Source organism: Vigna unguiculata, chromosome 9 (genome assembly GCF_004118075.2).
Source record: "Vigna unguiculata cultivar IT97K-499-35 chromosome 9, ASM411807v1, whole genome shotgun sequence".
In the NCBI taxonomy this organism is placed as follows: domain Eukaryota; kingdom Viridiplantae; phylum Streptophyta; class Magnoliopsida; order Fabales; family Fabaceae; genus Vigna; species Vigna unguiculata.
This window is the reverse complement of record NC_040287.1, coordinates 39,097,831-39,169,514: the sequence shown is the minus strand read 5'-3', so window position 1 is coordinate 39,169,514 and position 71,684 is coordinate 39,097,831. Positions and strand designations below refer to the sequence as shown.

Sequence of the window (71,684 nt, the reverse complement as noted above, 5' to 3'; positions counted from 1 at the left end):
GAGAGAATAGGGAGCCACTCATCTATGTATTGATAGAAAAAGTCTTATTTATAGATACAATATGTAATCTATAGAGGAAACAAATCAACTTAGTTAATACAAATATTTACCATAAAGAGTAATGAATCATATGAGTAAATGTATCAAATCAAAATCAAATCAATGGACAATCATTAATTCATAACACTCCCCCTTAAGTGTTCATTGATAAAGAATGTGCCTTGTTAAAACTTTATTAGGAAAAACCCTTTGGGATAAAAAACCTAGTGAAGGAAAAAGAGTACAACATTCTGTATTCTTTAATACAATATTGTTCATCACATATTCTATTTCTCTCCCTCATGTAAATTTACATCATTAAGGTGACAGAGTCCGAATTTGTGAGTCATTTACTCAAAAAATTTTCTTGGCAAAAACTTTACAAATAGACTTGTCATATTTTTAGATGAACGAATTTTTGGATATCTATATCATCCTTTCAATTGAACAATACACTATTGTCTTCATATATGGTTGTTGATTCCATCTTTCTCGGGGATAGTCACAAGTTTCTTGCACATGTTGAATTATAAACCTTAACCAAACATATTCACAACTTTCCTCGTAATTTTGTATGATTAGACGATGTTGCTACTATGGTTTGTTTCATATACCTTCATGAAACCATTGTGCTACCACATGTGTACAAACATCTTGTTTGTGATAAACCATTGTGACATTGTAAGAATATGTAAAATAACATGCATATCCATAACCCATTGGTCTGAATCTAAATCATTTGGATGGAATAAGCTCATATTTGTAGTACCCTTAAAGTAACGAAGTATATGTTTTACTCCAAACCATTTTCTTCTTGTAGTTGAAGAACTATATCTGGCTTAACAAATTTATAGCAAATGCAATATTAGATCGAGTATAATTCGCAAGATACATTAGTGTTTCTATGACACTAAAATATGGTGCTTCTAGACCAAGAAGATCTTTATCATTTTCTTGAGGTCTAAGAAGAGTCTTTATCAACATCTAACGACCTCACAACTATTGGAGTGCATAATGGACATGACTTGTCCATTTAGAACATTTTAAGCACCTTAATTATATAAGTTTCTTGACGTATAAAAACACCTTTATTTAAATACTCAATTTCTAATTTCAAATAAGACTTTGCCCTTCAAAGATCATTCATCTCAAATTATTTCTTTGAGTAATCAATTGTCTTTGTGAGCTCATTAGGAATTCCAACGATGTTTATGTCATCTACATAAACAATAATTATGGCAAATTCATTATTTGGATCTTTTCATATAAATACAAGAACAAATAGGATCATTTTTATATCCTTCTTTTAATAAGTACTCAATAAGACGGTTATGCCACACACGTCTTGATTTCTTTAATCATTAAAAGAGCATGTTCAATTTTATTGAATAACCCTCTTTAGAGTTTGTCTTGTTGGACAAATAAAATCCTTCAGGGATTTTCAAATAAATATGATTCTCAAAAGAACTGCACGAATAGATTGTAACATCATCCATTAGATGTAAATGCAAACCTTGTTGTGCAACTAGGATAATTGAATATTGCAATGTTGTTGCATCCAATACTAGTGAACATGTTTTTTCATTAATCAATACAAGGTTTTGTGAACAACCTTGAGCAACCAATTATGCTTTGTATCTAATAATTTCATCATTTTTAATTTGATTTTTGCGCAAAAATCCATATGTACCCAACGGGTTTCATAACTTTAGGTGTGCGAACTATATGTTCAAAAACCTTTCGTTTAGCAAACAAATATAATTATGCTTCTTTGCATATTTTCATTTTTGGCCAATCTTTTCTTTGCCGACAATCTTCAATGATCATTGCTTATTGATCCTCATTGTCATTCATAGCATTCATCGCTATGTTATAAGTAAAAGTTTTGACAATGTTAACTTCATTTTGGTTTCATATTATATGATTGATGATATAATTTATTGAGATCTCATCATTTTCAACCATTTCAGGTACCTGAGGTTCTTATGGAACCGAACCATTAATTATGTCAAATGAATCTTTTGGGATTTTAACCTTTTCGATTAGGTCATTTTGCATTTTAGCTCCCTTTCTCATTCAAGAGTTTTTATATTTGGAACCAATAGGTCTATCACGCTTCAAACATGTCCACATGAGTTTTTCAACCCTTTTTTTTTCGCATCATAATAACTGATCATGTCAATCATTTTGATTTGTAAACTTCTGGTTTACTATGACATACATTTTAATTGTACTAATAAACTTGTAGTACAAACTATAAGAGAATGTTGATAATTTCTCCAACACACTTTCTTTTTCAACTCAATCATAGAGATATAAAGATATTTCATAGCTTTTTCATTGTTTGTCTCAATATAATATCCATTTAGACAAATGTCATTGAAACTTAATAAGTTTCTATTCAACTTCTTGGTAGAAGTATAATAGCTCTTCTAGAGTCTTCAAATATATTTGTAGTACTATAAATAATACTAACATTGATGTCTCGCATTATCAAACAAGAGAAAAATTTATTACTCTTGAGAATTGTATAAGTTGTTGCACTATCAATAAGACACATATCTTTTTGGTACTAGTGCAAACATTCGTTTTTCATATAAACGTAAATATCAATATGAGATTTATTTTTTTTAACACTCTCATAATCGATGAGGTGATCAATGCTTCCATTTTCTTTAGCAAAGAAAATAACAATATCAAGATGAGTAGCATCCATATGGCCATAATCAGAATCACCATCTTCATAAGCAAAGTGTGTTTCTATGTTCTTCTCATTATTTGTAAGATGTTTTGGTGTACAATAAGTACAACTCAAATGGCCTTTACCATCGTAATGGTAATAAATACTTTCATCTTTTTGTCAATATTTTCACATTTTCCTTTTCCTTTTTTTTCACATTATTATGCCACTTTTGATGACAAAATGTGTCTTTGAAATTTTCTTTATAACCATGTCCAAAATCAAGATCATGATCACGATCATGAAAATATAAATAAAATGTTGTTGCATTCACTTCTGGGAATGAAGCAGAACCAATTTGGACAGGTTTCATGATTTGCTTGAGGTCAAAAGCTCATTGCTTTGTTCGTTCAGCCATACAAAGGCATGAAATAAATTCATTCATAATATTGATTGCTGCATTCACTTCTGGGAATGGAGCATATTAGGCGGATCTCATGATTTTTCATCAAAAGCTTTATTGCTTTGTCCAGCCAGCCATACATAGGCATGAAATAAATTCACAATATTTGTGAAATCTCTTTTCACAATATATATTTTTGTCATGTTGCTTAGATGCTTTATTTCTATATTTAATTGTATCACAATATTCATTGCATCTAAATATATTTCAACATTTAAAATCCAATATAAGGAATTCTTCCTTGTAATATCAAGGGTCACATCCAAATTTTGCAGCATTTTGTGTGTTTAGAACTAGCACATAAAATAATTATATTAATAATAATAATCACCGTCAAAATAAAAATAATAAGACGAAGATAAAAATTGATAAAGTTAAATAATTCTTATCACAAGAGGAATAATATAAGGTAAAATTATAATTATAATTTGAGAAAGGATTAGAAAGAGTCTGGATTGAGACACGCATAACATTGTCGTTATAGAGAAAAAGCTTCCACTAGTCCTCAATTGGTTGGAGCATTGTGCTGATAACGTGTTATAAAATAAATCGAATAACATAGAGGATGACGACAGATAATAGAGAAGAGAAGAACAAGAGAGAATAGAGAATGAGAGAATAGAGAGCAACTCATCTATGTATTATTATTGATAGGAAGAGTCCTATTTATAGATACAATATGTAATCCAGAAAGGAAACAAATCAACTTAATTAATACAAATATTTACCATACAAGGTAATGAATCATATGAGTAAATGTATCAAATCAATGGACAATCATTAAATCATAACAGTTAAAAGTTTTTTTTTTTTCTGGTAAAACATGGATATGGAATGCACCTAAATGTTTTTTCTTTCATATATGGAAAGGAATGGAGAAAAGAAATATATAATACACGTTACATATAATACAAAAATTAGCCATATTGTAATTATTTTTCTATTTAGTGAAAACAAACAAAAACGTGAATGATTTAATAAAAGTCATATAATAATTTTTTTCGGAGTAAATTTTTTTTTTCTTCGAGAAATTTCAATTTTCACTTCTTCAATCCGATTTTGTGGGACACCTTTATATAATTATTATCTAATATTAGAAACGGTCTCCAATTTTTACAAAAAATAAATACATGAGTTTAAATTGTGTGTAATTTTTCAAACATTTTAAATAAAAATAAAATATTTTAATTATTTTAATTACTATGTCTTCAATATCTATCTTAATTAAAATTATCAGAACGATGTAAGTTGATTTGGTATTATCTTTTATAGATCCATAAAATACAGGTCAGATATGGACCGGTCCATCACATTTTAAATTATTTATTTTATTGTTTTTTAATTATTTTTCAAATTTTTAATTTTATTTATATGTATTGATTGATTAATTAAATAATGTTTTTATAAAATTATCAAAATAATTATTATATTTAAATATTAAATTATTTTATTATAATTAATAATTATATTTAATTTATAAAGTTAATTATTTAAGCTCGCAATATTATTATATTTATATTTTTTAAAAATTATATTTTAAAGTTATTTTCATTTTAATTGATAAAAGTAATCAATTAATTCGATCGAACTGATTCGTATTTTTACCCATGAAATAGATAAGCTAAACGAACCGGAAAAAAAAATTGAAATTTTCGATTTTACTGTGCCATCTTGAAAATTATTGCCAACCTAATTTTATCGTACATTTCCTTAATTAATTGTTATTACTTTTAAATTTAATGACATATATTTTAAATTTTAACTATTTAATCCAATTATTTATTATTGTTACTTAATTGATAACTATTGCAGTTGACTATTGACATGAAAAAGTTAAGGATCGGTGTATAACCTGTCATGGTGATGTGATATTTCAATGATAACATATATGATTTTAGCATTAACTATTAATGTGACATTAATGTGTTCACATTCGACTAGAGGTAGAATATATGTAAAATTTTAAAAATACAAAATGAGAAAAGGTACGAATTTTTTAAAAGAAAAAAAAAAAATCACACTACTGTTCAAATAACTCTTGTCTAACACTTATTTTTTCTCGATAAAATATTATATTATAATAAAAGATTAATTTATTTGAGTGTTATATCGGTGTCAAAGATACAAAATAAATAAATACTGATAAAAAAAGTTCAAACTAAGAAAACAACTTCCATATATATTTTTCACTATACAACTTCCAAATCACAAAATAAATCATCCGACTTAGTAGGCTACTCAGTAAAAAATGTTATACATATTATTACTGTATTTATTATTATGTATTTCAACTCTTAAAAATACTGACCAAATTAATTATAGTTTTAATAGTTTTTTATCTTTTTTTTTAGAATTTTTTTATATATTTTGATTATCTATTATAATGTAATTTTTTATCACATATTTTATATAATCTCTTAATTTAAATTAATGTTTATATTATTTAAAAAGTAAGGACTTAACAATTTAAATAACCCGTAACATTGGTATCACATTGTTTATTAAAAATGTCAACTTAGTGAATGAAAATATATTAACTATTCTTAACAAAAAGAGCTAAATTAAAATAAAATTAAATTAAAACACATTCAATAATTCTAATGAAAATTAAAAATGCTATTAAACCTTAATTATGATATAATTATTTAAAGAATAACGTAACAATCATACCTGTTTGGAAGTTCATTCCATAGCCACGAGTTTAACCGTGACAAGTCACACACCTGACAATACAATAGTTTATAAATTATACAAACTTCTTAGGTTAAAATAAAATTAGTCAGCGAATAAAATTATCGTATTAACTTTTAACATGTTTTTCATATAATAATCATATTTTGGAAACCAAATGAATATGTTCTTGGAGAGTCAACTATATTCTGCAAAAATTCTTATATAAACACTTTTAGTTTTAGATATTACTTACTAATCTTGAGTTATCATAAATAATTGTGGATCTTCTAGTTTAACTCTTACATGTGACGTGACTAATAATTCAATTGGTATGAATTTGAGTAAGTGTAAGTTAGATACATGTTGACCTCATAGACCGAGATCAGGTTCTATGTTGTCATAGCCAAAATATATTTGGACGTACACACTGATATTTATATTAATTTAATTTAATTTAATATACATACTTTTAATTTATTTCACATTGTAATTATTTAACACGACGATAGTACATTGAAATAATAATATAAATCATTTCTTATCCATTAATTAAATAAATCAAATGTTTAAATAGTTTATAATCGTTAAACAAGAGAGGTGTTTCAATATTGTCCTTGTGATATTTTTATCATTTACTTTTTTATTAAATACTAGTGAAAACGTTACAATTTTTATGAGAGTAAAAAATAATAAAATTATTATTATTATCATTATTTGGTTGTAATTATAAAATTAAAATAATGTTGTAACTTTATTACAAATAATTTATATTTATTTTGTTGGATGATTTTATAATAAAAATAATAATTAAGTTTAGAAACGGTCAAATAAAAAAAACTAATTAAATTTAAAGAAACAATTATTAATAAAATAATATATTAATTTTAAAAAATAGTTATTAAAAGAATAAAATTAAAAATGACTGTGGAAAAAAAATGGTTCTGTTTGTATACAGGTATAAACTCTAACATTTACCACTTTATCATCTTAATTTCATTTTTTCAACATTTTATGTCTGGTAACATGTCAATTCTACCTGTTTGCCAACCACTGTTAGAATATTTTGTCATCAATTATTATGTCAAGTGACAAGTCTATTAACAATAATTAACTGTCAACTGTTAATAATAAAGTATATTATAGTAATAAAATACGTGAGAAAATAACTTAAGTAATCAATTTCACAAAATAATGTACTTAAATCGCAAAATATGTACCAAGAAAAAAATGCACACTTATATGCATAAAGTTTTGAATGCAAAATGTATGAAAAAAAAAAACTTTAAAAACGACCAGAAAACCCTAAAAAAAGTTAGTTGAAATTTTCTATCCGAAATAAAAAGGTGGTGAGATAAAGTTAATTTTGAAGCAAAGAATAAGATTGAAATGAATGTTGGTGTGGTTTTGAAAATTGGAATAATGTGTTATGTTTTGTATGGACAGAAATGAAAATAATTAATAGTGTACTATAACACATCTTACTCTCCAACTACTTAGATATAATTACCACCTAAATCTCACATAGGATTAGTTGTCATAATATCTAATGTCTAATGTCTACCATTGTTTATTAGCCAAGCTATGTTTTTTATTTATTATGGCCACATTCGGTATTTAAATTTTGATTGAATTAGCTTCACACACAATCCAATGCATTACAATTCCGAATAAAAGTGGGTTTAATTGTTCTTTGAAAACAACATTTTGAGTTCGTATTTATGAATGCAAAAATATGATTTTAAATTGAGTAATCAATTAATAGAAAATGTTTTTTATTGTATAATTCTGAATGAAAATTTGAATTAAACGGTAAGAAAGTTAAAATGTGATTTTTAGATTATAAGAGACACTCTAGATTACATAACGCGAAACTTTTATTATAAACTAGTGTACACACATATACGTTGTTATGTCTTTGTGTATGCATTTTTTAAATATACATGATATTATATTAATAGGTGATGATAATATAATATCATTAATTTAATATATAAAATAAAATTATATTTATTAAAAATAAAGTGAAATATATAAGGAAAGATAAGAGAATAATTGTTGATAAGTAGAGAAAAAGAAAAGAGTAGAGATAGATGATTTTATAAAAAAATTTGTAAAAAAATATCTTTATATATTATTATAGATAATACTTGTTGATGTGAAAAATAACTTTCAAATTATACCGTCCAAATTCAAACAAATTTTCTAGATTGCATAATTCAAAAGTAATTTTTAAGGACAAAGTGGTAATTTTAATGTTTAAGGAGGTGCAGATGGAAAACATGGGAGCGACAAAAATCCAGAAAAAGAATAACGAAGTTACCAAAAAAAATATATTGTACTTATGGGCCCAAATGCGGTCGCTTTTCAACCTATGGATCAATAAATGCGCATTCTACTGTTCGAAAAAAAAAATAACACTGTATTCTGTTGCAGTAAATAAAATAATTTATTACTGAAAAATACTGTATTTAAGCCCAATTATAATAAAGTAAGTGGTGGATTAATTATATATAAATAAAAGGAAAAAAAAAACTTTTAAAACGCAAGTTGCAGAATTTGTTTACTGGAAAGAAAAAGAAACATAAGGTTAAGTTTTGGGGCGAATTAAATTGTGTGATGCATATAGTGCGCATGAGTGGTGAGAAAAGAAAGTTAATTGGATTTTGATTAGTATTATTAAATTGAGATTATGGTGAAGTTAATGCATGTGAGCATTGTTTAGTTGGAAGAAGAAGTTGACAACGATAGATACAAGTTTGTTCAATTATATGCGGACACACCCAAATTTTACTATGCACCAAAAACCGGAGTGCTGTTTTCCACTATATTTTGTATTCATTACCTAAATTAACCTCCCCTTGCAACTAAACAAACTTCTTTGTTTTTTAATCGAATTCGATTTTAAATATATTTTTGTTATAATGCAAAAAAAAAAAATTATTATCAATGTAAGCAATCATTCCTTTATAATCTTATAAAGAAAATCTCTGTCCTTATTATTTTCAATTTTCTTTTTTATTGTAAGATTTAGTTTTCTATTTAATTAAAATTATTTAGTTAAATTGAATATGTAAATTAATATAGATTCAATTTTATTTTAATTTTATAATTTAAGTGATCATTTCAGCCCGATCAGAATTTCAATCAAAATATATTTTACTATTTCCTTACATATCAAATTCCATTCCTCTTGTTTCGTAAGAATTTTGTGATTATATGTGAGATTAGATGTAAATAGATAAAATAAAAAATTATTGATTAAAACTTTTTCTAAATTTTGCAAGTTTTTTAACAATTATTTTTAAAACATAGAAATCAAGATAAAACTGACTATTCTGAATTTGAATTGATGGCATATAATTGTTGTTGCAGACTCAAATTGTGGTATAATGTACATTTATTGAAATAAATAAAATAGGAAAATATGGATTTGAAAAAGTGTTTTTAATATTTATAATAATTTATTATTTTTGCATATTTTACTTATATTATCGTTTCATCAACATTTTAACAAACACTACTTAACTTTAGTGTAGAGACTCTAGAGAGTTATTATTTAAAAGTTTGAACTGAAACATTTTTTTATTAAAGATTTAAAACTAGGTAAGAAAATCACCACAACAATTATTTTTCTCCTTGAGCTCACGTCACTAAAACGACAACATTGAATAAAAGTTGGTATTTTTTAAGTGAGTCTTTAACATTCATGCTAAGTCACATATCGTGTTTTTATGATATGTTTTAATGAAAATGCATAAAAATATTGCTGGGAAATGATATATGAATTTATTTTGAGTGTAAAATTTAAGAGGAAATTGTAGTAATTTAGAAAGAAGGGCCCGAGCTATGTGTATATTTTTTATTTTGTGACTAAGGTGTTACCTGCAAATGCTTCCAAACTTTATTTCCGGAATTTGTGGATTCTGCTTCCTCAATTTGGCAATACTTTGGTCCCATTTCATCATTTCCCTGTTTCTATAACATTCTGCTTGTGTCAACTCAGTTAAAATTATGTTATTCAATCACTTTAATAATAAAAAATAGTAACATATTTTTTAGGTTTATAGAAGAAGTTTTATTGGAGAAAACAAACACCAATGAAACATGAGTCCAACCACATAAGATATTGACATCATTCTCAATCTAAAAGTTTAAGACAATGTGTTTATGGATCTTTATCCTTATATAATATTTTGTTTTTTCATTTCTAACCAATGTAGGACTTAGATTCACGATTGTATTCCAAACACATATTTTAATTTTTTTTACTATTATTTTTTTATACCATTAAAACAAATTACTATAAAAAAAAAAAAAATAACAAGTGAAAGAGACTAATGGCGTCTCATGAACCATAAATATTTTAAGACAATCCGCTTATTAAGGATGTTGTCCAAAGCTATCACTTCAGGTGGAGCTGTTGTTAATAACAAACTATTTGAAAAATGCTAACCATTCCTTAATCATGTTTAACTTATTAAATCAACCCATGATTAACCTTTTTAGACTCAATCCTTAATTAAATCTTATCTAATGCATGTTCCTGACGTTGACATAATTCTCACATATAGAATAAATCTATCATGTATGGACAGTTTAAGCTAAAAAAAATCATATACAAATAATTATTAGAGTGTGAATTTATATTTAATTAAGATGAAATTAACACTACCTAAGACCTGTGATAATATGAGAATATCTGTTTTAAGTTATTAAACTACGTAGGAAAAGGATTGTGTCACGTGGAAGGTTGATTATCATGGGATTAAAAATTGGGTTAAATATGGTTTTGGTCCCTCAAGTTTCAGCGAAATTTGGAATTAGTCCCTCATCAAAACTTTTGACCAATTTAGTCTTTTATCTTTCAAAATACGTGAATTTAGTCCTTTTAACCAAATTTTGTTAAGTTTATCTGACGTTTCGAGCGCATTTCATGATAGTATTTAAGTTAACATTGAAGCAAAAATGTGTCAAACAGTATAAATAATTTAAATACTATCATGAAATGCGCTTGAAATGTCAGATAAACTTAACAAAATTTGGTTAAAAAGACTAAATTCACGCATTTTGGAAGATGAAGGACTAAATTGGTCAAAAGTTTTGATGAGGGACTAAACCCAACTTTCGCTCAAACTTGAGGGACCAAAAACATATTTAACCCTTAAAAATTGGTGTGTTTAAGCTTAGCCAATATATGCATGAATGATTTTGAGTGAATAAGACCAAACTGAAAAGGAAACAACGCTTAACGATACGACACGATCGCATGACGTGAGCAGCGAGTTTTCTACGCGCCACCGTGGCTCAATTTCATATTAATTACTTTATTTGTGAATAAATTCCTCATTTAATTAAATTTTAAAAGTAAAATTGTATATTTTAAATTGTTCGCATGTGATCGTTATTTTGTTTGTTTATTTTCATGTTTTAATTGATTTATTTATTTTTGTTTAATTAATTGTATTATGTATGCGTAACAGGGGCGTTAGGAGACGGACACATGGGAGATATAATTTAAACATGTGTTTGGAAATTAGTTTTTCAATCCATTTTTTTTTTGGAGTTTTTTCTAAGTTTGTACGAAGGCTTATAAAAAGTTTTAGTTGAATTTGGTCGGAATGGTTTTCAAACAAAGGTGCAATCATATGGTTAAAGTTGATTAATTTTCTTTGCCTTCTAAATAACATAGGCTAATATTATACAATCCAAATGTTAAACTAGTATTATCTTCCTTTTATGGACAATGACATATAATGTTTGGTTTATTTAATCAATCTACCCTTGCTTTCCCTAACCTATTACAAATAATCAAAGAAGCTTGGTTTACAAACTAAAGCAACCACCCGATCGTGGAATAGATAACACCACTTCACATTGCTTGACGGATATTTATATAAAATCTGGAAAATTTTATTTGTGGTTATTTATGAAATTTTCGTTTATAAAACGTTTGAGTGTTCTTTTTATGGTTATTTTAAATTAAAATTGAGGTTTTATCTAAATATTTACTCTAAAATAATTATGCTAAGACTTAAACTATGGTTAACAAAACCCAGAAAAGTTACATATAAAATTATGATTAGGCTAAAATTTATTGAATTAAATTTATATTTTATATATTATATTTTTTTTTAATAAAAGAAAAAGTGTGTTAAAAGCGGAGTAGAAACTGTTGCTGACAATTGTCATTAACTTCAAAGTACGTGAGTTGATTCGGTAAACCCACTGACGCGTGGTTCCACGCGCCGCACCAGCACCACCGTGGCACTTGGGAAAAGGCGGGGAACAGCAATGGTTTCTTGTGGATTTAAAAACCAAAGTGTCCCCATACACACCCATTTTCTCTCTCTACGGTTTAATCCATTTTTTTGGGGAGAGAGAAAGAAAAAGAACAAGAACAACGACATCATAAGATAAGGCATACCATATGCTTGTTTAATTAACACCTGAGGCTTTGCTTTTTGCTGAGGAAAGAAAACTGTGGACTTTCGAAGGTTACAACATAACATTGTTTGTCACAAAAAAACAGGAAAGAAACACAACAGCAGTTAAGAAAGCCAAACATTTCTCCATCATTAGGACCCCCCTAATGCACGTACCTACCTGGGTTGGTATTCTTTTTCATCAGTTTTTTTATTAAAGGTTGTTGCTTTGTACTTCACATATTTATAAACACACGCTTTCCTCTCTATTTGCTGATTGCTTCTTTCTGCTCTCCTGGAACCTGCTGCGTTTCTTGTGATACATTTGAATACATAGTGGAAACGATTCTTCTCAGAGACTGGTTTGCAGGGAAAAAGCCTTTTGAACGTTGCAATTCTCCATTTGGCTGTTGAGGTGGGATGCAAAGGATGCTAATGATCTTTTAAGCTCGAAGTTTGTTGTTTTTTTATCCTTTCATTTCATTTTACTTCATCTTTCCTGGCACCTAGTTTATGTGTATCCCAATTCAATAATTGATAAGTACTTGCAGGAGATGGGATAAAAAGATAAAACGAATCAAACTTCTTTTACACTCTATAATCATCTTTGCATTTCAGTTTTTTCGAAGAAGTAAAATGACATAACTTTTATAAAGCTAAATGCAGAAGTTGATTTCAGCTTGTGGAGGAAATTCAATTTATTTTCTTCTTATTTTTGCCTATTATAAGAACTTACTGGGGAATTTATTCAAACAAGATTTTAGTTCCAAACTTTGACGGGACTGATCTTCTCCTAACTATTGGAGCAGGGTCCACTGCTTTGGCTTCTATCTGAGAGTGCTGTTCGCTGCCTCTTATAATGCAAAAGGCCAAAGAGTTAAACTTGGATTAGCACAATTTTCATGGTCTGCGAGATGGAGAATGATTGCATAGAGGACATGGACATTGAGGCCCTTCCTTCAATGTGGCCTGAAGATATTGGAACTGATGTTGGAAAGCAGTTTATAGAAAAGCCTGGAAGGGACCAAGACATGTTAGAGGAGGTTACTATCATGGAGGAGCCAACTATAGTTGATTTCAAGCGACTCATGGAGCTTACAAATTTTACAGAAAAAGGGTCTTCTCAGTTGGCGTACCTAATGAAACACTGGGAGTACAAACAGGCCAATGTTGTGCGTCTTCTCAGAGAAGAACTCGACAACCTTAGCAAGCAAAGGCAGGATGTTGAGCTCAGGAAATTAGAGATATTGGAAGAGCATCGATTTGAGGAAGAAAGATATGGGGGTGATAAACGCCCAGTTTCTATTTTGGATGACGTTTATGATGGTATATGGCATGATATACCTTGCAGGAAAAGTGATGCTGTGGTTCAAAACAAGAAGAACGAGATTGATGCTGAGTATGACACCGTCATGTACTGGAAACAGCGAGCCTTGCAATTAGAGAAGCAGCTGGAGGCAAGTATCCAAAGGGAACAGATTCTTGAAGAAAAGCTGCAAGAAAGTATAGCAAACATTGAAAGGCAATCCTCACCTGTGGAAGAACTGTCCCAGATCCTGAAAAGAGCAGACAATTTCTTGCATTTTATACTGCAAAATGCACCTGTTGTTATTGGCCACCAGGTAAATCAGTGTGTTGAGTTTTTTTTTTTCTTCATTTGGAATAACTTGTAGAATAATCATAGGATATTATGACTTGAAATTGATTATGAGATTTTGAGTACTCTTTAAGTACTAACAAGCCAGTAGGCACTGCTTGATGATGGCTCTTTTAATCTGCTTGATATTTTTGTTCCAGGACAAAGATTTGCGCTATTGCTTTATATACAATCATTTTCCAAGTTTACAAGAAGAGGTAATGATTCCTGTTGAAACTCTAGTCATGATCAATGTTGCTTGAGTTTGCTTTGTTCTAGTTGTTTTCTATGAAAAGCTGCTGAAAACTGAGAAGAAGCTTATTTTCCTCTCTTTTAGTTCTTTGCAAAGGACTTTTAGGTATGCTTAAATATCTTAGCTCTTTACATTACTCATCCTTTTCAGGACATCATAGGAAAAACGGATGTTGAAATATTCACGGGAGCTGGTGTTAAGGAATCTCAAGAGTTTAAGAGAGAAGTTTTGGAAAAAGGATTGCCTGCAAAAAGGGAAATCACTTTTGAGACAGAACTGTTTGGGTCAAAGACATTTTTGATATACGTAGAGCCCGTGTTTAGCAAAGCAGGGGAGACAATTGGAATAAATTACATGGGAATGGATATAACAGATCAGGTAGGTGTTGTCTTCTTCAGTTTTACTTACATTTTTTCTTTTTAACCAAGTCAAATGGTGTGTGATCCATATAGCGAAATCTCAATCAGTGGGATAAAACTTTGTTGTTATTGTCGTACTTGTATTCTTGTTCTTGTAAAGAGAGTATTATGTTTCTTAAAAAAATTCAGGTGAGAAAAAGGGAAAGGATGGCAAAGATTCGGGAAGAGATTGCTGTTCAGAAAGCCAAGGAAACAGAACTAAATAAAACCATTCACATTACAGGTTCAATCACTCAGTCAAATCTCATTTATCAAATTTTCTTCAATTTGTTCTTGCAGCAAGAAAGTTTATTATGTTCCCCTCCTCCTTTTAATAGAGGAAACAATGCGAGCAAAACAAATGCTGGCGACAATGTCTCACGAGATAAGATCTCCTTTGTCTGGGGTTGTTAGCATGGCTGAAGTTCTTTCTAACACAAAACTCGATTGGGAGCAAAGACAACTCTTGGATGTCATGCTATCTTCTGGAGATTTGGTTCTTCAACTTATAAATGACATCCTTGATCTTTCCAAGGTTGAGTCAGGTTATAAATCTATCCTTGTTCCATTTCTTACTAAAAGAAATCTGATTTATGTAAAATAGATTTTAATCATTCAGATAGCAACTTGGAATTTGCTTATGGTTAAGACAAGTAGTGCTTTGGAGTTTTTACTTTAGGCACTGATATTTTAAAATTTGATCATGCTTCAAAATCCCTGCTCTATGTAGGAGTCATGAAATTGGAAGCTACTAAATTCCGGCCAAGAGAGGTAGTCAAACATGTACTCCAGACTGCTGCAGTTTCGTTGCAAAAAGTACTAACCTTGGAAGGACATGTAACTGATGATGTACCTATTGAGGTGAGGAGTTAGTAATAGTTACAATACAACGTTAGCTCTCACATATTTTGCATTTCTATTGTCCTTAAATGCTTGATTTCTTCAATATAAATATTGTCGCATATTTAGCATATTTTTCCTATAAGGTCTGTTAGTGCTAACTGTTTGCAGTTCATATGGTTCACTAATAATTTCAGGTCGTTGGTGATGTTTTAAGGATGCGGCAAATTCTCACAAATTTAATCAGGTACTAAGCTTCATGCCATTAGTAGTCTTGTTTCAATTAGTTTGTCACGTAAATGATCCAATTTTTCATTTTCATTTGTTGTTTTGAGGGAGTGGTCGGTTGCTTTATATTCACTGTTGCTACTATTTTGCAGCAATGCCGTCAAGTTCACCCATGAAGGCAAAATTGGAATAAACCTTTACGTCGTGCCAGAACCTTCTTTTGCAAAGGCAGAATGCATGCAAAAGATGACTTCAGAGCATTCAACTATTTCAGTGAATGGTTTGAAAGAAGATAAATATCTATCAACGCCTCAAAGTGGCAGCAACAGAAAACCTCTTGGTGATGATTGTCCCAGCCAAAACCATGCATTCAATGATGAATGTAGATCACCGGTCAAAAGCGAATGCTCAATGAATGGAGACACTGAGGAGCAACCTTATTCAGCTGGAACAACAGTGTGGATACGTTGTGATGTATATGACACAGGCATTGGAATACCAGGTACGCAGTGAGCATTACCTTTTTATTCATCACAAGTCACAACCCTGATTTCTTTTCTTCTGTTTGTTTTAGAGTTTTACTTTGTATTCACTAGTTTGAATTTTCTTACAGAAAAAAAGTACTCATCAGATGAATATTTTTTCCATGTTGTAATGCGACAGAAGATGCTATTCCAACCTTGTTTAAAAGGTACATGCAAGTCAGTGCAGATCATTCTCGAAAGTACGGTGGCACCGGGCTAGGATTAGCAATATGCAAACAGCTGGTAAACTGAAAATGATGTTTCGTTTTCGTAACAAAAAAGGTGATATTTCATTTGTTTTCTCTCTTTACTCAATTGCTAAATGTTTCTTTGCACTTGTAATAGGTTGAGTTGATGGGGGGTCGTTTAACCGTGTCTAGCAAAGAACATTACGGTTCTACCTTCACTTTCATACTCCCATACAAGGTTTCAAATGCTTGTGATAATTCTGATGACCAGGATGAGCTGTCTGATGTAGAGAACAATGATGCTGCATCTGATGATACAATAGAAAGTTTCTTCCAATTCCAGCCACGCACTTTGGGCTCTCTGTTCTCTTCTAATGGATGTAGCAGGACACAGATGTTATTACCAAACAAAATTGGCTACACAAGCTCCCATAAACTTGGTGGATTTTCTGACAGTTTATATGCAATCCTCTCTAATGATATCATGTCAAAAGAGACATGCTCAGTTGACGATTCATCTTCAGTTGTTGATGGTCCAGAAATGTCTGAATCGGCCAGTTCATCTGGTCACAGCTCAGAAGCAAAGAACAGAAGTTTAGTTAGCAGAGATAAACTGCAGCAAGATAAGGCTCATACCTGGTCCTTGAATGGTTATGCAGATTCCTCTGAAGCAACTGTAGCAAGTGGAGAAACGGCTGCAGCAACAAAGTCATGTGAATCCCAACAAACATGTCAGGGTCAGGGAAAGACAAGCACAACTATCCAATCAAGTAACTGTACACCAGGAGTAACCAAATCCTCATCAAGGCCTAAGATCCTTCTTGTTGAAGATAACAAGATTAATATCATGGTGACACAGTCCATGATGAAGCAATTAGGCCATAGCATACATGTTGTGAATAATGGCGTGGAAGCTGTACGTGCAGTTCAGCGCTGCTCTTTTGACTTGATTCTGATGGTAATTTCTGGGATCTGTAATGGAATCTTGTGACAATTTCACCATAAAAAATTTTCTGTTCATTTTTTAATATTAACTTTACTTGATATGAGTTCTACTAATCTTTTGGCACTTGCATTTCATAGGATGTCTGCATGCCAGTTATGAATGGTCTTCAAGCAACAAAACTGATTCGATCTTTTGAGGAAACAGGCAATTGGGATGCTGCAAGAAATGCTGGAATCGAGCTAAGTCTTTCAGATTCATATTATGAATGTTCTGAACCTTCTAGAAAGCGAATTCCTATTGTTGCTGTGAGTAATCAATCACTCTCTGTGTTCCTTTAGTGTGACTGTGATGCTAAACAATCTTAAGGATGATTTTAATTTGATATTGGAACAGTTTCCAGTGTAGTAATTTTTGAGAAGTAAATGATCATTGTGTTAATATTCATCATAATGATGCAGATGACAGCAAATGCTTTGTCAGAGAGTGCTGAAGAGTGTTATGCAAATGGAATGGACTCGTTTGTGTCAAAACCTGTAACTTTCCAGAAACTGAAAGAGTGTATTGAACAGTACCTGAGGTGATACACTGAAATCCTTGTAAATTTCAGGTAGTGTATAAAAGAATGTATGTATAAAAGCATAGGAAAGTTTTGTAATCAATGCATCGTGTTCTGAAGGAAATGCATGAATAATAAGTTAGTATTAACTACGTGCCTAGGATTAGTTGTAGCAATGAAACCATAAGTATTTCCAGAAATGGTATATTGGCACTACAAACGAACTTCAAAAATGAAATTTACAACATATATTAATACTTTTATTTTCATAACCAATATAATATTATGAAATCATTATTCATTTTTTTTAACTTGTATAATATATAAAAAGACTACTAAGTTTAACTAAATTATATATTAGATGTAGTTAATATTAATATGTTCAAAAATATTAAATTATTTGATAATAAAAATTACAAGTTTAAATGTTGATTTAAATTAATTATTTGAGTGCATTTATAATTAAATATGTTTATTAATTTAATTATATAGTATGGAATTAATATATTCATATTTATAAAATTAAATTTATTGCAATAACTTGTTTGTAATAACTAATTGATGTAGGTATATAAATTTCATAACATTGTAAGTTCTTTATTGATTACAAAAATATTTGATAACAAAAATTTAAAATTTAAGTTTTAATTCGAATTTAAAATTTTGTAACATGAATAATGATTTCATTGTAAAAATATTAAAATTCGAAAGCACGATAATATTTAAATAAATACTGGGAATAATATTTTATTTGAGGTGCACGAGTGAAGAACCGTTAGTAATAGTAAAAGGAGGTAGGATTTCATAAATTTGGTTGGAGTCCAACCAAAAACAATGCAGGTTAACTTTTCTAGAGTTAGGTTTTCCTTGACTGAACAGAAGTTGATTAATTGGAGTTGAAATTTACATGAGAAATTTTAAAATTATAAAAAAGATAAATATATATTTTTAATCTATTAAAAATGGAATTTGATATATATTTCAAACTTCATATATACTGGTCTTAAAATTCATAAATAAATAAATATTTACATTAATTCATAAATAAATAAATATTACTTTTTGGAAAGAGAAATGACACTTATATCTACCTGTATACACATACCCTCATAGTGACGTGCTTCCAATCAAAATTATTTGAACTTCACAAATTATTCCTAATTCTCCATTCTATATGAAAAATTTATAATTTAAGTTAGCATTTTTTAAATAGTTTATCATTTTTTTTATTTTCTCATTTCTTATATTCTAAACTTAGTCAAAATTGTAAGAAAAAAATATTAAAATTTAATTATTACAGTGTTATTATCCGTTCTATATCCTATCTCACATCAGTTATACCTAGATTCTACACAACTAAACTTCACCTTTCTCAAACAGTTTAATAAAATTCGATTAGCCTTAAATACTACTATCTTATTAATACCATCCCTAACCTCCCATATATAATTTCTCCTATTACCACACTAACAACAATCATTTCTATTCAAGCACAGAGAAGCCTTGGTCAACAACTAAAACTAAACTTGAAATCACTATTTAATCATCATAAATGTCACTAGTAATTAACGATGAAAATTATATAATTAATAACATCTTATAATGAAAGTTATATAATTAATATCTTATTTTATGTATATGACATAGAACAATCATTTTTCATAATAAATTTGGACAATGATATTTTAATTATTAAATTTTAATAATTTTTTTTATAATATGAAATGTTATTTTTTAAGTAATTTTGGAATATTAAAAATGAAAAAATAAAAAAATAAAAAACTATATCTCAAAAGAGAAACTTGTCAAAAAATTTAGTAATCAACATAATTTTCCAACAGATTCTAACCATTTAAAAAATGAAAGGTAGAAAAGTTTCTGTATTCCAAAACATGTTCCCATAATCTGCAATTACTTTCTTTTAATCAATAGTTTGTGTTGTTTATGAGAACATAAATCATTACCATCTATTTCCTCCCACAAACTTGAACGTGTCTTTCTGTTTATGTGCGTACATTTTAAGTTTTTTGGCTAATCTAATGTATACGTAACTCCCCCAACCGTAGAACAGCGTGAACACGCATGGCAGAACCACAGTGGCAGTGTTTAACCTGAAACTGGGTGATATCACTAACATGGAGAAGACGTAGCATCCAGAAAATATAGAAAGCGGAAAGGTCACGAAAACACTGATTCGCCCTCGTGGCATCAGAAAACATATCATCAAAATGGAAAGATAACAGGAGAATGTGTTGAAGGACCAGAACCAGTTGAAGATCTGCATTTTCATCACCACTTTCCCAGCAATTTCTTGCATTGCTGCATACTCACTGTGCTGGAACGATGTGCTGATCTTGTTATTAGAACTACCCTCTGCTTGGTAAACTCCACCGGGAGGGCTACGCACTGCTTCGTAAGTGTTTGTCGCGAAAAGAATAGCCACCACCAACAATGCGTTGCGTGTGTCGTTTGATATTCTCTTTCTCAGACGAGTCACCGAGATCGCTATTCTCTCGTTGAATGTGATTTTTGCTCGTAGCTCTTCCACCAGTGTTGTGGTAGCAATCGAAAAGCCACGTAAAGCTCCACGCCTCACTAACATGTCTCTGATCTCTGCACTGTGAGCCTCGGTTTGGTTAATCTCAACTATGTCCAACGCTGTTAAGTCCTCGAAGTTCTTTGCATTTATGTCTATGTTGCTTTCTAACAACAACTTAACTGCCTGCACAAAGAATTCAAAATGCACTCATTAAAAACTTATCCGATCATCTCTTATTGTCCGTTCTGAATGTGATTTTTAAATGTTTAAATAACTTTTTCGTTCTCAATCTTCGTAGGGTTTGTTGTGGATGATCCTCATTTTGACAAAATGTTTAAAATGGTCATATTTTTATAGAATGTTTAACATGGTCATCATTTTTCGTGTTTTATTTGATCATTTGTTGTGACGCCGTTTAAATTAGTAACGATGCGGATGATCCTCATTTTGATAGAAAATGACCACATAAAATACGAACTGTGAGAATGAAGAACATTTTAAACATTCTGTAAAAATAAAGACCATTTTAAAACATTCTGTCAAAATGAAGATCATCCACAACAAACACTACGAAAATGAGGACGAAAAAAGTATTTAAAGGAAAGAATTGAACGCATGCCTGAGGGAAGACTTTGAGAACGGAAAGGTGGAGAACGGTGTTGCCTGCTTCATCCCGCCAGTTGAGAATCCTGCGCTCGCGGTTCTGAGCGTGTCTCTGGCAGTTTCTCTGAAGCCATCCAACCAAGACCTCCAAAGCCTGAAACTGGTTATATTTGACAGCAATATGCAGCGAGGTTTCACTTCGAACAGTTACATCTTCGATGGAATCAGGACAAGCCGATAAGAACTTGGGCAGAAGATCAATGGTCCCAGTTTGAGTTGCAAGATGCAAAGGAGTGAGACCCTCTCTCCCTTTGATCCTCACGAGGTCCTTGTTGATCTCCACAAAGCGACACACCAATCTGTGATGCTTCTTCTGCAACGCAAGATGCATGGGGCTGAGCCCACACTGGTTGAGCTTCCATGAAAAGGAGGGTTTGAGTCTGATGAGCTCAGTGCAAAAACTGGCATGGCCTGCAGCAGCTGCAACATGCAGAGGAGTGTCAACAAATGGCATGAAGTCGGTGTGTTCCAGCACATAGGGTTGCATCTGAATCAGCTTGTAGAGCAAGTCTACGTCCCCATCTTGTGCAGCTGCAACCAGAAAGTTGTTCATGATGATATATATATATGAGGGAAAACAGGGTTCATACAATGAAAAATCAGGGTTTAAAGGGTTTAAATGGTGCTGTTATATAGCATTTTGTGGCCACCGTGATCCCGTGGACCATACGGTCAACACATATCAAGTTGCTTCTTGCTTTTTCATAAATAAATAAATCACTTCTTCTCACCGTGTTTCTCAAGTTCATTGTTCTTTCGAGATTATTATTGTAAGTGCACTTTTTCTCATTCTAAATCATGTAATAGCGACCGATTTTATTTTAGTTGAAAAGTTAGTTGGTACTGTTTCTAACTATTTTATAACGACTATTTATTACAATTTAATATTATAAATAAGAAACGAGTGCTTTGAAATTATCTGTGTTAAATGAAAACTGATTTTAGAATGGTGTTAGTAGATAAGGTGAAGTTATTTGGATTTGTTTATATTTAAGTTTATTGTAGATGATAATTTTTTCCAATGTTTAAGTTGAAAAGAAATATATAGTTTCAAATATTTAAGCTCTATATAATCGTATAAACACTCTTTTTTAATCTAAATGTTTTGTAGAGGCAAAATCAAAATCTTCAATATTATAATATTAATAGAATTTGAAATATTTTCAAGATTAACATAATATTCTTTCTTCTTGGTCTATCTTTCAATGTTTTTATTTGTCCGATTAATACTATGTCAAAAATACTAAACTTAGTAATATATAAAAATTGAAATTAAGAGTATTACTTTTAATTGAAATATACATGAATATTTTTAGACTTCAACAGCTGTCAAACCATTGCACACAAGGCATAATTTGCACTCTTATATTTTTATAATTGAATATCGTTATTTAATTTTAAAATTTTATTATATGTGTTGTTATCATCTTAATATAATATTTTATTATTAAAACAAACTATTTGATGATTGTTTGAAAAAATATTGGTGTTGAATTTTTCTTTTACCACTCTGTCCCTATTTCATTTTCATCTAAATTTTCTTTGTGTCTGGTGAAGACTGTTCTATTCTTTAATTTTCTTATAAATCATCAATGATTTCATTTTATTTTCTCCAAAGTCTTAATTTTGCTCCAGCCATATATGTATTGAGGGCTCATAATTCCGGTCTTCCAAAAGGCTTACTTTCCTTTAAATTGGTTGGAAAAGTGGATCCGCGTTTCCTTGTTCATAAAATTTGACTGGAAGGAAGTGCTTGATCCCAAAACAAATAAAAAATAGATTGGACTAGTTCCAAATATATTTCTTCTAGTCAAGTGACAGAATAAAAAAAATCTGACCAAATGATTACGACTACAATTTCATTCTTTCCATCTAAGACTACCGTAAAGTAGAATCTACTATTTTATTTCCTATGAAAATTACGTGATTTGACGGAGCCTTTTTTCACAGTTCATCTCGGTCGTCTTCAAAACTAATCAACTACTTATCAAACATTCGGACCACCTACCTGCCTAAGTGGCTTAATTATAATAAACCAAAGATTTATGGCGTGTTGAAAATTTTAAAAATATAGATATACGGCTACATCCACGCACTTTCAGACTTTATTCTGCCATGGAAATGGTATGGAGAAATATTCTCAGTTCAGAAAACAGATATTCAGAAGCAAATCGCTCCATATTAGATTGACCCAGGGAACAAGATAAAGAGAATTTTTAGTTTGATTTATGCTGACTGTAACGTTGTATTCCGTAGACATCTATGATCCCCGGTGGGAAAACAGGATCAGTAGCAGCTTTAACAGCAACTTTTGCCACCGCAGTAACATTGACAGGAGGTGTCAATAGAGGCCCAATAAGTGGGATCTGGTTCAATGGTTTAGCAACTTGGAGAACCTATAAAATTAAAGTAAAAATACATATGAACAAATTTATTAAGCTAATATTCAGGAGAAACTAATCGTTTTTAGGAATTAGACTAGACATTCAATCAAAACCGAAAAAAGGAAAAAGTGTTACGCCATGAATGTACACTGCAGACATACATATACACAAAAAGCCCCCACATTTTTAACACTTACGACAACCTCCCTTAAAAGTAGTGTACGTGATCTAATGTTATTCCAAACACTTAAAAGAATCAGTGTAATGTAAAAAGGGGGTTAACCAACTAAATAAGGTAAATGTAGGGATAGAAAAAGTAGAGAATTGTTTGTACAATTTCACAAACCTTAAAAAGTGATTATTATAATTTACTCTAAAATTAATGTCAAATCATCATCGAAGGAGCGAAGTAATATCTGCCGTATTAGAGAAGCACGTGCACTTACCGTCTCCAATGGAGATCCAATTACACCAAGGGGTAACTTCATACTCCCAACACTTCGAGTACCGTAAATAAATCCTGGCCTTAGAATTACTCCTGAAAAAAGCATGTAATAGGGCAATCATGTACGAGCATAATACTCCCTAATAACAAGAGTCATGACTCATCATGAGTAACGATTTATACTTTCTTTGAAATATCTGCAATAATTTGTTAAAAAAGAATACAAAACTGCGAGAATGAACAATAGCAGGTGTATGAGGTCCAACAAACTAGAATAAACTATAAATGTCTTTAATACTATCTTAAGAAAATATATACCTCCATATGGAAATTTGCTCAGGAGCTCTGTTTCAGCAGCTTTCTGCATAAGTTAAGAGACACTATATTAAAATTCGAAAACGTTTCAGCATCAAATTTACCATTTTTTTCTTTACTGTATACATGATAAAGATGGCAGCACAAATAGAATTCAGAATATCACAAATAGACGACTAGAACTAGCCAACTATTTAAATCATTACGTATCTCTTCACATGATCTATTACATACGATGACTTGGACCAACACTGAAGATCCAAGCTCACTCAGATTGAGGAAAGACAACGTCAGTGGCTTGCTCACTTGAAGAAAAAAAAAAGAGAAGGGTATTGCAGGAGATTAATCAGTAAAACCATCAGGAGGTGAATCTTCCAGAATTAGGAGGATGCACAAAGGACATAATAAGTCTATTAGAGGGGAGCAAAAAGGGGGAATCATATTTAGGAAGGTAAGGTAGTTTTTAGATAGTACATTTATGGTGGCAAGAATTATATATGTTTAGAATAAAGAAACTAAGAAGGCACGTGCTGAATTCTGTGTTTAAACCACGTTGGAGCTATTCAATTTAAAGATAATAGAACAAAATTAAATAATACTCAGTTACCATATTTTAAGTTAATAACATAAATATAGAATCAATCTAATTGGTCCTATATCATTAATCACTATAAATATAAGATTCTAATATATGTAGAAGATTTTAACACTCCCCTTAGATTAAAGGATATAGATCATATGCACCAAGCTAGATGATTATGGGAATTGACAAAACTGGCATATAGTTCCCCGACATTTGTTCTCTAAAAAGTGACAATCAACATCAATATATTTCATCATTTTCATGGAATACTGGATTTGAGGCAATATGCATAGTGGTATGATTATCACATGAGTGATAACTATGCAACCTCCTCAAACTTTCAATCCTGAAGGAACTGTTTGATTAATGCAAGCTCCAGACTGACAACAACCATAGCTCGATACTTTGCCTTTGCGTTGGAACTGACTATAACATTTTGCCTCTAGTTATATCTAACAAATATACATAAACTGGAGGTGGACCTTCTATCAATGGGAGAGTGAGAGCCCACCCAGTCACCCACGAAATATTTTAGTTTACCAAGATCTTTTGTTTAAAAACGCTTGAAAAGATTTTGCTTCACCTTCATGCTACCTGGTTGATCATTACTATAATGGCAATGTCATTAGCACAAAGAACTAGATAAATGCAATCAGTAGGTGAGCGATGATAGAAAACAAAGCACTCAGCTTTGCTCCAAATTATACCAAACTTTTGAATCACAATATTAAATCTACTAAATCATGTTCTAGGTGATTGTCCTAAACTGTAAATTTCAAAAAACTAACAACTCAAAACTGTGAAGCAAGTGTTAATGCACCCATGGAATGTAAATATTTGCATATTTCTCCATCACATGTTTCCTAGAAATATTCATCAACTAATAATTCTTTCCTGAAAACATCCTCACGATAAAGAGTAGGACATATTACCTTTCCTTGATAATACCCCTGCAGTAAGTAATTTACTACACCAAAGTCAGCAGCAGAGATATAGACAAATCTTTTAACACCTGTAGGACCAAGAACAAATCATCAACCAGTAACGGGTAGATAACTACACAAAAGGAAATATAACCAATACTTCGTCAAACAACAAAAATACAAAACCAATTTCAGTTTTCTTTTTATTCTAAATCTAGTAAACTTGAAAATAGCAAAGAGTTTCTAATGAATGTTGCTAAATATCACCTAATAATTTAAATGAGGTTTGAATTAATTAAACTAAATACCAACCAATTTCTATCATTTGGCTCATTCCATGTTTCACAACAAACAAATGTATAAACAAATTGTCAAAGAAAATGTGTACAGAGACAAAATAACCGAATGAGTTTTTTGGTAAGTTAAAACTAATTTATGTTCAAGTTAAAAATAATAATTAGAGAAGCTATACAAGAATATCTACAAATTAATTTATGTATAAGCTAATTTTAGCTTATGGACAAACTCATTTTGTTTTTTCTCTCCTATAAATAGTAGAAGAAAAGTTTGTCCATATGCCCTACTTTTTTGCAAGATAGACATAAATTATAACAGAAAGCTCAAACACATGACAACAAAGGCTAGACTCTTCACTAAGAGCTTATAATTGTTATGCATCAAACATATGCTATCCAAATGGAACAACAGTGTCTAACATATCCTATTTCTGTGTAGGGGCTATCATAATAATTGGTTTAAAAGAACTCACTTTAACCCCGATTAAACAGTTTTATAATAACCTGTTGGTTAAAATCTTAAAAATTAACAATACACGACAAGCGAATATTATTATAACAAAACCATAAATGATTTTCCATGACTGATTTTGGTTTGGTAGAAGTAGTTTTAATTTGTGCAAAACTGATTATATAACCAGTTGTAACTAAAACTGATTATATAATCAGATATATATCCTAAAAATGAGAAGTGAATAACTAAAATCAGATATATAATCAGTTGGTTAAAAATATTTACCATACATGAGAAGTGAATATTATAACCAACCCATAACTTGTTTCCATAATTGATTTTGGTTTTATAGAACTGAAAAAACTGGTTACATGACCAGTTATAACTAAAAAATGGTTATACATCTTAAGCTAATAATTGGTTTTGGCTTTAAAAACTAGCTTTAACATTTAAAATCAATTTTAATTAATATGACATAGTTGGCAAAAGAGTACTAGTTTTGTATCATAGAGTAGCAGTTTTGGATGTTTATGCACAAGTAATTTTAAACTTCGTCTAAAATGTGAACGTTGTCACCACATTGGACATACCATTAATACGTGTTGGAAGCTACACTAGAAACCCCCCTTGTTCACCTAATATTGTCTAGACATCTATTGTCAAGTCACCTGTTGCTCCTACATTACCATCTGATTAGCCTCATTAGTCAACTATTAACATTGCCTTGATGTCACACATGGGTAATTGACATTGACTTCAATGCAACAAATTACCATTCTCCTCACTATACTAACTTTATCATCGACTTTCCACCATACATTTTTATACTTATTTGTCCTTGCTGTATTTAGTTAGAGTTCCTTAGTCTCTAGGTGAAGTTTTATCTCATCTAGAGTGGCCAAAGCAATGATTGTGCAATGATTGATGAGATGTGTATCCTTCAAAGTAGTGGTACATGGAAGTGGTTCCTCTTCCAACTAACTAATCAATTATTGGGTGTTGTTTCAATGTCGAATACTCTTGAAATAGGACCTAATGGTAAAATTGGTCACTATAAAATTTGTATGGTTGCCAAAGAATACACACAAATCTATGATAATATTATAATCACTTTCTCATATTGCCAAAATGATATTTATCCAAGTTCTCTTCTCCATTGTGACCACCATCACTGGACCCTATTTCAATTTGACATCAAGAATGTCTTTCTACACTGATTTTGATGAAGAAGTACAGATGGAACAACTTCCTGGAATTGTTGCATAGGAGGAGTCATTTGATATGGTATTTCATCTTTGAAGGTCCCTGTATGGCCTCGAGAAATCACTTATCATCATTCTCCCTAACTATGTATCTATCTATCTGGTTGTTTATGTGTACAACATTGTTATCATAGCTGGTGATAAGTGGGTATTGTCCAATGAAAACAATATCTTGCTTAACGGTTTCTGACAAAAGATTTTGCACACTTTGAGGTAATTTCTGGGTATAAAAGTTGTACGATCCCAACATGATTTAGTCATGTGTTAGAGAAAATATGCCATGGACATTCTAGAATAAACAGGGATGTTAAATGTTAATAAACACCAATGGGTTCTAGTGTCAAACTTATACCCGACCAAAGAGAGCCATATTTTGACCCAGTGATATACAAATAGTTAGTTGGTGAGTTAAATTACCTCATAATGACTCATTCAGACATGGCATTGGTAGTGAGAGTGGTAAGTCAATTTTTAAACTCCCTTTGTTAAGAACATCAGGATGCAGTCATACAACTCCTAAAGTATGTTAAGAATTCTCCTGGAAATTGTGAAGATTAGGGAAATACTCAAATTATTAGACATTCTAACGTTTTGGGTAGGGTCACCAAGCGATAGACCCTCCACTTCAAGAAACTATGTTCATGTTGGATGTAACTTAATATCATGTAAAATTATGAAACAAATTGTTGAGCCAAGATCATGAGCAGAAATAGAATGCAGGACAATGACATTGGTTATTTGTGAACTCATATCACTGAAGCAACTATCAAAGAGTTTAAATTTGAAGAAAATTCCTTATGGCTTGTATGTGACAATCAAGTAACATTACACTTTGCATCTAATCTGTCTTTAAGGAGACGACCAAACACTTGAGGTAGATTGTCATTTCATAAGAGATGGTAAGAATTGAACAAGCAATTATTAAGAATAGATGTTTGAATTCCTCAATTACCTTGATCTGAAGCTGCTCTAATTGCATTGATGTTAGCAGTCCCATTAATTTTGTACATGTATGAGTTGGAGCCAAAACCACCAACACACGAAATCTTACAAAAGAAACACAAGTTAGCACAATAGGCCAATCATCAAAGAGGAACATATATTCACGCATAATTCTGTATCCTAACCAACAAAAATAATTCTGTATCCTAACCAACAAAATTTAGACACATTAGGCCAGTTAGTGCCATGCATGCAGGATGGTTACTATAATTCTCTCGACCCAAATTATCTTGTAATCAATCACAAACACTCACTTCTGTTTTTTTCTAACAATCTGTTAGAACCACAATTTGCAACCAAATTGTACAATCATTACCATCAAAATTATCTAAAATTGATAGAGCCTACGCACCAACCACTTTACCTAGCTTATCCCAAGAAGGGACATAAAAGTGAGATATTTAGTCACAACAAACTGATCAAAACATGTCAGTATACAAATTGTTCAAAATGTAATGCAACATCTTGTAATAGCACAAGAAACAAAAAAATAAATAAATAAAACAAACTAGGCTTTTGGGCTTCCTCTAAGTTGAAAAATATTTTTACCAGGAATTATAATAAACTAAAGGGGAAAGGACTCGCAACTAAATTTTTAATATGCATTATAACAAAACAAGGGGAACTTACAACAGCAGTGACCCCATTTAGAGCGTCTTTCAATGAATCAGTTGAAAGGATATTCCCTAATCATTAGAAGACAATATAGACACGTTAGACTATTATAGTGTCCCACTAAGATTTTGTTTACAAGGAAATGCTAAAAACAAAAAGGAAAAAAAAAAACAAAAAACCAGACCTTTATACCAAGTAACATTGCCAGCCCAGGAATCATGTAGGGATGACCTACCAGACCTGGAAAGTAAGACATGGAGTTATTGGTAATGCGGAATTAATAATAAATATGACAAGCAGATGACAATTAAGAGTGACAATACAGAAAGAATGACAGATTGGTAATAATACAAATATGAAAAAAAAATAGAAAACATAGATGTGGTTCTATAAATGTTTTTGCCGTTGTTCTGCAATCAAAATTTATGTTGCACCTCAATAATTCATTCCTCTAATGCAAACATTATAATAGATTAACGAGATGAAATTTCAATTCTGATTGAAGAACAGTACCTAAAACACCTACATAACTACATCCAAGTTTCGTCCAATGAGAAAAAGCATCAAACCTGCTAAGACTAGCAACAGATAAGCCACGATCTAAGGCTTCTCTACAAATGTGTGATCCGACAAATCCATTGCCTCCCAACACAAGCAACTTCAATAAAACCGAACGCAAGTTTTAAGTTAGGAAGCCAGATAATGGTAGAAAAATAAATGTTTCACATACAGTTATCGTGGCAGAATACCTTTTCTGTTGGGGGTGGGGGCACATTTACAGTCTCTGCTTCTTCAACTTTGAATGGCTCATCAACTTTATTAGAATCTGTGCAGAGATTTCTTCCGCTGACCGACACTGCCGTTGTACTGCAATGTAAGAAGAAAAGGAAAACACGGTGAAATGGCTTAATCAGTAATTTACAAATGACGAAGACAATCAACATAAAATTCAAATCACATTTGTACCGAAACCTAACACAGTGAATTCCATACAGAAAAATTAAACTCATGACGCACTTAAATTGTAGCGGCTATCCTCCACGGCATAACAGCATTGCTAATTTCGTAGAGCTCAATTTCATTTCAATCAGGCAATTACAGAAACTTAAAAATTATACGAATATAGAATAGAAAATATCAAGAAGAATCAGATAATCGAATTCAGTATACAAAAAAAAACGACACGACTACTGAACATAACGATTGGAAAGAATAGAAAGCATACTTGAGCCTGGAAATGGAAGGCGTGGAATGGATCAAGCGCGAAAGCAATGTCCTCATTTGATGATACTTGAATTGAATTGAGTTTTCGGTTTCGAATGTTCTTTAGGAAAGGAAGCTTGTAGGAGAATTAGGAACGGCGAGAGAAGGTTCATGAGAGACAAGTCTCTACTAAACTAACTGGAAAGTGCTGAGGGCGAGAAGCAACAGCATACACGTGGCGCCTCTTCCTGCTGACACCTCTTCGCCCTGTGTGGCTCTATTCCCACCTCAACTTCCTCACACGGCTTACTTTTTTTTTCTACGACCCACACGTGACTTAAATTCAGCACTTGGTCCTCGGCCCAGGACACAGGACCCAGGGCCTTGCTATTACCACCCCCATTTACCGTCTAAAACTCAACCACAATTCAAAGGAAAATACATTTTTTTAAAATATTTCGTTAAAAATACCTGCCGTGACATCAAAGTGTATTTTTATAGATTAATAACATAAATATATATATATATATATGAAATTTTAAATATTTGTGAACCTTTTTACTATTTTTTTTCTCGTTATTGTGTATGCCTACAAAGTTAAACTATCCGTAGAATATTTGAAAATATTTATAATTTTTTATCAACTTCCCACTTTCAATTGGGTTAGGTATTGATAGAGTGATTGTAGAACTAGATGCCAATTTCATCTGTGAATTTTCCCTTTCTTCTTTTGTGTGGTTAATGTGGAGAATTTCTTTTACAACGGCCACAGTGATAATGACCTTTTTCTAATTAATTGGACTTGTTGTTAATGTTTGATTAAGAGCATAACAATGATTGAGTACATGTTTAAAATACATATAACACATTTGATGGTTTATCCTTATCCGCATATTGATGAATCACTACAATTAAAGTTATCCTCAGAAATTAAAAAATTCAAAGTTAGAGAGAATTTCAACTCAGTGGTGAAGCTTTTAGGGAATGTGTAAGAATATAATTTGATGTAATAAAAATAAAAATATACGCTTTAAAGTAGACATTGCATGATACCAACAAAAAAAATGTTCTGCTTGCAATATAAATGGCACCAACCAGCCAAGGTAAATAGAATATATGAAATCAATTATCAAATAAAAAACAATAAAGTCTGTTTTATTAGCATAAAGAATATTAAAGTTGTGGGTTTGTGATTATATTTGAGTATTGAAATATTTTCTTTTTAAACAAGTACAAGTGTGTTAGTTCTGACAGATTTTTGGAGAGAAAAATAAGAGAGAAAGAAAAAAAAATTGGTTCACATAGTTACTATATAGTTTGAGTCAAATTATGATTCGTGTTTCTTTTACCGATAAACCAATAGATCGGACTGAAAAATTGATATTGGGTTCATATTATATTGTTCATTATTTTAATTGTTGGAATATTTTATCAAAAGTATGCGGTATGAAGAAATTAGTTCCACAAGGTCTATTTTAGATTTATCTTTTTTATTATTTAAATTTGAAGAGTTATAGTTAAGTAGGTTTTGTTTGCATTTTATCTTCTTCTTTATTACATCTATATATGATTTTAGTAAAGTTTGATTGGGTGAGGTGTATTAAGAAAACTTTTTCACATTAAAAATATGTTTCTTTTATAATAATTGTTACTATTTTTTTATATCGTTGTTCTTCGTAAATTCCAGTAGAATCGGAAGAACTACTTATGTTACATTTTTTATTTTGGATTTGCATAAAAAAAATCATGATTTTCAAAACATTAAAATTTGAGTTGATTTAAATTAAAAATATTTTTTTAAATGATTTATTTGGATAAGGCGATTCAAATTTAATGAATGTTAATTTGTAAGGATATTTAAATCAACTTCAACTCAAATAATCATATTTTAACCTTAATCTAGATCATTTCGAATTGACATAGGTTCATGCAAAATTAACTTGACTTAGATCTAAGTTAATTTGACTGAATTTAGGTTTGAACCGATTCAAATTGATTTTTCTCAAATCAACTCGACCTGATCTGAACTTAAATCAACTTGATTTTTCCTAAGTCAAAACTAATTTATCAAGAGTTGAGAGAAAACTACAAACAAATTGTTCTTTAGAAATAAGAAGTAGAAAATTATTCATCCCGGAAAGAATTTTATGAAAGTGACATATAAAATCAGCAAGTTTGGAATTGTTAGTAAATTGTAAGGAATTCTATGAAATAGAGAAGAGGAAAATAAATATATGAAAAGCAAAAGCACTCACAATGGGATTTGTTTTATAAATTAAAGAGAGAATTGTTTTTTAGGATATTCTACCCGAAAAGGAATATAGAGAAATATATAAGCTAATTAAGTACATTAATGTAAAAATAAAATAAAAGCAAGTTGTGTGTAGCACATATGCTTCAAGTCTTCTGAAAAGATGTTTTTTTTTTTTTTTCTTCTGTTAATGGGAAACTGATTAACAATAATCACTTAGGCCTTGTTCGTTTGCATAGATGATACCGTAGATAAGGATTTGTGAAGACGGATTTCGAAAAATCTCATGTTCTCATTGTATGATTTGAAAGGATAAGCGAGTAACGATTTGCGGTTAATCTCTAAAAATTCATTCCTTTATTTTTGCAAAGATTTAAAAAGATGAAAAGTCATTTTACCAATATACCCTCTTTAAATTTTATACAAAAAAATCTATTAATATAATTATTAATTACATTATACTATTACTATAATTTATTTACAATTAATATTTTATTATATATATTAGTAATTATTAATAATTTCAATTATTTATTTATTATTATTATTTTATTAATTGTTATAAATATATATATATATATATATATATATATATATATATTATTTATTATTATAATTTATTTTATATATATAATAAATTATAATAATAAATAATATATATTTGTATATATATATATATATATATTTAATTAATAATATATAATAATTATTAATAAATAAAACATTATTTAAAATATAATATTTAATATATTAATATATAATAATTAATAATATATATATATATATATATAATGATTATTATTAATTAATAAAAGTATACAATAATTAATAATATTTGTAATATTGTTAAAAATTAATAATATATGTAGTTATTATTATTAATTTATATATATATATAATTAATATATAAAAATATAATTAAAATATTTTTAAATTTTAATTTTTTTAATTTATTCAATTGTAATTTTATTAATTTTTTATTATGAAGGGTATTTTAGTAAATTTCAAATTTTATTTATTATTTTTTTTAATTTATCACATCAATTAAATATTTCACTAACTTTCATAAAAATTATCTCCAAATCCACTCACTTAACCCTCTAAATTCACTCAAAAAAACACAAATATTCATCCACACAAATCTACACAAATCCATCTTCACACTCTCTCCCATATCCATCATTACAAAGGAACACATCCTTAGGGAAGAACCGAATAATTTGTGCTAATTGAAACTTCCTTTCTACTTCGCATCTACCTAGATTCTTGTATAAAATAAAATGTAAGTGTAGGACATGTTTGGATCCGCTAGCATCTTTACTTGTCATTAGTTGTCTCACCATTCCTCTTTTTGTCACACTTATGTGTTTCTTCTGTCTCGTGTATTTCGAAAAAGGGTTGTGTAATATTGAAAATGCTTTCTGAGCTGTTTTTTTTTTCAAATGAAAATAAGATAATTTTAAGAAATAACTGTGTTTGGAAATATGAGTATAAGTTTTACGTCGATTAAAATAAAAAATTTAAATACTATATAAAAATAAAAGACTAATATATTTATTGTTTTAATATGTTTTATTGAAACTAGTGTTAATTCATTTTATATGGTTTGGGAATTGTTATGACCAGATATCCATGAGTATCTAATTATTTAGAAGTTGAGATCTAAGATGAGATGCAAGACGGTTTTAATATTTTTTTTTTCACCTATCAAAATACATTTTAAAAATAAAAGGATAAAATATGTTTTTGGTTCTTTAACTTTCACTGAAAATTAGAATTAGTCTCTCTTCAAAATTTTAGACCAATTTAGTCCATCATCTTTAAAAATATGTGGATCTAATACTTTTAACCAAATTTTGTTAAATTTAGTTGACGTTTCAAACACATTTCATTATAATATTTGAGTTATTTATATCGTTTGACACATTTTCACTTTAATATTAAATAAAATACTATCATTAAATACATATGAAACTTCAAATAAACTTAATAAAATTGAATTAAAAGGACTAAATCTACTGTAACTAAAAATTTAAGAACTAAATTAAACGAAAATTTCGAAAAAAAAAACTAATTTCAATTTTCGATTAAAGAAAAAAAAATATTTAACCAAAATAAAACTATTACGGAATCGATGTTCTAAAATTTATGATACCTCAGTGTGCTTGACCGTAATACCTATGAAGTTGTGTTGGAAGCAAATAAGGACAATGAAGTGATGCGATGGTCCTTTGAATCCGTACATTCGTTGTTGGAGGGTGATGAAAGTGTTGAAGTCGTATACATGGGCAATTAGCTTGTTGACAGGGATATCCCAGCCAACCATTTCACATCACCAACTTCCACTTCCTCACTCACAACAACATCTTCACTAAACCTTCCATACCAATAATAATAAGAATTGCATAATATCACTCCCAGGGGCTCAAGTAGAGCCAAACACAAACAAGTTTTGGTGCCAATAGTGGCGCACCACAATAAGAATATGCTAATTTCAAAACCCTTACTAATTACATATGTCCAAAATCATGAGTCAAAAGAAGGTGAAAGTTTTGCACTTTTATACAAATCAAAACTATTGAGCAGGCTTAATATTAAACACTTTTAATTTACTATGAGCTTATAAGCCGACAACAGATTTACTAAATAGCAACTACTTTAGTGATTGTATAGTAGTTTTTGTCCCCACATGATCTAAAGAAACAACCTCAATTATTCGATGTTTTTGTCCGGTGATGTTTTTATCGATCATGGCTAGTAAAAAAAATGCAGAGACAGACAAGAGATACTGAAAAATATGAAATCTGGGTGCATGGCAGCACTACCGTGTTATCTCTATCCCATGATTGCAATTACGAATGCAGCACCCGAAAATATTCCCACTAATATTATTCATTGCACTTTTCTTATACAATAGTTGTTAGAAGCCCAAAAAGTTAAATATCCGTGGTCATCTTCATAATATCTATCACATATCCTCATAAGACATTATATTAATAAAAATATTATAGTGTGCTAGATTTGAAGTTTTTCGTGAGAGCAGTTTAATAAAATTTTAAAATTGGATATGTGTCACTTATGCAAACTATAAAATGTAGATTGGGTGATATCCAATGATGGAATCCATTTAAGAAATCCAAAACAAGGGAAGACTTTGTTGGATTGAGAATGACGTAGGATCTAATAGTGTTGAAAAGTATTTTACCTTTTTCCTTTTTTATGGATGTAATCTTGTGTTTAGATTAGAGAATAGATAAGAGAGAATGAAAATGAGTGGGTTTAAGAGAAAAAAAAAATTAAAACTAAAATTATTTGATTTTATTTAATTACTTCAAACTCGTCGCTCCTTTCATGGAGAGCATGGGAAGATATTGTGGGTAACTTCAACAACTAATCACCAACTGAATATCACGAGTGAAGACTGAGAACCCTCCAAAGGAAACCTTTTGACCTACTTCAAATATTTGAATGCAACGAATCACCCATGTTTGACTTCGTTTAAAATCAGAACAAGGGGAGCATATTCCTTAAAAAAAAAAAAAAAAGTGAAAAAAAAATATTTATCTTTATTTCTTTATAAGTAGCCAGAAGAAACTATGTAAGGTGCATATAAAACACATCATTTTCAACTGTGCCATTGATATATTCTGGTGCATCTGTCTCAATTGAAATCTGCAAGGAAACGACAACCACTTGCACCTATAGTCCTAAATTTCATAGTTACACCGAAACAAGAGTGAATAATCAACAGTGACAAAAACCCTAATTTCTTCGCACAAAATATCAAATCAAAAATGCAAATGATGATACTAAAGGAAAACCGCAGCAGCTTTGTTTCCACTTTGCCCACATTGTTTATTCTCTTTTATCCCTCCTTCATCATGCTGGCTACTTTCATTGTACTAAGGTCTAATCATACACCGCATAGTGCGCTTTCACTGTTGCCTTAATTACATTGGATAACACTTTTCTTTTTCATTCTAATATCTTTCCTAAAACTTCAAAATGTTACATAATCATTTGTGTTCTAGTGGAGGAGGATATTAAATAAAATACTAACTAAGAATCTTCAAAAGCAATATATCTAATTATTTCTTTTTAAAATCCAAATTGTTCTCTCCATATGACATCATGCATCGTATCTATCACCATCAAGCACAAACTAAACATCTCTTGTAATGCATCATGCTCTTCCTCTGTGCAGAGATAATAATCAGTAATAATGACTAAAAAATGGTATAAAGAGTTAAATAACACTAAAAAAATGGTGGTGCAAGTCTTAAGGGTACCCTAAAACAGTACCACCCTTGCCCTGCAAGTTATTATATCTATCTTGCACCAACAAAACAGGGTGAAGTCCGTGACCCAAAGCAGAACCACTTTACTTTCTCTTTATAAATACCACTCACACCCCAATCTTCTCTTACAACCTAACCTTCTAACCTTCTTTATCTCTACGCAACACACAACAAACTTTAACTAAGTTTAACCAAAATGAGGAGCATACCCAGCACGACAACCTCAACTTCAACCGCACCGACAGGCGCCGCGTCTCCTCCGCATCCCACGTGGCACTCTCCCGTTCCCTACTTGTTCGGAGGACTCGCCGCCATGCTTGGTCTCATAGCCTTCGCTCTCTTGATCTTGGCTTGCTCCTACTGGAAGATTTCTGGCGCGTTGCAGAACGAAGAAAACGGTGAAAGGAACGTGGAGAAACTGGGTGATTCTGAGAACAAGGAATCTGTTACGGTGTACGAGGAGAAGATTCTGGTCATTATGGCTGGAGATGAGAAACCCACATTCTTGGCCACCCCCAAAGCCTCCTCTGTTTCTCGTCCACTCCCCAACCATTTTGAGCAAAGCCTCCAACACCACGTCACTTCTCAGAAATCACAGAAAGAAGTGGAAACCCATCTTCAACAACCTCAACAAACGCTACAACAACAACAACAGACCCAGACACCGTAATAACATATCATTGGAACATCATACTATGTTTCTCGTCATTCACTCTCTTTTTTCTTCTTTTCTTTTTTTTCCTTTTTCTTGTTTCTCGATCTTCTTGTATTCTATTTTTGTTCGGAAACTGTAAATCTAATTAAGCGAGGTGAATTAGAGTTGAGGGGATTGTATATAAATCCAGGGGTAACCAGATTTTGCAGAGCCTTGCATGTCACTGCTACTACGTTTATTTATGCAGATTTTTACCTTTAAATATATAGCAAATTTTTACTGGCTTTGGTCAAAATTCAAATCCCCAAATGCAAAACTATGAGAAAAATATGTTTTGATCCACCTTTCAAACCAAATTAAAATTTACTTTTATAGAAAATCACTATTCTCTTAAAAAATTATAATATTTTCTCACGCTTTTCTCTATTCGAGCATGAAAACCAGAGAAATGGGAACCATGAAAATGGGAAAGGGTCACATAAAGTTAGAAACATGAGAAATGGGAACCAAAACCATGAAAATGAGAGAACTCCTGAATGAATATAATTAATTTATATTTTTTATATTTCCTTTTTGAAAAAAATTCTTTGCCACCATTTGATAATTTTTAGAAGGTTAAAATAGTTTTAACAAAAATTAATTTTTATATTTTTAAAAGAAAGAAAGAGGGAATAGTAATGAAATATAATATTAAATGATTGTAAAAAAAGTGTAGTGTGAAAATACCAATAAATAATATAATTAACAAATACCACTAATAATTCCTAAGCCTATATCTAAACTAATGTGCAACTAACTAATTGGGATTCAAACTAGTACAAGAAAATAGAGAAATTATTGGGAACATACAGTTACACTTCTTTATATAACCATTGTTAAAAAAATAAAGATTCTCTACCTACTATCAATGTAAGGTTTAAAATTCTCGCCACATGTACATTTTTTTTTCAACAGATTCTTTATAATTACCATAAAATGTTAAAGTTGTTTTTACTTTAATCTAAAATGATGTAATGTTTTTAAAGGGAGGAAATGTTTTAAAAAAATCAAATGAAAATCCATTTCACATAACATTTTTGTTATCCATGAAGCATCTTCATACATTACAATTTTTCTAATGAAACTTCATAACCCTCATTTCTCCCTTTAGGATTTGACTCATCAAAACTCTGTTTAATTTGCATCTTAGCCTTCTAATAAAAAATTGGATTTCCAAAACAAATATTACATATTTAAATTTAAATAATATCTTCAAATTTAGATTTTCTCACCCCCTCTATAAATTTGATTCGTACAATGCAGTATGCCCCTTTTTTCCGGTACTTCTATCATGTGTTTAGTCTTTCCTTGAATTTTATTTAAATACTTTATACTTTCTTTTTCCTTAATTTTTTCGTATTAATATTAGGTCACATCTCCATTACATTCTTGTTAGCACTTCTTAGATATATGGTTAATTTTTTTTCTATTTTGTATTTTGAATTATGTATATTTTATTTTATATTTTAAAATATGTTATCCAAAATATAAGAATTATATTTTAGATTACATTTATATTTTAATTTATATATTCTAAAATTTATTTTTTATTTTTTATTTTTTATTTCAAAACATATCATTTGAAAAAAAATTATGTATTATACAATTCATAAAATAAAAATTTATAAAATTTTAAGTTGAATTTATGGAGAGGTGCAAGAAAAAAGTGCCTAGATATACTATTCATATGGGCTTGGCCCATTTCTATAGAAATGCTTTACATGTATATACTTTCTCTCTAAATGGCATCTATAGTTTAATCTTGTATATTAGAGTGTACTTGGGTGAATAAAACACTGTTTATTGGTATAGGGTTATGAAATAAATTAATCTATTGAAAATGGGATCAGATCAGACAGATCGATGTGTATTAGTAAAATAAGTTAAAATTTTTAACTCGCTCGTTTTATGGAACTGGACAAGTTTGTGGGAATTTTTTTTAATTGTTTTCTAATCTTATATTTTAATTTTTTTTTCTATATATATTAAAAATAAATTTAATTAGGTAAATATTTTTAATTAATTAATAACATATATAATTGAATAAACTAAATATATATTATTTTTATATAATAAGTTACTTTATTATAATAAATAATAAAAAAATTAATTTATAAGTATTAATAATTTAAATTATAATATATATATATATATATATATATATATATATATATATAAATATATATTAAGTAATATAATATAGATAAAAATATTTTAATTTTAATTAGAAAAACAGTTTGACGAATGGGCCAATTAGATGATACAGGCCATTTTGTCATTACGGCATATATCCTTGGTGCATCACCATGCATTTCTTCATGTATTGAAGAAACTGCCTCCTAATAAATAAATGGAAAGTTTTTTTTTTTTTCGAAAATCGTTTTTTCATTCTAATTTTTTTGTGTTGTTTCTTTATTGTGTTTTCACAGTATACTGATTATCATTAATTTAAATATTTTAAAATATATTAAAAAAATTAAAATACCAATATAATATATTTTTAATACCTAACAGAAAATAACAACAAAAAAAACTAATACAAAATTTGGATTCGATTACACATCGTCATGAAGAAGAAGCAAATAGCAACAAACATGAGGCTGTATCTAATTTGGAAATCATAAGCATGACTTGAAATACTATTTGGATGATAGAAGATATTCAGGTTTCTTTTATGCACATCAAATTCAAAGCAACACATCATCACCTCCATGAAACTTTAATACATGAAGTTTGCAGATCCCACACCAGACCAATTATGTCACCATGCTGCTTCTTTACAAAATCCTCTTCAACATCACCATGTCACTTGTGGGTCCATTCTCCATTTATTATAAACCAAATCATGAAAATCTTTTCAGATATTTTTTATTTTTACTTATCTCTATACTCTCTCTTCTTCATCCTTATCCATGCAATCAAATTCTCAAACTATAACTAAAATTCGTTTTTATCTAATATCTGATTCATCAAATATCCCAAACATAATATATATATATATACAGGTCCTTTTGGAGTTACACAATGTTAAGAAATTAATGAAACAAGTTTATGAGTCGTGTAAATTTTCAATAGAAACTACAGAAAAACACAATAATAACAAGAGTAAGATATGAAACCTATACCACCGCTACAGGCCAAACACAGACACCACACAAAGAGACCCATACTGTTGTTTCTTCATTTAATAGTGACATCAACCAAACATAAAAAATCACAAAGCAACATTTTGCACTTTCTTAGATTTGGATATGTTTTTCCTGTTCTTGTTATCGTAGAATTCACAAACATTGATTTGAAGAAGTTGTAAAATAATTATAAAAAAAAAACATTGTTAATGATGCTACTTTTTGTGCTTTAACATTATTTAATTCCTCTATCGTTTGAACATTTGTTACATTTTTTTTCCATCAAGTGCCCCTTTTCTGAACTATAGGATATATTTCCCTTATGTGTTTGTTTGTTCTTTCATTCTTCCTTTTACCCATGAAAGTGACCATTATCTGCATTATTCATATGTTATGGTGAAAAGATATTTTAGCCTTTTGGAGAAAAAAAACTCACTTTCCATTTTCCCTTTTTATAGGATTGGGTGAATAATATAACACATCAATCACAAAATTTGCATCCCTCCAGCTTTTATTGACAGTGTACGCTTGGGGTAACATCATTGAATTGAAGCCATATCCACAACTTTTCACTTTCTTATTTTACTTTGCATACGGAAGTGAAACAAACTATGAATGCATATGGATTGCGAAGTTGAGAGAAACTGGATCAAACAAAAAGAGGCCCCTATGGCATTGAGTCACCATCATCTTTAGTCCAAACTTGGAGTCTAGTTAGAAGTTCAACTACTTCATTACTTATCCACACAAAAAAACAACGTCAAACATGTAATTTCTTTTCTCTTATCTTCTGGACATTGTCTACTTATAAAGGTGACGTGAAGTATTCAAACACTTTACTATTCAAATTGTTCAAAATTTGTTTTAGATCTATCTCGACTTCGGATAAAATGGATTTACAAAATTTTTATATATGAATATAAATTTTAATTTATAAATCGGTTTTGTAAAATTAAATTAAATCATAAATATTTTTAAGATCCTAATATTTTGTTCTAATCATTTTATATATCATATTCGAGTGAGAGGTTATGCATTTATTTTTATCTTAAAATTGACTATCTTTTATATTTTGAAATTAACTTTTAATAGGTTTGATTTGTTTATAAATATTATTTTTTATATGTATTATATTTGTGATATTACAAGAGGGAGATAATATTATAGAGAGTTAAATATATTTTAAGTTTTTAAAGTTATGTTAAATTTGAATTTGTTTTTGTCTCTAACTTTTATACATATGGTTCTCAAACATAAAAAAGTAAAAATAGTTATCACAACTAAATTATGTTCAAATTTTTGACGCGTCACACAATGTTTTAAGTTGGAATTTAAGTTTTTTACACCATTTGTTACATTTTAACTCAAATATAAAAGTTGTTTAATACATAAAATTTGTTTAACATTATTTGGTTAAAATGACTATATTTATTTATTTTTAAAATTTTAAAAATAAAATGTATCAAAGTTTGAAAGAACGAATTCAAATTTTATATCTTTGTTAATGGACTATTATAAAAATTGACTGTCAATGGTAATATGCAAAGATAATTTAATAAAATTTGACTAAATTATTGAAAAGAATTTAATTAGTATATCTAATTATTTTTAACACTAAAGTAATAACTTATTTGATAAAAGGGTAAGTATATGATGCTTCTTCCAGTTGAACATGAATCTCAAGTAAAAAAAAAAGTCTATATAACAGAAAATAAAATTATTTAAAATATATTATATATAATAATTACTTAAAATAACAATTTTCATTTCTTTTAATCTATAAAGTCAATACGTGTGTGATTCGAAACATTAAATCAAATAAGTACAGCGTAACCTTAAGGTTTTCTCAACCATGTGTAGAGAGAGAGAACACAAGAACATTGAAGCACGATTAAAAATATGTCTCAAACATTAAATGCTCATTACCTAATCTATAATATTTATATTACTCTTTTCTTCTCTCACTATAAAATCATAATTTTGATATAAAATGAATTTAGCTTAAAATTAACAGACATTTTAGCACAAAACATGTGCAGGATTAATGTTGATTTTATAGGCAGGAAAAGGTAGATGTTTTCTAAACATGCCCTAAAAGATGACAACAACATCAAGGCATAAACGACGCATAATACAAAAACACTTTAATTTTGGTAGAGTCGTAATAATAGACGCGGGACACTACTCCCACCCCGTATTAATGTCAAAATAAATAAATGAATAAATAATAAATAATAGAATTTCATTTTCGTTAGGTCGAAAAAAAAAAATAATAATGTGAGAGAGTGTTGATAGAATAAAAGGTACGAGAGAATAATGGTAACAATAATAATTTTATAAAGATGCCAAAAAGCTTTGGAGGACAGAAAGTGGGGTGGAGGTTGAAAAGGAAGAGTTGGAATATGGCACCACAGGGTCCGAACCCAAAACCCTCTTTCTCCTACAGACGCTATTGAAGTTGCAATTCAGTGCTTCCCCACCCCTAAATTTTTTGTAGGGTCTGTATTCGGCTAAGCTTCTACACGTGGCACTATTCCATTGGTTCCTCTTCAGATCTCCCTGGGCCCACCAGATAGACTTGGACACACTCACTCGACTACTTTCACATAATCACGCTTCCTCACTTCCACACCACACCCCATTCCCAAACAAAACAAACACAAAACACAGATCACAGAGAGAGAGACGTAGAGGGAGCCACCAGTCATGGCTTCCAAGCTCTGCGACTCATGCAAGTCCGCCACCGCCACCTTGTACTGCCGCCCCGACGCCGCCTTCCTATGCGGCGCCTGCGATTCCAAGGTCCACGCCGCCAACAAGCTCGCCTCGCGCCACCCACGCGTAGCGCTCTGCGAGGTATGCGAGCAGGCGCCCGCGCACGTCACCTGCAAGGCCGACGCCGCCGCGCTCTGCCTCGCCTGCGACCGCGACATCCACTCCGCCAACCCCCTCGCAAGCCGCCACGAGCGCCTCCCTGTCGCGCCCTTCTACGAGTCCGTACACTCCGTCAAGGCCTCCTCGCCGATCAACTTTCTCGACGACCACCGCTTCTTCTCCGACGCCGACGCTGATGTCAGCACCGAGGAGGCCGAGGCCGCGTCCTGGTTGTTACCTACTCCTAAAACAGATCTAAATTCCTCTCAGTACTTGTTCTCCGAATCCGAACCCGTTCCCTACATAGATCTGGACTATGCCGTCGCGGATCCGAAAGCGGATCCGAAAGGCTCCGCTACCGCCGACGGTGTGGTTCCGGTGCAGAGCAACTACGAGCCGTTCGCGTACGGTTACAAATACAATTCCACCACTCTCTCGCAGTCACAATCTCAGATGAGCCAAAGTGTAAGTCTAAGCACTATCTCGCGGTGATGTTTAGTTGTTTCGAATTCGATTTGTGGAATATGATAACTTGGAGATTAATTTTGTTTGTTTGTTCTTGTGGTTGTTGATTTCTTCAGGTATCGTCGTCGTCGATGGAGGTTGGAGTTGTGCCGGACGGAAACACGATGTCGGAGATATCGAACTGCAGCTACAGCAAGGTGGCCGCGGTGACAGTAACGGCTCAGTTTTCGGCGGCGGATAGAGAGGCGAGAGTGTTGAGGTACCGGGAGAAAAGGAAGAACCGAAAGTTCGAGAAGACAATTCGTTACGCTTCGAGAAAAGCGTATGCAGAAACGAGACCAAGGATCAAAGGCAGGTTCGCTAAACGTTCTGATGCCGACCCTCTGTCTGGATACGGCGTCGTTCCGTCGTGCTGATTTCGCTTTATAATATATATTATGTATGATGCTACTGCTACTTACTTTTTGTCTTCTTATGTTTGTTTTGCTGTGTATATACTACGATCTTTTTTGTTTGAATTAAGCAATGTAAAGTTGCAAACTGTGGATCGATTTTGTAGTTTGTTGGTTGTTTTTTGGGACCTTTTGCTTATGTGAGAAGGTGAAAAAAGAAACGATGATGGCAATTGCACTTCCTTTTCGGCTGTAGCTGCTGTGCAGAGTTTCTCAAATCAAATTCTGGAAAACCATTGGTGATGAACATGTGATTAAGAGGTTTCTTTAATCACAAATTATATTTAATCGTATCTTTTAAGTTTATTTTATTCCTTCTCCTCAAAGAGAAAGAACAACTGGCACCAATCTAGTTTAAGAAAATAACTTTACTACATTAATAGTACCCACCAACTACGTTTGGAATCAATGAATAAATAGATTTTTGGATTTTAATATTTGATTGAATCGTCATGATAAGATTTTTTTGAGTAATATTTTATCATCATATCAGTTTATACTATTTTAATACGCTAGTGATATCTTTCTTTTGATGAATAAAAAGAAAACACTTGGAAGTCTCTAGGTGTTTCATGTGGGTGATTATTTTATTTTAATTCGTGAGTAGTGCTTTATGCTGTGATGACGTAAAGAATTCTTTTAACTATTTTTACATAATAAATACTAAAGTAAGATGTTTAGCACACGTTCCGAGATATTGGGATTCTTTTTAATCTGGTCCCTAGGTTTGAACACGGGATGGGTTTACCTTTCTAAGGCCATTCATAAATTCAAAATCGGTTTAATCATTATCCCCAAATAGGTAAGTAGGTCAAGTTTTGATCAATCTAATATTTTAAAATAATGTGTTCATTTTGACTTTGAATGCCGTTAAATTCTTCTACAATCAAAATTGTTAATAAATAATCAAATAAATTTAATTATGTACAAGTTAGTTTATAAAAAACTTCTGATATGATTTAAATAATAATAATTTATGCATTAAATTACTTTATTTTATTTTCTAAGGATTATTAGGAAGAAATTTGTCCAACATTTTTGTTTAAAGAACATTAATACTAGTTTGAATTGGCACAACCTTGATGCTTCTAGAATCACTTTTAACGATAACACTAACTACATTTTTAAATATGAATCTATCTATACGAACATTGATTATTCTTCTTTTCTGTCCATTAAAAATGACTACTTAGTTTAGCATGGGCTTTTTTTTTTTCTTTAATTAACCATTAAACTAAAGTTTAACCAAAAAACAATAAATTTTTACTTTACATTCAACCTGTTTCAGGAATATATACCAAAGAATTTTCTAAAGTGTTTTTGAAAGTTACTAGTATTTCTTACGGTCTATTTTAAAGGAATCTAATAAAATTTGTATGTCTTATGGTTTTAATATGTTTTCTTTTGTCTAAATTATATCTCACATAGTTTACGCTTCCCCCTAAATTACTTTCTGAAGTATAAAAATGTATTAATCAAATTAAAAAATTAGAAAATAAATATCAATAGCTTAAAATACAAAATACTGAATATTTTACTACATTAATTAAATTTCTTAATTGTGTGTAGTAGTAGCATTTGTTTGCCTAACAATAACAACCACATAAAAGTTATCTGTATTTGAAGTTTAACTACGCACGGAACTACAAACTTGAAATTAAATATTGGCTGTATTTAACTCCCCAATTATGTCTCTTTTTCATTTTCAAACTAAAATCCTTTCTTCATTGGATTTTTTCTTATTTCCAAAGAATTATGAAATCTCCTAATTCTAGAATTCTTTGCTTAATGTGTAGTGTTTTATCTGTCATGGTGAAATAAACTATCTTTCAATAGAAAAGAAACTTATATATAAAATTTATAATAATCTTGTAGAAACTGAAACAGACACACAATATTAAAATGAAAAAAAAATGGTAATTTGTTGATACTAAAAACTAATTAAAAATTGTATATTATAAAGAGTAAAATCTAATTCGGACTGAATGGTTTTTAGTCTCTTTACTATAGTCAAACGGAATAACCTATGACATCAAATTAACATGTTAAAATCTAGAATGCTAATGCCATTAGGCATTTTGATTGAAACATTTAATGGTTTTCCTTAATCATAAATCAAACATATTTCTTGTTTCTAATCTCTCTAAATTAATCCTCTTACTGAGTTCCACACTTAATTATATGAATATTCTCTCAAATATATATAATGCCAATGCCAAAAATAATCTGTGACGTCTATGTTTCTTCTGGTCAACATTTGGTTTGGTTGGTAGATTCTAGTTTAGGAAAGTGGCTATACATTGTAAAATGTGTTAGCAACACGATTTTTTTAAGTAATATACTTTAAAATTTTAACTGTGCATTAACTTTGATAGTTATTTTAAAGTATATGTATCACTTCGTGAAAAAAAATATATCATGCTCCAATACATAAATTACTGAAAAACTGAACTTATAATAGTTTATAAATATTGTTCTTCTTTAATTTATTGATATATTTTTCAAATAAAAGTATGATAAATTACTAAATATAAATATATAAAATGTCAAACATAGTGTTGAAGCACATTCTCATGTCATTTTGACTTATGAATGACATATATTATACGAAGTCGTTTAAATTTTGATATATAATTTCATGATGTATGAATTCTTGAGAAGAGAGAAATCATAGTAGCCCCTCCAAATCGTCGGAATTCCACAAGTGAAGAGAAAGTTGGATTTACATTGGATCTCACCTGAATCGTCCCATCTATCCTCCTGCAGATAAATTTGGTTTCAAATTCCAGTTCAGACAGGAGAAATACACCATGCTAATAAGCCTTGGATGATCCACATCTCAGGGTTAGGCGCCATGAGCACATTAAACTATCCATGTGGCTAAGCGTCCTCACAATTCAGGAACAACGAGACAATTATTAGGGACGCACTCTATCACTGAGCTAATAGCCTGTCCTGCAGACCTCCCGGGATTCACTATTAATTGAATGAGTATGAATATATGTTATATCTAATTTTTAAATCCTTGTAAGAAAGGAAACAAGTATAAAAGGAAGTTTTGCATATTTTTTATAAGATATAAGAAATAAATTATATAATTTAATTTTAAGATAATATACAATTTTTTAAAATAAAAGACAAAAAAACATATTTAATTCTTTATTATATGTAGCATATGATGTTTTTGTTTTTTTTTTCATTATGAAGTTTTACATTTAACTATTATTACATTGTATTTTTTTAATATGTTACAAATTCATATTATATTAGAGATAAAATAGAAAAAAAAATATTAGCATATAATAAATTGCTACCGATAAGGTTAAGTGACTTTAATTCATAATTAATATATAAATATTTGTGGTAGTACAAATGTCATTGCAACAGAAATTGAGACAAAACTTTAATCGATTTTAACCATTATTTTAGCTAATTACACTCAAAGTTACCTTTGATTTATTTTTTGTCGTCTGCTACACTTGTGCTTTAAGAACTAGCTAGTAAAATATACAGGTTTGAGGGTTTTTCTTCATCTGAGATATTTATTGAATGTTAATGCAAAACAAAAATTAAAAATACTTAGAAAGTACGGTTTATGCGTGATAGATAGTTTAATAAGTAGTTAAGTATTCAAAACGCTAAAAGAAATATTTTATACAATTGTTATGCTTTTTAAAATGTGCGTGTTTTCAACTTTTTTTATTTTCACAAAAGAATAATTGAAGTTGGTTTGTAATACTTGGCTTGTATATAGTATTAATAGAAAAGTCAGAGATATAAATAATGATAATGTTCATAATTTATGATTGCTTCCTAGGTCATTCAATTGACTTAAATATTATAATGTTTTTCAGACTACGCAGAAATTTGAAAAATCATAACTTAATATAATATTCTCTAACTTGGCTAGTACATCACTTGTTAAGCAAGAATGAATATAAGATACATTTTATAGTATTTATGCAAGTTGACATGCCAATTAAAATTCATATCACAGTTAAGTGTACTAAATTAATAAAAAAAAAACTCTATATAAAGATTTGACTTGTTTTTCATTTTTCCATTCACCCTTTATTTCTCTGTATTAGCAATTACTATTCTATCAACTTTATCCATCACACTTTTCTTTTCCATTATGTTTCTTTGAACCCAAAGATTGTTATTTATATATATTTTTCTTTATTTCTAGTTTGTGCATTTTGCTTTTGTTTCATTAGTTTTCTTGTGTGTATTAATTATGAAGATGTGGACAATGAAGATAACTATTTGGTTCTCTCTCGTACATAAGAGCAAAAGCTGCTTTGTTGAATAAATGTTTTCTGAGTCCATAATTGATCTCCACTCACTTTATTTGAATTTAAGCATATTACTATGATACATCTATTATAATTTTGTACTTTACCTTATTTGATGATGACTGTGTAAGTGATGCATGTGCCTTTGGAACTTTTTCTTGGAATTTATAAGTATTTATTTTAAAAATTAAATAATTTTTTATATATATTTTTGCCTTTAACCAATTGAGAAGTGCTTTTAGAATAAATAAGTGTTTTTATTGCTGAATTTATTATGCATGATATTCATTGTTTTAATTCTTTTTAAAATATTTGTTAATATTTTTTTTTGTTTTCTATTTAATTTTTATCATTATATGATAATATATATATATTGGTCTTATGTCAATGTGAAATTTTCAACAAAGTTAGTCTAATCAATATTAAAAGTGATTAAATTATTAGGCTAGATGTGATTAATCAACTATGTTGTGAAATTTAATTATATTTATTCATATTTCTCATTTATTTTTTTGTTGTTAGTTCATCTATTGTGCTTATTTATTTACATTATTTTTACACTTGAATGCTAAAGTTATACATATCCAGTTTCACATGCAACTATTATTCATGTGGAAATATAGAAAATAGTTTAAGAGTAGTAATGATTTTATATATGATACTCAATTGTTTTATTTTTAAAAGTCAAACTATAAATAAAATTTTCTATTAATCTAGTTTCCTTTTATAAAATCGGTCAACTCTCTAAATCGTTTATTCTATATTCTTTATCTGTACTCTTTATAAATTTTTGAGTTCATTCATCTAAACTCACTTTAAGACTCTTGACGTAAAGGACAGCACAACCATCCCATCAAAAGTTTAATCAAAGAAAGTTCTTCTTTTGCCTTTTTTCAAGTCAATCTTTGGTCTAGTTGCATGTAACCTCTATTTGCTTGCATGTGACTCTAGGTAACTTAAAGTGAATCTATATTCTTTTGTGGTCACGATTGTGTGTTCAAGAGTTTTCTTTGTATTTAGAACTACTTGTGAGAGTTGCACGGTGTGGAGCACTTGCAATGACAGGAATCTAAGGTAAGGAAAGCTGTTAAATTATAATAGTACTTAAATTGTGGAATTATGTGTTGAGGTTATATTGTGTGAATGAGAATATAATGGCTTTGATCATTAGATTGGTATATTGTGGATGTTAGAAATGTTGAATTTCAAGTATTGCTTTTGAAGTAAGTTATGTACATATTTGTTTGTAAACCGGTAAATTATGGGTTTGATCTATCAATTTCATGAAGTGGTTTCATTTGAGTTGTTTTTAAATAGAAAGGTAAGTATTTTAACATGTGTGTCCAGATAGCCTCCTTGGTGACCTAATATATCATATTTGTATCTAAAAATTATACAGACTCATTGAGCGAATATTTTAGTCTATAGATGAAAATAGTTTTTAGAGAAATTCAGATAGTAATGATTGTCTTATTCTATGGATAAACGAAACCTTTGTTGGACAAAAAATTGTTGGTGAAAATCTAGTGAGCTTAGAATGGATTTGATCCTTGGACAGGTTCTAAGCTTTTTGTGATTACCATGTTTAAAGAAAAACAATGGAGAACCTACATTAGTTAATTCATGATTTATGAATAAATACACAAAAAAGCAAGTAATAAAAGAGGGGTTTGTGATGTAAAATTGTAAATTAGTAATGAACATTGTAGTTTAAGTTTGAACATCCTTGTACCAATGTTTTAGTAGCTTTATGTTTTCTCTCTCTCCCTATTTTTATTAATGATTAATGAGTCTTATTCTTATTCATAAATGTCTAATTAACTTACTCTTTAATTGCCAAAAAAAAAAAAACTTACAATGGTTATTATTATAGTGTAATAGGGGAAAGACAGAATAGTCAATGCACCACATTGAATCTACAATACGTTTTGCCAGAAGAACTTTAAAAATATATTAGTTAAACAATTTCAGGATTCTACCCTCATTCATCATTATGATCTTGAGCACTTGTGGTAGTATTAACAAACACTATATTTTACAAGGAGACATCATTAACAAGAATCATAATACGATTCAAATTGTAAATCATAACAACAAACATAACTGCAAGCAGAGGGAAATCAATGTTTTCTTATGTATATATTATACAAGCTACAACGAATGTAGTAAAGGACTGCTGCATATAACATAAATAACTAACCATGAACGAAATTTAGACAGACTAAAAGAATCGTGTTTACATGCAGAAGGTGCATCACAACTCTGACCACACTCTTTACACACATTTCCTAGATACAAAATATATATAGGCTAAATCATGGAAGTGAGATAATGATTTGGTTATGCAACAGGACCATAATGACTTGAAATTTATTTCTAATTTTTGTTGAAACACCATAGCTGCTATATATTACTAACCACAACCAGCTATAAGCCAATTTTGACCAAGTCTTCTCATTTTTGGATCCATTACTTATAACCAGCATTCGGAAGGTTCTTATTACCACCTCCAGAACTACCATGAGAAGAAGGGCCATGGTTACCTCCAGAACTACCATGAGAAGAAGTGACATGGTTACCTCCAGAACTACCATGAGAAGGGCCATGGATACCTCCAGAATTACCATGAGAAGTGCCATGGCTAACTCCAGAACTACCATGAGAAGGTCCAAGGTTTCCTCCAGAACTACCATGAGAAGTGCCATGGCTAACTCCAGAACTACCATGAGAAGGGCCAAGGTTACCTCCAGAACTACCATGAGAAGTGCCATGGTTACCCCCAGAAGTACCATGAGAAGGGCCATGGTTACCTCCAGAAGTACCATGAGAAGGGCCATGGCTACCTCCAGAATTACCATGAGAAGGGCCATGGTTACCTCCAGAAGTACCATGAGCAGTGCCATTGTTACCTCCAGAACTACTATGAGTAGAAGTGCCATGGTGAGTCAAGAAACGAACCACAACGCATGTGATATTGTCAGCACTACCTCTCCCATATGCTTCTTGCATCAACCTCTTTGCTGATTCTTCAGCATCCTCAATTGGTTTAATCATAGTAACTGCTTCCTGAAAACACTTAAATCTTAGCTGAGTAGGAAAATGAGATGTCTTAGTATTTGACTTCATGTTTTGTGACCTGAGCATTTATCATGAGTTTTGGATTTGGTTTTATCGATGAAGATGGATTTTAGTTCTCAATGAGAAGAAATAGAAATCAGTGCAAACCTCATTTGAGACAACATCCCATAGTCCATCACTAGCTAGGATAAGAAACTCAAGGGACTTATCAACTTTTTCTTCCTACAAATTGACAAACATGTAGCTTAAATATACCAAAGAAAGAGACTAGACAAATAAGACTTAAGGTTACAACAATAAGAATAAAGATATATCAGGAGAAGGAACATCTCTTCTAAATTTTGTTATACTGCTCATAAACTTCTTCATGTGTCCTACAGAAGCACAGGTTGAGATGAATCGAAAACTATATATTTGTTTAAGAATGAATTGTCAGCAACCTGAATTTCTGGATCAGCAACAACATATTGCTTTAAGAGTCTATCACCAAACGCTCGAGAAACAGCAAGAACACCTCCAACTCTCCAAGTTCCTGTTTATGTGATATCACCAAAAATGATAAACAATATATATTTTTTAAATTTAACAGAAAACTGAGATTACATGTTTACATTACCAGCCCACATAACAAATCCTCCTGCCTCTTCAATCCTCTGCCTCTCATCAGTTTGGTCTGGTTTGTGATCTCGAGAAACAGCAATAGCTAGAAAAAAACCACGATTCGAAGAATAATATTTATAAATATTTAACATATGAAGTTAAAACGACTCTGTCATTGTAGATGCACAAGAACATGTTATGCATAAACCCATGCCATTTTTATACTAACATAGTAACATTACATATTATAAATGATGTCAAGACAGTCACCACCAAAGACTCAGATGTATGGACGAAATTCTCCATAATGGTATGAAAAGTTAACAAAAAAAATATCATATTATAAACTATGATTGTATAAGTATGTGTAGAATCATAGAAGTCACAGTTAAGTGAATTGTAAATCATGTAACAGTAATACTACGTCAATAATCAAATTAAATAACAATACAAAGTTGTATCTCCAAAGCTATCACTCCCTTACCATTACCACCCCTGCATATGACAGCTCTGGAATCCCCAACATTTGCAACAAGCAAGCGATCACCAACTAAAATCGCAGTGGAAGCAGTTGAACCAGCATCTTTATTTTGGTTATTTTCTGACTTCAGAAACTCAGAATCGGTATGATTATATGCATCAGCTGTGGGAAAAAATTGCTTGGAAAAAGGTCAATCTATGGATTTGGCAAATTGGAGAATATCAAACATCTAGTAGTGATAGATAGATAGATAACATACATATTGCTGATTTGGTGTCAGAAATGAATTTTGGGTGACTGATCAAATTACTGAACAAGTTTTTCTTGACGTACTCAGCAGCACGAGCACCACCATGACCTGGAAAGAATTATAATTATAAAAAGTTGGAGCTACTTCTACTTATCAAGCACAGATTTAACCAACGGAATGAGAACAAAATTTAAAGGGAAAAACATGTATCCTCCAACAAAAGACACACTATTAGCTTATCACTGTTCATGAAGAGGAATAGATAAAGGTTCTAAAGTCAAATGAGACTACTATAAAGAGAATTTTGGGTTAAAGAGGTTGAAAATCATGGTGTGTTGAAAACAACATTACAACCATATAGATTAATCAAATAGTCCACACATTTACATTGACATTTAAAATGTAAAATGAAACTCCAACTGTAAACAAACCTAACAATTTCTGCTTATGTATTTGTTCATATTTGAGAAAATAGGAGCTAAAAAATTAGAGAGATTAATATGAGGGGCCAAAGTACAAAACTAGTACTCTGTTGAATAATACAAATGCAGAAGTACACAAACATCTTCATATTAAAATATGGAGTTAAATGTAAAAGCTTAGTTTGTCAATATTTTAAGAAATGGAAAATATATAAAAGAAGCATGTTGATTAAAAAAGAGAATATTAATAGGAGTAACCCATAGCATAAGTTCTATCTGCAATGTATTAACATACTTTTCTGTTAGTGTAAAACTAGGTGATGAAGATGAGATGGAGATATAAATATACCATCAAAAACTCCGAAAAGGCCAACGATTTCACCATTAACACCATCAATTCTTGTGTCGTAGAAATCTTCCATTGAAGATCTCTTGCCGGGAGAGCTAGCATACCCATAGCTGAATTTTCCATTATGACTACAAAAACATATCGTAACAACAACAACAGAAAAAAAAAAACATCATAAAAATAGACATAACAAAATTATGAATATCTAAAATAACAGTACGACCATCAAACCAAATAATGGTGTTGATTAAATTGAAAGAAAATGCGAGAAAGAATTTAACCTTAGACCCCCACCGCTCACAATTGCATCCTGGGAATTTTGAACCTGGGTTGGAGCAGATAAAATTGAATTGAGAAAGCTCATATTACTACTGCAATGTACTCTTACTACCCAGATATTATTTCTTTCACCAATATATGAACAAACAACACCAATATGTGTCCTCTTTCTTGCCAATGATTCCAAGTGATCATAACATTAGTTGGGTCATTTTGCAGTCACCAAGTTCCAAGTTTTAACCTGCACATAGAACACCGCAAGAAAAATGGTTTAAATGTTGATAGATATTGCTTTTGATACAGCTAAAGGCATAAAGATGGTGAATCCGAGGTGGAAACTACTGGATTATAGGAAGAATTGTATTACAAGAGAGAAAGAGGAGAGAAAGGGTACCTGAGAAAGAGAAGAGAAAAGAAATGTGCACCCTTGGTATCATAATCTTGTTGAAAAATAGTTAGACAAATTACTTTGAAAAAATGGTCGATGAGAATTAATGAGAGAATGAAAAGGTTATTAGAAGAAGAAGAAAAGGAGATAGAAGAGTGTTTACTATTATTTTCTTTTTATTTTTGACGATGACGATTCCTTCAAAGTTCAAAGGTTGTTTGGTGATTCATGAAATTTTCTTTGTCATCCATTCTAATGATTCATAGTCTCTGCTAAAATTAGTGCTTACTAAAGTTGCCATGTGCCTGACTGAACGATAGATTAAGCTTAGAGATGGACCAAGTCAATGCCAAATATAACAATGTTTTTTTTTTGTCGTGCAAAGCTTCACACGTGTCTCACATGTTAATCCATGTCTCGTTGATCCTTGTTTAGGTTAAGTTTATTTTTAATTTAATTTTTACTTTTAAACGTTTTACAAGAAACATTGAAGCATTCTTTGTTTTTATATAAATCTTTCATTTTTTCTTATGTTTCCTAGAACAAAATAAAATAATATAAAAATATAATAATATAAAAATATAATAATATAAAAATAAATTTATTATCATCAAATTTTGGATTAAATAGTGAATTTGACCCATGTTTCTTAAATGTTGTGCGAATTAGTTAAATGTTGTATTTCTTGTAAATTCACCCATTCTTAAGGAGCCATCACCTCTATATATGGCTGTTTTTTACCGTTTTCATTCATAGTATGTATTTTCTAGTTTCTACAATTTTGTAACTTACTTTTCCATAGTTCGATTTATATCCTTAACTCCGCAGTCAAATAGAGATAGCGAATAGACAAATGGGCCTACAGATCCATTACCACCCGTCATTCCATTCTTATGTGGGGCTGTTTTTTCCTGCACCCATCAAATTTCATCCACCGGATTTTACTTTCCGGAAAATATTAAACTGTCCCACCCTACCTCTATTCTGGATCAAAAATTTCGGCAAGAAACACCCTCTTATGTGACGTAGTCTAATTGGGCTTTCATTTGTTGAAAACAAAAAGGCTTTCCATTCCTGCTGCATGTATATAAAAAAATTATTTCTTCCACAACATTTTTTATTCTTTCTATAAATGTTACATCATTTTAAGGGCTCCTACTTGCTGCACCTTATTTTTTTCCTGCGTACCTCCCTTCTCTCTAGCCTATGCTCAGGTACGTGTATATATATATATATATATATATATATATATATATATATATATATATATATATATATATATATATATATATATATATATATATATATATATATATATATATATATTTTAAATTATATTATTTATATATATATATATATAAATATTTTAAAATTATATTCATATATTAATATATTATTTATATTAATTTAGGAATAAATTTTCTTAAAATCAGTAAAAAACATGCGTAATGGATGTTCTCTTTTTTCATTCATTTTTCTTTTTTCATCTTAAAATCAGTAAAAACGAACAGGAAGATGCAGAAAGAAGCACCCCGTCTTAAGCTGCAGAAAACTGACCTCACTAATCTATTTTAACCCACGGTAAAAGGGAAACTTTTTTAAGTATATCGTAGCTCCACCAAACCATAACCGCACGAATTGTTCAAGTAATCAATCTAGTTAACCTTAACAAATTATTCAAGTAATTATATTTCCTTTTATTTTTGCATGAAATTTCAATAAACACATATCCTAAAATTTAATGAATATTTCGGTTAAAACATACTACTTCTGTTTCAAAATCTTTATAGTTCGTATTAATAAGAAATTTGCATTACATTCTTTCTGAAACTACATTTATTAATATTAAATTATATTTTCCATAAATATTCAATTGTCATTTTATCAACGATGAATTCCACTATTACTATAATGGTTTATCATATAAAATGTGTAATGTACTTTCTTCATGTTACTTCATAATTTTATCCAGATTTTTTTATTTTGTATTGTTCTTTACAAAGTTATTCACAGTAAAACAATTAAATTATTATGAGGCTGGTCACAATTTATCTCCTAGATTCCATAAATGACTTTCTTCACTGCTTTAACAGAATTTTAGAAATATGATCTTGTGCAGCAACCGGACATGATCCTGAGACAAAATAATTCTTTTTTTCTCAAAAGAAAAAAAATTAATCTTACTTTTGTATTAAAACTCTAAGCAATTTATCAATACGTCATTTTTTCAGGTAGTACAGTACAAGGAAGTGCACACTTTACCTTACGATTTTACGAGATTTAGTCTCGGTTAAAATGAGTAGCGAAAGAAACGTCAACTTAAAAATTACATCCAAAAACTTCTTAACGACTGCTGAAAAATATGAAAGAAGTAAAATTTGGGAAGTGTGTATGAATGAAGAGTATAGATGTAAAGAATGGAATGTTTATTGTGCTAAGAATATGCAGAGAGGAAAACACACCTATTTCTAATTAATGAGTGTCAACGACGATATTGGTACCTCAAATTGTCATTTTGTGAAGAAGTCTCGACAAATAGAGCCAAGAAGCTACCTGTAATTTGTGGCTAGAATGCAAAGCTATAGCTGAAATAATATCTAAAGCAAATTTGTGAACCTCGGGTCTAACGGACATCCGAATAAGCATTGCTGTCCACTCCGCTGGCGCCAACTTCACTACTTCACAAAGGTATTCAAACCCTTTTCCAATCCTACCCAGGATATCACGCTCCTGCAACATAGAAATAACTCATACATGTAGCCCATTTATTTGGCAGAAGGAACAACTAAAAATCTATTGGCAAAAAGGAACGAACAACATATTTAGTATGTAATTCGAGAAAAAATAAAGATGACTGACAATACAAGGTGGGCCATGTGGGCTGTCTGCTAGCCCATGAGAGGACAGATTGAATATATTTAACATAAGAAAATACCTCAAATAGTAATGTCCTCTGCCCTTGAGGATTCTCATCTAATGCGCAATCAATCACTTCGTTTTGCAGAAACACATCAGCTGCTTCTATTATATCCCGAAGAAGGAAAAGGCGCACTCTAAGACCCTTGTCTGATAATATGAATAATAAAAGATCTTCAGTGGAATCAACAACAGCGTGCATGTCAAATAATTTCCAAATAGAAGAACTTGAAAACTTTTCAGAACTAGGGTCTCCAGTTATCTCAGAAGCTTGTTCAGATATGGCTGCTACCTGAACAAAAATGACATCCATATTACATACAGTCCAAAGTTCTAGAATAATTTTATCCACGAGTATTCAAATTTGAGGGAAGAAATGAAAAGGATCTGCTTTTGCAATTCCAAAATATTTAATCAAAAGGGTTAGACGTTTGAACTAATAAAACATATTTACTTATATGGAAAAGCAACATAATTCCACTCAAAATTTACTAGAAAAATGCTAGTGACATACCTAATTCTGTTTTAGGATATTTTTATTATTGGATAAAAACAAATGACATTAATTACATTAAGTCTCATTCCCTGTTGAGTAGTTTCCATTCCCTTTTTAATGGGATCCACTAGCATTTCACCCTTTGAAGGGTATTGAAACTAGAGTGTTGCCAGTATTTCTCAAACAAATAATGTATATGTGCCATATAGGGTTCCAACTTTCACGAGTAAGTACACAAATAAAGTAGGCTACAAATTTATGTCAATGTTACGCAGCAATTATGTTATGTTTATTTGGAGAAGTTATAATGTGAGAATGAGTCTAAAGGGTGAGTCCATCTCAAAAAGATTAGTCAATCAGGTGGAAAAATCCCGTAAGACTTATAAGCCTCATTTATTAGTTGAGACTCCCTCATGTAGGACTCATAACAGGTTATGTTCCAAATGATACAGGTTGGATAACCTTGTGAATAACTTTTTGATTTATTTTAAGGAATACAGGGATGAACATGTTCACATTACAAATATATTGTATGACTGAGTAGAAAATAAAAACAGATCATACCAAGCGTTCTAGCCGGTTCCACCTTATGGATCCATTGTTACGAATGAGAAGTTCCCTCAAAATTCTTCTCATATCAGGGTTTGGGTCTGCTATAAGTCTCCCAATGACAAAAGGATATGCACTCTCAATGACTTTAAAATCAGGATCCAGAACTTTGGCTGTGCCTTCTAGCGATCCCAATGCTCTTATCACAAGAGCATAATCTGGCGGGAGGGAGAAATTAAATTCATACATGACGTTATATAGTTGGTTCATAATTCCCTGAAATCCAAGAGAAAGTGTTTATACCGGGTAATTGTGCTTCAGACAGGTATAAAAAGCCTTAGACCTAGTTGTGGAAGACATTAACAGAAACATATTTATGAAATATTTACTTTGAAAATAACTAGAACTTTGAAACCCAGAACCAAAACAGAAAGTATGAAACAAGCCAGGAAAGGGATGAAAAGGGCATAAGAGACACTTAATCCTAAAGGAGAGGTTGCAGCAAAGATTTATCCTTAAACCATTCAGGCATTCCTATCTGAAAATAAGCACCAAAATGGTGCGTAAATTATATACTGCCAGCATTTCCTGTAGGCACACCCCCTCCCCCTAATCATCATATTTTAAAATGCTCAAACTTCTGTCTGATGACCAAAATATATATGAGCAGCACTTACAGCTATTACAGAGCAAAAATTGTTCCTTTGAAGGAGTATAGAATGAAAACAAACCTGAAAATCTTGAGATTCACCAGTCTGATCAGCGAATGACGCTTTCAGGGCATCAGAAACTGAAAGTACATCAACCCCTTCAGGAATAAATCCCAAAGAAAGGAAGTCATTTGCCAAGCTTAGAGAGTCACGATTAACAAAGTGCACAATCTGAAAGAGAGAAAGGCTTAGTACTAGACACAACAACAAAGGAAATTATGTATCTCCAATCCTCAAAAAGTGTAGTACAATGGAGAGGAGAAACTTCAAAAGGAAAAAAGTATACAGGCAATTCATGTCTAGGAACACTTCATCCAAGAGAGATATATAAGATGAATGGATCCGATAAAGACAAAAAAGGATACCTTACACGTTAGGATAATATGTATATTAGCATCATAAAAGAAGTTCCCAGAAATATGCAATACTTTTTCTTGAAAACTATGCAATAACTATTTGAATACCTTAGATTAAGAAAAGCAAAACTCTGGAGTTAAGTCGGATCTTATGAGAGACATGAACAAAATGATTTGCAAATAAAAGCAATTAAAACCTAACAAGCTCACATTAAGCATGCTATTCGATGTACACCCAAGAATATAAGTGTAATAAATCTTATAAAGAGAAAAAAAATAATATAATTTAAATGCCAATTATGTCATTAATAGATATAAAAGGAGATAAAGGGAACGGCAGAAAAAGGGGCCCACAGAAGCAAAAATCTGGGTGGTGCAAGACACGAGGAAAATAGAAAGGCACAGGATTGGAAATTTGATAAAAGGAAGTGAAGGAGCCAATGGGGAGAGAGAAATGCCCAACGGACTGCACAGCTTCCAAGTGGAGCTGTGATAATTGGAGAATAATAACTGTAGTGATGAGGAAAATCATTCTCGGGAGGATCAGGAACATGAGGGGGTATGTGAGAATTGAGGTAGTGAAGGTAGTCTTGGACAGGGAAAGAGTGAGCACTATCATGTAGCGTTCATCTTTTTTTACCAGCCTTTTCTAGTTTTCTCTGTTTGGCTGTCATATTTCTAATTTATCAGAGTATCTTCTCTTTGGTGTAATGAGTCGTGCCTCAATCCTTTTGCTGAATATTATCCAGAATTTAGTTTCTATCAGTTTAACATATTTAGGTTAATCTGAACTTCTCAAACATATTTTTGGAATAAAAATGTCACAAAAATGTAGTGGAGACTATAACTAGTCAAAGTTACATCCATTACAATGATTAACACGTGGACATTTCTCACCATTTGAATAAGTCCAATTCGATAATGCCTAGGAATATCCCCCATCATTCCAAAGTCGAAATATGCAAGTGATCCATCATTTATCGCAACAAGGTTTCCTGGATGAGGATCGGCATGGAAATAACCAACCTCAAGCATTTGCCTCAAAGAGCAGTATAATCCCTACAAAGACATAAAGACGAGGCAAGGGGGTATCAATTGACAGTACTTACCATCTTGAGTAATCATGCAATTAATATGAAGCCAAAAGATATTAAAACCAAGCATTCAATACTAATACAAAAACCTGCAATCATAGTAAGCAAAAAGAAATGCAAATAGACAGACACAATGGCATAAGAAATGCATCACATACATGTGACTAATAAAACTTGTGTACTTCATACCTGGTCAATGAGCTCCCTTCTGTTCAAAGAAGCTTCAGTCAAGCCTGTTTCATCTGTAAGCTTAATTCCATCTATCCACTCCATAGTCAGCACAGTGGAGCATGTGTAGTCCCAATATATTTTTGGAGCTTTGACAGCATTTGTTTTCTTGTGTTTAATCCCATCTGCAAATTTGCTGCTCTGCTCATTACCTCCTCTTGAAAATAAAAGCTTATAATTTGGCTATGGACCTAATTCAACCCCACGACACTTGCTTGTTAAGTGAAGGTTGCCCCCCACTTGTATACTCTTTTTAGGCTCTGTCTCTACTTCAGTCAATATGGGACTCAGGTTTTTTACACTATCAATAATACGACAGACAACACTAATTCGACTCCAGAAAATCAGCTTGTATGATGAGGGATATCTTCAAGAAAAGGGTATCCTTAAAAGAAGGTGATGTTTGTTGTTAGCTTAAGATGTAGAAGCTGATTTTGTTAAGTTGAGTATGATGATATCAAATTCTATTCTAAATCAATTTAGAAGTCACTAATCATATTAAAAAAGAGCCTACAAAGAGTACATAAATGGGAGACTATTCTCACCTCATAAGCCTGTGTTTTGAGATTGAATTGAGTCCAAAACTGATTCTAAGAACAACTAACGATCTAAACTGCATGCTAAATATTATTTAATCAACATAAGAGCAGAAATGTTCATAACCTAATATATATTGCACACTGCCCTCTCATTTGAGGAACAGTAGAGTAACAACAGATTATAATGTGTAATTATCCTAGCCGTTATACATAGTAACATATTTCTCTCACTTTCTCTCCTTTGACATCATCACACATTAAAGTATTTAGCACTATATAAAATTAGAATTTGAGATTTAAAAACATTGTAGATTTAGGGACATGCCAAAACTATATCAAAGAAAATAGTATTTTTGGTGAAGATGTTTAACTTACTAGAAGACCAACAGTAGAGAGTAGCAAAGCGCTCAGCATTTTTTCCCTCTAGGACATAATCAATTTCATCAAACATGTGCCTGACCTGTTGCATTAATCTACAATGACTAACACATAAAGCAATTGCAATGTAAACTAAAAATAACACTCCATAACAGTCAGCTGCTATAGTGGTTATCATACACAGAAGGAAAATATTATATTTCTTAAATGCCAGGTTAAAGAATACGTCATACAAAGCAAATGAGAATGCTCTGTTATAAAGGAACTCACCATTTCATTTACTGCCACAAAAAGATCTCTCCGAGCCTTGGCAAACCGTTTTAATTGGCCCCCAATCATATGGAATAGCAAAGCATCAAGAGTCAATGAAAGAGACATACCAGGCCTCTGTACCTTTACAGCAACCAGCTCTCCGGAATGCAGGTGAGCTGCAACACTTGAAGTGACAAAAGTAAACACTTCAATCTTCCTCAAACATATAAATATAATTCTAAAATATCAATTTTAAGAACAGAACATGAGCAAATATGAAATATTCAAAATCAGAATAAATTCTAAGCTAACTTTTGTTGTTAACTAACCTTTATATACTTGCCCCAAGGATGCTGCAGCAATAGGTGACGGGGTGATGTCATTAAAAATTTTATCAATAGGAACACCAAACTCTCTCTCAATAGATTTGATTGCAACATCAGTTGGAAACGGAGGTATTTGATCCTGTAGTATCAATAACAAAATTATAAGGCTTTATAAAAATACAAGTTACAAAAGACAAGAGCTTAGCCATAGTCAATAGATGCACCTGCAGTATTTGATTACATGCTTGAAGTACAATGGAAGATGTCATTGTACCTGTAACTCGGCAAGTTCTTGGCAATATATTGTTGGTAATATGTCAGGCCGAGTGCCCAATGCCTGCCCAAGCTGGAATCATAAATGGATATTGTCAAACATAAGAACTGAACATGTGATATATTTAATACATGTTACATATTAATTCTTGCTCCATTCAATATATATATGTCATATGACAATGCGGGAAAGAAGGAAAACAAAAAGAAAAGCTTATATATATTCAAATGTTTTTACAACGTAAAAGAAAAATATAATAACGTAAGATACTAGTTATCTAGAGTAAAATCATAAGAATTGGACACATGACTATTGCATTTCTGTGGTAAAGAAAAATTGGAAAAAGAAAATTAAAGATCTCAAATTTAAACAAATAATGGGAAAAATAGAGATTCTGATCCAGGATCATAAAGCCTTGAAACGATCAATTTATTTCATACGAGAAACAGGATACAAGTTTATTTAAGAGTAAGAGCAGAAATTTGAGTGAGAGAGAAAATGATACTATATCTTAAATTAACCTCAGCATAGGTCATGTATAGTATAGAAAGAGTAACGCAAGAATGAACAGCTCATGAAAGCAGAAACCAAACAAAGTAACCTGTTAGAAAAACTTGCCTTGATATAGAAAGGACCCAAGCGTATTAGAGTTTCACGAAACTGCCAAAAAAAAAATGTTTATTATCAATGTTCATTTAAGCCAGTTCTCCATAAGTATTAAAAATAATGAATTCACATTCTCCACTGCTGGAAGAATTGTTAGTTGAAGAAATATCAGTGGTTTTGAATTTCTTATAATGCTTATTATTAAATATATATACTGTTCACATTTTACCTCTAAACCCTTCTTCATGGTTTCTCCAACAGTTTTTCTTGGTTTTCATCAATCTTAAACATACACGGCTACCCTCCATCTAATATAATCCCTTTACTGGGGCCTGTACATATTTTCTCCACAAATATCCAGACCTCTTTCTCATTCTGCCTGATCATATTTTGTCTAGTATGTCTACTCGTGCAACAAGGCATTCTCATTTTCTTATACGCTATGTTCATTCTCTTGTTATCCTTTTTCTTGACAAACACTCAACTCCACACTTCATCAGAAGTCTTATCATAGTTTGATAAATTTTTGCCAAATATAATATTAATGCATTTCTTCTTGTCTACCCCACTTGAAATCTGGCGATCAACATCATTACGTATTTCACCATTTAGTATGATGAACCTGTTTGATTTTAATTTGTACAACTTGTGGTAAGGTGTTGTGTCCAAGGTTCCCCTCTAAGCTTTTAACTTGTATAACTTGTGGCAAGTCTCCGAGTTTCACCTCTAAGATATGATCAACTTGCCTCCAGCTAAACTTACATTCCAATGATTCCTTCCATAAGCTTCAATTGAATTCTACTTAATAAAAATTAAGATTCCAAAATTCATCTCCACGTCTATCACTCCCTATTTATTTACTCTTTTCTCTCTTGGTGTAGAACGATATCATCCAAAAGAACATTTACCTCACAATAAAGGATTACACAGTGCTCAATGATAAAATACCTTTATGGTTGGGACATTAACAATAAGTAATTGATAAGCGTAGCCAGAAGAACTTCGTAGTAAAGTAAGTGGAGTTGAATGACAAAAGAAGTGGCAGCAGTATTGTTTGTCTCTATGTCTATTTTGTTCTTAAGGCTCCATTTTACTGTCTTTTTGTTCCCCCAACTTCTAAGAGATTTCTAATAAAGAAGCTTCCTTGAATTTTTGTTCAACCAGTTAACTGGTTGTAATACTCTCCAGTATCAGGCAATTTACTGAATTTTTTTCTTAAGAGATTGATAATGGTTCAAATACATAATAAACCGAGCGGACCAAACCTTTTACCGCAACCCAAACGTAATGTGTGCTCATTCCCTAGTGTATCTGCAAAACAATATGAAAAACATTGAGAAAAGTTCATGTTTACCTTAACAGCACGTTTTTTCATGTCTTGAACGAATAATTGCCACATCGCTAGTCTTAACACATGAAATGAAATAATTGCTGCCCTGTACAAAGCCAAAAAGGGGCCAAACCGGTAGATAGCATTGAAACTCTTAGAACTATAAGTTCCAAGAGCATGCCCAAATTTACTTTCAAGCGATTCCCTCCGCATCCTCGCATAATCAGCAGAGGGCGTTTCGCCATGCACGCTGGTGAAACCAGTTGAATATCTGCAGCAGCATCCACGACGAACAAAAAATTCGAATGTCACAAAACATGAAATGGACAAAACTCGATTTTAGGTAATCGGTTGAGCACGGGAAACAAAAACACACTCACGAATTTCGGTGCAGTAAGCATGACGAGGAACGGCAATCCAACGGCACGCATTTGCGCAAGATAATTTCAGTGAAACTGTCGTGATATAAATCTGCAAGAAAAAGAACTCTCAGTACCATAATAGCAACAATAACCTAATGGCCACTAAATTCTAACAATAATTGAATATAAAACAGCGAATAGAAATCGGATGGTTTGCAGAGAGTAGTGATCAAAGGAAATGTACGAGCGGATTTAAGAATAGGAACGCGGTGTCGGTATAGAGCAGCGAAGGCATTCCTCGTCATTGGTATGTAGGGGAAAGAAGTTCAGTGGAAAGCATGGGAAAACGCTGAACACCAAGTGTTTGAGAAAATGCATAGGTGCGACCAATTAGTCATGGTTTGAATCGATGAGTAGCAGCGGTGTGACTTTCTCGCAAATCTGAAAGCTGAGGAAAACTGCCACGTGTGGTGTAAGGTAAGCACCGCACTAGACAGTTGGCACCAATTTTGCAGAACGAACCGCCTCTTCTTTGATTGAGATTGGATTAAACGTCTACAACCTTTGGCACTGTGGACAGTGTATGTGTTTTCATGGCCCTAATGGATCCCCTGCGTGCACAACTTCCTGCTCTGTATGCACTCACATCATACAGCTTTTTATATTATTATTTAATTATAAATTATTATTATTATTATTATTACATTTATTATTTTTTTAATTACCCTTTTAAAAATCATGCTTTAAATATTTTCTGATCAATTAATAATAACAAAAAAATTTAACTCTATTTGTTCTTAAGAGAAGTCTTTTTTTTACATAATTTTTAACATTCTTTTTTGCTGTATACATTTTCTTCTTTATTGAAAATTATAGTTTTTCAGTAGTTTGGAATCAAATGGAAGCCTTAATTATTATTAAAGTTATTAGTAAACTTGTCTATTTTATCAACTAATATTATCAATTAATAAGGTTTGTTGTTATTTAATCAAATTTGGTATTTGATTTATCGAATATATCATATATTCTTTTATGTACGATGGAACTTAGTATTTCAGTTTTTCTTTTCTAATTTGAAATAGTATATCAAATTCTTTTTATTGAATATTTAAATGTGTTTATATTTTCAAATTAAGTTATTATAATTTAATTTTTATTAATCGAATGTTAACAAATTTGTGAATTTGTAGTTAATATAATAAAATAATAATTTTGTTGTTTTTCTTTATTTTGAAATTGATAAAGTTAAAAAGGTAAGAATGTAAAAGTTAGTCAACTCGATATATATTGTTGATTTAGTATGAGTTGAGCTACAAATTAAATCATCTCATTCGATTTATTTTTTTCAAATGAAAAATTTATATCTTAATTCAACTCATCATAGGTTGATGGATCAGAAAATTCATTAACTTAAAAAATATTTTGTTCTTCTAATTTATTTTATATATTTACAATAATACAATTGACTTAGTATTTTATAATAATATCTATAAGGGTTAAATATCCTTTAATTTGTAGTAAAAATTAGAATTAGTCTATCTTGGAAATCGGAACTAATTTAGTCTCTTATCTTAAAAAATCTTTTAAACTGATTTTTTTTAAAGTTTATTTGACATTTTAAGTGCGATTCTTAGCTAATAATGAAGTGAATATGTGTTAAACAGTGTAAACAAACTAAAATACTATAATGAAATGTGTTTGAAACGTCAAATAAATTTAATAAAATTTGGTTAAAATGACTAAATCCTCGCATTTACATAGTTGAGGAACTAAATTAGTTCAGAGTTTCTAAGAGGGATTAAATTGGTTAGGATTTCTAAGATAGACTAATTTCAGTTTTTACTAAAATTTAAAGGACAAAAACATATTTAACTCTATTTATAATAATACGATGAAAATGTTCATCTATTTTATAAATATCTATAACAATATATAAAAGGAATTATCCTTTTTGTGTCCACATTTTAAAATACCAATTTTATCCTTTAAATATAATAATTTCTTAAATTTTTAAAAATTGACCATTACTTTTACAAGTTTTTTTATAAAATTGGTTATCTCTGTTTATTCTCTTCTTCTTTATTTATCCATGGTTATTTTTTCATCTATTTTGATATATTTCACTTTATTTTTAATAAATATAATTTTAATTTATATATTAACTTAATAACATTACAATATTATCACCTACTAATATAATATCATGCATATTTAAAAAATTCATATACATAAACGCGATAGTATATATATTTATGCTAGTTATTATCAAAATATTAGTTAAATTAAAGTGTCAATTTATATAATTTAACAAATAAATTAAATATTTAAATTATTCAAATATTATTTGAAGATCATTCTAGTACTTAAACATTATTGAATGTTATTTTAGTATTTTAAAATTTTAAATTGTCAACTTATAAACTTAAAAATAGTAAATAATTATAATAAAAAAATCTTTGAAAAAAATAAAAATAATTAATAAAATATTTTTATTGATGACTTATAAATCAGTTTAACTCCAAACCAGCTCAATCTTATTTAAATCGCGAGTTAATTAACTATGCCAATTTAACATATTAAGACAAAATTAACTCAACCCACTTCATAAATGTGATAAGCTAAATTGATTTAGTGGTTAAAAACTATATTGATATCTTACAATAATTTGTTATTTTAAACATTTTTTATTAATTTTCATTTCATTAACATGAGAATGAATAATATAATTTATATTTGAAACACCCATCAATCTAACATGTATATCATAACTTTGGTCTCGATTTTTTTTTAAATTAATATATATATATATATATATATATAATTGAAATCCCAATCTTTGTTTTTTATTTAGTAATAGTAATAATAAATAATTATAGTAATTATTATTATTACAATGCATCAGTTTATCTATGTAGTTTGTGTTGTTGGAAAAATAATATTTGGTGTAATCCCGTTTGAAGTGAAACGAAACCTTCACTGTATTGCTTCCTCGCGTTTTGGAATTTCAGAGTGGAATGGCGTATGAACATCACAAACCCACGCAACCATGGATCCAGGACGTACTACCTGTATTACTGGTTCTTCTGATAGCAGCGCATGTCCTCGCTATGGTCATTTTTCTCTCCATTCATCACTCTTAATTTCAAATAAATGCCACCATTTCTATCTCTAATCACCCTTTGTTCGTTCGATTTACTCTAGGTGTATTGGATTTATAAATTAGCCACCCAGAAACAGACGCAAAGGAGAAAGGCTCACTGAAGGTCAAGGTCCGTCGTTTGTGAACCCTAATTTACCTCCTACGAAAAACTTAACCGTTGTAGAATGTCCTTAGTCTTCATTTTACTGGTCTTTTTTTGACAATGATCGCAGCATTTACCATTTCACTTAGTGCAAAATGGATTAAATTCATACGCAGCATCTTAGTGTCGCTTCCACACTTGTTTATATTGTTGGGATTTTAATTTATGATCTCTTGTAGAGCATGCTTTTAATTTAGATGATTTATTGGGATCTTTTAATCAATTTTCTCAGCCGTTCCTGTGTGATGCATACCTCTGCATTCTGATTTCTCGGAAACAAATAAAATCCAGTGTTTTTTTACTCGGTAATTACTATTGAAGACTGGTTTTTCTTTCCTGTATATGTTCTTTCTTGCACGGCCTCTTTACAATTCCCAGCACCTATCTTTATAATTCCCTTCACCAATAGGACAGCACGAGCATGTTGGGAAAAGTAAAATGATTATCTGGTTCCATATTTAGTGCCTGATACATTTTTCTAAATTTGCGTGAATGTGTATTGATTAATGATACAAAGAATGTGTGATGGAATCTGAACTATAGGCAGGGTATAGTACTACAGGCAATTATACTACTAGTATATTTTTTTTATCTAGAATACTACTACTCTATTAGATGACTTGAACAACAAGTTTGAAATAGAATTTAATTTTATTTATTAAACTTGCAAGTTTAGCTTAGTGTGACTCCAGCATGTATTTTGGGCATCCAAAATAAATTTTCTGATAAAAGACGAAGAAGTTATTGGAGATATTATTGAAAGAATATAGTCCTGCAATTTGTATGGACCCTGAACTAAATAAATATGCTTTTTGAGTGTTTCAATTCAAGTCATGTTGGAGGTTGGTCAACCCCATGTAATTCCTAACGTAATAGTTTCTCTTGGAATTTGGTTTCTCTAAAGGTTTGATGTGCACACCTCTGATATCCTAGTTAACATTCTATTCTCCAGAGTCTTCATAGAAGAGTCAAATCCCTTAAAAGAAAGTAGTAAACTCTGTATGAATTCGGTCGAGCCGCAAGTGAGCTCAGGGATTGTTATGTTTATGCTTTAAGTGAGTCTTAAAGTTTCTGATTTCGTTAGAGAAGTGTTTCCCCAAAATAACTAGGCCATTACTTGCATGAGGCATCCGCAATCTACTGTAAAGTGTTTTCATTTTTCAACACAGTCTGGGACAGTGTGTGCAACGCTGTTCTAAAATGCAAGGTATGCATTCAATGTAATCAAACAAAATTTAAATCATAAACAGGAATGAGTGAGCATAATTTATTTTATGTTGACCCTAACAGTTGTATTTATACATTTGCCTCTGCAAAACTGTTGTATTCACTAGGTAGCAAAATGAAGCAGAAGAAACATGTGTTATTGTCATATATACACGACATGTCAATGTAAGATTCAGCTCACACCTGAGACAAATAACTTTGCGGGGTTTATTGAGAGCTGACGTGGCAGTGCCCTGCCTTATACAAAACCGAACATTTTTAGTAAAACTCAAAAGCACACTGAATCACCGGCCACACACCAAGAATTATAATCTTAGGATGACATGTTTGAAACATTTAATGTAATTGAAACAAAGGTGTTTTCAATCTTGAAAACACTCTAACCTTTCATTGAATTTCAAGGTGCCAATAAGAAAGAAGTTTAATCGATTATGTTCAAGCATTGATTGTCCAATATTCCTGTGAGTGTCCATCAAATTCTGGTCTGTAGTGTAGATTCCCCTTTGCCAATACCAGAACTACAATGTCCATTTGGCGATAGAATAGGGTATTGCGTTATTTTGATGATTACAATTTTTGGTAGGGATTGAAGTCTTACAAGTTTATTTTCCTTTCAATTACATATATAAACTCGCCATGATTCCACCCAAACTTCCAAAGCCACTGCTATATTCAGTTTTCTCTCCTTAAAATGTATGCTCGAAATTTCTGTGGAATTGTTAGTATTATCTAGCCCAAATGATACGTTCTCAGATGATCCGAGATTGAACTATCAGTATTATCTTACCCAGATGGAATGGAACTACTAAATACATGTTTAATTTGGCGTTTAACTCTCTATACGTCTGTTAAATATGTGGAAAATAAGTGATTATCCAGTAGCTTTCCTGTTAAACGTGATGTGGTACAAGGCTTACAAACGATTTTGATGATTTTCCAAACAGACTATTTGTGAAGTTTCATTAATTTCATCAAAGGATAAATTAGACCCAACATGATTAGACAAATTAGCTGAAAAGAAAGAAATAAAAGGGTTTACCTCAATGGACAATTTTTGGACTTAGGAGTATCTGGTATGTATGATTGCTGAAATAAGTTATTTATTTTAAAATTGTAGATTTGCCGGTTGTATAGATTGAAGAGTTCAATACTAAAATCAATAAAGAAAATGCTTAGCTTAAGTTACTAAAAAAACTGTTTTTACTGATACGAAACAGTTAAACAGTTTTAAGGTATCTGGTTCAATGGAAAATTTATTAAAAAACATTAATTTAAGCAATTCTTTGAATCAGCCATGTCCATCTAACCTTTGGAAAGTGTGTTTGTTGTTGTTGCCTTCATGGGCATGTTCCCGTTGCTTGTGTTCTACTATTATAAACAGATTTTGATGACAGCACAGTTTTTTAGCATCTTCCTCAATGTCAAGTTCCTTGGAAAGATTTTCTAACAAACTGCTCCTTATCTATGTCAACCATAAAAGTTAACGCTAATATAATTTTCATCATTTATATATATATATATATATATATATATATATATATATATATATATATATATATATATATATACAGGCACATTTAAATGATGAAAGTATAACATTATTTAAATTTAATTTAGCAATAGATAGGATATTTTCGAGGAATAGTAAAGAAAGGCCATCCCAGAAAAAACAAACACAAAGAAGAGTGAAGAAAACAAGTTTTTGTTGTGACGTGATGCTTAGATGATTGGTTTGGTTTGGTTTGATTTGATGAACGGTTGGGTTGGGTTGGGTTTATATGACGCTCCTTTCACTCCTATTCAACATCTTTTCTCTTCTCTACGTGTCGTTATCTTCCACATTCACAAACATAATCAACACTTCCATTTTTAAATTACGTTGCTATCCATCCACTTCTCATCAAA

The 71,684-nt window shown here is 30.8% G+C and overlaps 7 protein-coding genes and 1 long non-coding RNA gene across 12 annotated transcripts; 4 read left to right on the top strand and 4 right to left on the bottom strand.

The window, feature by feature from the left end:
• The first annotated feature begins 12,223 nt into the window (after nt 1-12,223).
• Nucleotides 12,224-17,998, top strand: LOC114162337 (histidine kinase 5-like). 2 transcript variants are annotated; one of them, XM_028046191.1, is made up of 14 exons: nt 12,224-12,462; nt 12,615-12,692; nt 13,087-13,899; nt 14,075-14,131; nt 14,317-14,544; nt 14,715-14,808; nt 14,903-15,109; nt 15,295-15,425; nt 15,602-15,651; nt 15,785-16,134; nt 16,299-16,399; nt 16,502-17,302; nt 17,428-17,595; nt 17,749-17,998. In XM_028046191.1, exons 3-14 carry the CDS (start codon nt 13,180-13,182, stop codon nt 17,869-17,871), a joined length of 3,030 nt encoding a protein of 1,009 aa, XP_027901992.1. In that variant the 5' UTR covers nt 12,224-12,462; nt 12,615-12,692; nt 13,087-13,179; the 3' UTR covers nt 17,872-17,998. The 2 variants fall into 2 exon arrangements, with proteins under 2 accessions (XP_027901992.1, XP_027901991.1); XM_028046190.1 differs by having other exon boundaries at nt 16,296-16,399.
• Nucleotides 17,999-19,792: 1,794 nt separating this feature from the next.
• LOC114164780 (ankyrin repeat-containing protein BDA1-like) lies at nt 19,793-21,788 on the bottom strand. The gene is made up of 2 exons (XM_028049542.1): nt 21,005-21,788; nt 19,793-20,568 (listed from the first exon to the last, which is right to left on the bottom strand). Exons 1-2 carry the CDS (start codon nt 21,599-21,601, stop codon nt 19,807-19,809), a joined length of 1,359 nt encoding a protein of 452 aa, XP_027905343.1. The 5' UTR covers nt 21,602-21,788; the 3' UTR covers nt 19,793-19,806.
• A 1,285-nt stretch (nt 21,789-23,073) lies between these two features.
• On the bottom strand, nt 23,074-30,848 carry LOC114196015 (uncharacterized protein At1g32220, chloroplastic). The gene is made up of 10 exons (XM_028086502.1): nt 30,553-30,848; nt 30,077-30,194; nt 29,897-29,985; nt 29,512-29,567; nt 29,343-29,398; nt 28,663-28,756; nt 25,708-25,787; nt 24,196-24,238; nt 23,879-23,970; nt 23,074-23,444 (listed from the first exon to the last, which is right to left on the bottom strand). Exons 1-10 carry the CDS (start codon nt 30,606-30,608, stop codon nt 23,265-23,267), a joined length of 864 nt encoding a protein of 287 aa, XP_027942303.1. The 5' UTR covers nt 30,609-30,848; the 3' UTR covers nt 23,074-23,264.
• A 6,308-nt stretch (nt 30,849-37,156) lies between these two features.
• On the top strand, nt 37,157-37,996 carry LOC114164175 (protein GLUTAMINE DUMPER 2-like). The gene has a single exon (XM_028048737.1). It carries the CDS (start codon nt 37,276-37,278, stop codon nt 37,747-37,749), a length of 474 nt encoding a protein of 157 aa, XP_027904538.1. The 5' UTR covers nt 37,157-37,275; the 3' UTR covers nt 37,750-37,996.
• Nucleotides 37,997-43,513: 5,517 nt separating this feature from the next.
• LOC114164483 (zinc finger protein CONSTANS-LIKE 4-like) lies at nt 43,514-44,977 on the top strand. Its single transcript, XM_028049177.1, has 2 exons — nt 43,514-44,240; nt 44,357-44,977. Exons 1-2 carry the CDS (start codon nt 43,608-43,610, stop codon nt 44,654-44,656), a joined length of 933 nt encoding a protein of 310 aa, XP_027904978.1. The 5' UTR covers nt 43,514-43,607; the 3' UTR covers nt 44,657-44,977.
• A 6,130-nt stretch (nt 44,978-51,107) lies between these two features.
• LOC114163787 (probable protein phosphatase 2C 59) lies at nt 51,108-55,182 on the bottom strand. 3 transcript variants are annotated; one of them, XM_028048104.1, is made up of 9 exons: nt 54,841-55,182; nt 54,449-54,687; nt 54,168-54,295; nt 53,406-53,504; nt 53,150-53,308; nt 52,682-52,768; nt 52,506-52,597; nt 52,213-52,287; nt 51,108-52,053 (listed from the first exon to the last, which is right to left on the bottom strand). In XM_028048104.1, exons 2-9 carry the CDS (start codon nt 54,529-54,531, stop codon nt 51,457-51,459), a joined length of 1,320 nt encoding a protein of 439 aa, XP_027903905.1. In that variant the 5' UTR covers nt 54,532-54,687; nt 54,841-55,182; the 3' UTR covers nt 51,108-51,456. The 3 variants fall into 3 exon arrangements, with proteins under 3 accessions (XP_027903905.1, XP_027903907.1, XP_027903906.1); XM_028048106.1 differs by having other exon boundaries at nt 54,998-55,182; XM_028048105.1 differs by lacking the exon at nt 54,841-55,182 and having other exon boundaries at nt 54,449-54,829.
• A 2,063-nt stretch (nt 55,183-57,245) lies between these two features.
• LOC114163786 (uncharacterized protein sll0005) lies at nt 57,246-65,869 on the bottom strand. Of its 2 annotated transcripts, XM_028048102.1 has the most exons (14): nt 65,495-65,869; nt 65,269-65,359; nt 64,913-65,159; nt 63,571-63,612; nt 62,953-63,024; nt 62,682-62,817; nt 62,371-62,528; nt 62,098-62,182; nt 61,145-61,308; nt 60,759-60,920; nt 59,527-59,676; nt 58,811-59,071; nt 57,770-58,042; nt 57,246-57,564 (listed from the first exon to the last, which is right to left on the bottom strand). In XM_028048102.1, the coding sequence occupies exons 1-14, from the start codon at nt 65,553-65,555 to the stop codon at nt 57,337-57,339; spliced, it is 2,130 nt and encodes a 709-aa protein (XP_027903903.1). In that variant the 5' UTR covers nt 65,556-65,869; the 3' UTR covers nt 57,246-57,336. The 2 variants fall into 2 exon arrangements, with proteins under 2 accessions (XP_027903903.1, XP_027903904.1); XM_028048103.1 differs by lacking the exons at nt 64,913-65,159; nt 65,269-65,359; nt 65,495-65,869 and adding an exon at nt 63,788-64,257.
• A 2,308-nt stretch (nt 65,870-68,177) lies between these two features.
• Nucleotides 68,178-68,853, top strand: LOC114162843. Its single transcript, XR_003599307.1, has 2 exons — nt 68,178-68,360; nt 68,452-68,853. It is a non-coding gene; the product is annotated as an uncharacterized LOC114162843 (long non-coding RNA).
• The last annotated feature ends 2,831 nt before the right edge of the window (nt 68,854-71,684 follow it).

Excerpts from the sequence above, each read along its gene's own strand:
- LOC114164175 (XM_028048737.1), top strand. The coding sequence starts at position 37,276 with ATGAGGAGCATACCCAGCACGACAACCTCAACTTCAACCGCACCGACA.
- LOC114163786 (XM_028048102.1), bottom strand. The coding sequence starts at position 65,555 with ATGACGAGGAATGCCTTCGCTGCTCTATACCGACACCGCGTTCCTATT. Across the intron at positions 63,025-63,570 it reads TGGGTCCTTTCTATATCAAG|CTTGGGCAGGCATTGGGCAC; the intron begins GCAAGTTTTTCT and ends TTATGATTCCAG. Across the intron at positions 59,072-59,526 it reads GTGAATCTCAAGATTTTCAG|GGAATTATGAACCAACTATA; the intron begins GTTTGTTTTCAT and ends CTTGGATTTCAG.
- LOC114164780 (XM_028049542.1), bottom strand. The coding sequence starts at position 21,601 with ATGAACAACTTTCTGGTTGCAGCTGCACAAGATGGGGACGTAGACTTG. Across the intron at positions 20,569-21,004 it reads TTCTCAAAGTCTTCCCTCAG|GCAGTTAAGTTGTTGTTAGA; the intron begins GCATGCGTTCAA and ends TTCTTTGTGCAG.
- LOC114196015 (XM_028086502.1), bottom strand. The coding sequence starts at position 30,608 with ATGAGGACATTGCTTTCGCGCTTGATCCATTCCACGCCTTCCATTTCC. Across the intron at positions 24,239-25,707 it reads AGGGGTATTATCAAGGAAAG|AAAGCTGCTGAAACAGAGCT; the intron begins GTAATATGTCCT and ends TAACTTATGCAG. Across the intron at positions 23,445-23,878 it reads TTGGATCTCCATTGGAGACG|GTTCTCCAAGTTGCTAAACC; the intron begins GTAAGTGCACGT and ends TTAATTTTATAG.
- LOC114162337 (XM_028046190.1), top strand. The coding sequence starts at position 13,180 with ATGGTCTGCGAGATGGAGAATGATTGCATAGAGGACATGGACATTGAG. Across the intron at positions 14,545-14,714 it reads GAATGGATATAACAGATCAG|GTGAGAAAAAGGGAAAGGAT; the intron begins GTAGGTGTTGTC and ends AAAAAAATTCAG. Across the intron at positions 14,809-14,902 it reads TAAAACCATTCACATTACAG|AGGAAACAATGCGAGCAAAA; the intron begins GTTCAATCACTC and ends TCCTTTTAATAG.
- LOC114163787 (XM_028048104.1), bottom strand. The coding sequence starts at position 54,531 with ATGAGCTTTCTCAATTCAATTTTATCTGCTCCAACCCAGGTTCAAAAT. Across the intron at positions 52,769-53,149 it reads CATATGCAGGGGTGGTAATG|CTATTGCTGTTTCTCGAGAT; the intron begins GTAAGGGAGTGA and ends GTTTTTTTCTAG. Across the intron at positions 52,598-52,681 it reads AGGATTTGTTATGTGGGCTG|GAACTTGGAGAGTTGGAGGT; the intron begins GTAATGTAAACA and ends TCACATAAACAG.
- LOC114164483 (XM_028049177.1), top strand. The coding sequence starts at position 43,608 with ATGGCTTCCAAGCTCTGCGACTCATGCAAGTCCGCCACCGCCACCTTG. Across the intron at positions 44,241-44,356 it reads AATCTCAGATGAGCCAAAGT|GTATCGTCGTCGTCGATGGA; the intron begins GTAAGTCTAAGC and ends TGATTTCTTCAG.